This window comes from Ricinus communis, chromosome 2 (genome assembly GCF_019578655.1).
Source record: "Ricinus communis isolate WT05 ecotype wild-type chromosome 2, ASM1957865v1, whole genome shotgun sequence".
Lineage (NCBI taxonomy): Eukaryota > Viridiplantae > Streptophyta > Magnoliopsida > Malpighiales > Euphorbiaceae > Ricinus > Ricinus communis.
Window position 1 is genome coordinate 16,569,159 of NC_063257.1, and position 72,089 is coordinate 16,641,247.

The 72,089-nt window shown below is 35.5% G+C and overlaps 1 protein-coding gene, 1 non-coding gene and 1 pseudogene across 2 annotated transcripts; 2 read left to right on the forward strand and 1 right to left on the reverse strand.

Moving 5' to 3' along the window:
* The first annotated feature begins 4,906 nt into the window (after positions 1-4,906).
* LOC8281026 (cation/H(+) symporter 13) lies at positions 4,907-8,448 on the forward strand. The gene is made up of 3 exons (XM_002513651.4): positions 4,907-5,304; positions 5,698-6,702; positions 7,128-8,448. The coding sequence occupies exons 1-3, from the start codon at positions 5,059-5,061 to the stop codon at positions 8,334-8,336; spliced, it is 2,460 nt and encodes an 819-aa protein (XP_002513697.3). The 5' UTR covers positions 4,907-5,058; the 3' UTR covers positions 8,337-8,448.
* A 590-nt stretch (positions 8,449-9,038) lies between these two features.
* On the reverse strand, positions 9,039-33,894 carry LOC8281030 (annotated as a pseudogene).
* Positions 33,895-57,538: 23,644 nt separating this feature from the next.
* Positions 57,539-57,645, forward strand: LOC112533936. Its single transcript, XR_003078270.2, has one exon. It is a non-coding gene; the product is annotated as a small nucleolar RNA R71 (small nucleolar RNA).
* Positions 57,646-72,089: the final 14,444 nt, after the last annotated feature.

Consider the following 72,089-nt stretch of genomic DNA (forward strand, 5'->3'; position numbering starts at 1 on the left):
GGGATTACTACCATCTTAAAAGCCTTTACCCCCAAGGAGTATGGATTGCCTCCTATCAAACTTGGTGAAAATGTCTCTATTGATCTTTCTAGCTTAGTTAAGATGGAGGTCATTAAGAAAGTGGCTCCAAATGAGTTTAGGTTTCTTAATGCTAATAGTAAGCCTATTTGAGAAGAGAGGGATTCAAAGGATTTTAGGCACGGTTGTGAAGACTCTTCTAGGAAGCATCCTCGAAGCCATGGAATGGGTGACTCTTCTTCCTCTTCTTCCGACTCTTATGTGAAACAAATAATTTCTCATTTCGATGCCAAGCTTCATGCAAGATTTGGTGAATTTGATGCACAGTTTGAGCGCTTGAAAGGGAAAGACGACATTTTTCAAGCCAATGTCAAATTCATCAAAGATCAATTTCTTAGACCCTCTTAGTCTTTAATCTTATTTATTCTTGTTTTGCATGCAAATTCCAAACATTTTATATTTGTAGTGTTTAGTGCTTTTGGGAACATCTTTTTATATCCTCCGCTTTGGCCTTGTTTCTTTTTGTTGGTACCAAAGAAGGGAGGGAATAGCTTGTTTATTCATTTCTTTATTATCAATGAATTATCTCTTTTATGTTTAAATTGTATTGATTATCAATTGTGAATGAATGACTCTTATTGTGATTTATATTGTGGTTTTTATGAATTTCATAATTGATTAATTTTTATAAAATTATAGGTATAAAATCTCTTTGAAAGGGGGACAATTTCACTCTTATAATCCTTTTAAAATGATTGTTGTCACCATAAGGAAGAATGTTGAACCTTGGGGGTTATTAATCCTATTTTGATGGTCACAAATAACTAAGCTTAACTAATTCTTGTTTGAGTGTTTATGTGTAAGGAAATAAATTTATTTCTTCTAAAATAAGGTAGATTCACACTCGTGAACTTTTATTCTCGGCTGTAAAAAACATAAGTTTTCCAGCCGTGAGGAAAAGATCCCAGCCATGATGATTCTTAGCTCAAATAGTAAAAATAGCAATAGTGTTCACGACATTCTTTCCAACTGTGAAAAAGAGGATTCACGGCCGCGAAGAATATATCACACCCGTGAAGAATCCTTTCTTTCTAAAATTTGAAGAAACCAAAAAAAAATTTATGGCTAGCATTCCCAGCCATGAAGATGAAAATTCACGATCGTGAATAAATCTTTTCAGCCATGAAGGAGAGGATTTCTAGTCGTGAAGAAAGATTCATGCCCGTGAAAGATGCTAACTCTCCAAATCTTTAGAAATTATATTAGAGTTCATGGCCAAAGTTTCCAACCGTGAAAAGCAAAGTTCCTAGCTGTGAGAGCAGATCTTCCCAGCCGTGAAGAATTGTTCACGGCCATTACGGGTTCCAATTTTTCAAATATATTTTTCGCGGAGATGCTTCACAGCTATGAAGCATTCGTCCTACCCGTGAAGCTACATTTATGAAGATTGTTAAAATGGCTATATTTATATTTAATAAGGGTGTAACGTCTCTATTTCACTTAGAAGTATTTATACTTCATTTCTAATTGTTCTAGGTCAAGAAAGAGCATATATTTTGAGCCCCCTATTATATATTTACTCTTAACAACTTCAAATCTTCATCTTTTTCATCTTGTATTAGAGATTCAAGTTTGAGTTTAAATTTTTGGGTAGTTGAGTATTTAATTATTATATTCAAAGCTCAAAATGGGTAGATTAAATATTTGGGTAAGGGATTAATTTCTCTTGTAACTCAGATTGAAAATCTTAGAGTGGGTTAGAGTGTGAGCCTATGATGAAAACACTTAGATTGGAGTTTGAGCCTTTGAGAAAATATTTGGACTTGTTCTTAGCCTTGTAAAAGAACATAAATAGAGTTAGGATTGTAATTCTATTTGATAGTGAAAATCTCAAGACAATTCTTGAGTGGATGTAGACAAGTATTGGCCGAACCACTATAAATTCTTGGTGTTGTGAGTTGCAATTGATTTCCTATTTTAGTTTAATTTGTTCTTTATTTTTATTTCAACCAATCACATCCCCTCTTGGTTGTTACTAGAATTACAATTATTTTATATTTATATATACATAATATGTACATGTCATTGTCGCACCCCAAGAGTTCACATAAAATCACAAAATAGGATGTGAACGATAGCATAATCTTAGACTCCAAATTTACTAGCCAATAGTCTCTCTTAATCCAATATGACTAGCACCAAGAGAGCCAAGCTCGATCAGAGTGCTTAAAATCCAGTCAGGTTACTTATTCAAGTACAACTGGCGCCAGAGAACTAAGCTCGACTAGGAACTTTTTTTTTATCCAGCAACTCTAATCCTCATAAGCCTAGAGAGCTTTGTTCGACCAGGGCATCTCATACATATGATAATATACATATCTCTGATTTTCACTGGTGTGCATACGGTCCTGATATAACTTGTCAGGTGGCATGTTCTACTGAAGCTCTCATCTATCATTCACAAACAATCCAATTCACATTCATTACATGTATAACAATAACAATTATTATATCAAAGATAATAATAATATTTTTAATAATAATAATAATAGTAATTCGAATAATAATAATGATATATTAAATAGTAACACAACAACATCAATATTAATAATGACACGCATAATAATGATGATGATGGCGGTGGTGGTGGTGGTGGCGGCTTGTCAGCGGTTGCCGATGTCCGTTCAACAATCCAAAAACACCATCAGAATAGTCTCAATGCGTAGATCATGGTTTAGGTATTCATTTTTTCTAAAGAGTTGAAGATTGAGTAGAAACATCAAAACAATTTTAACCATTGGATTAGAGAAAAACCAATGACATTTAAAAGCTTGCTTCATGGAAAGTTCATCCATGCTATTTATTTGAAGATTTAACGGTTGGATTGACTCAAAATAATAAAAAATTGAACCTAATGCATAATTTCTCTCTCCAAATTCTGCATTGTTGGTCTTAAAATAAAACCGATTTCCTAATGATTCTAACACTTGAAGAATCACTTCAATCGGGACTAAAATGAGAAATTTATAACTATTTAAAACTTTATTCTAAATCTCTCTTTCTCTCTTTGTGTTTTTTTTCTATTCCCTCTTCATCTGGAGAAGAAGGAAGAAGGAAATAAACTCCTTAGTCAAAACAACGTAGTCTGGTCAAATTATAATTTTTTCCTTGATAAAAAACAATCTTTCAATTATGCCCTTATATATATAATCAAAAATTCATTTTATATAAAATATCAACTTTAGTCCTTAGAAATAATAATATTTATATAAATATAAATAACATGTTCCTAATAAATCTTTCTTTTCTTAAAAAAAAAATTCTTTTTGATAATAAGTAAATTTATATCCATATATGATACTAGTTTAAAATATTTAATTAAATCAAATAAAATATACTTTTTCAAATTATTATTACTTGACATTAGATATCTTAAAACAAATCTTTTTTTCTTTATTTTTTTATAGCACCACAAATGTAATTAATTCGAAATTATAAACTTTAAATAAATTACTTAGAGGAAATATATAATCAACCTACTTAAAATAAAATTAATACTCTTTCTTTATATTTTACAATATAATTAAATACTCTGATTTTAATCTCCATGATACTAACTACATTGCCTTAATAAAATTTAATAAACTTAAACTTCCATCAAGATATTAAGTTTTCCTACAAATTTCAAAATTATTTAAACTCGAGAATTTAGGTTATTACAGAAATTAGATTAAAAATATAGATTAAAAATCTTAGAATAATTCTTTATAAAAGAGTTAAGAAAAAGAGAAAGTAATTAAATAATGGAGAGCAAAACTATAGAATTTTTTTACAAAAATTAAATTAAATTTATAATTTAAAAATAAATTGAAAATCTTAGCATAATTCTTATGTTGATAGAGTGAAGAAAAGAATTCAAAGTTGCTTGAAAATAAAATTAAATATTTTTTATATTAATTAATATATCTTTCCTTTTAGAATAATTATTGTACCTGTTTAATACTCATACAATTATTATTTTTTAAAATAGTCTTTTTTATAAATTTTGAAACCCACTACAATTTTAAAAAATAACTTAAAATTTCTAGAAAAGTTCTTGTGAAAGGAAAGAGAGCAAGTTATCAAATTCTAGAAGGATAATTTAGTCTTTCGCTATTTCTTATAAACGTGCTAACATGAATATCAGTTTCCTTTTACTGGTAATTAATTACTGCAAAATATTTTTTCAAATTACTTTTCTCTCTCTACTTACATTTGTAACGGTCTTGATCAAAACCCTAATAACAAAATTGTTCAAATTTGCCAAATAGATGGTGCTAGACATATTCTCCATAGAGATTTACAAGTGCTAGACATATTCTGCTACGCAAATGGTGCTAGAGATATGGTACTAGTCATATGGTTCTGAAAACATTTATCCTAGAGCTCTCAATATATGGTCTTGCCCACTCTTTGGCCCGGTATGGTCTCTTTTATATGGTACTCTTTTTTCTTTTGGATTTTCTCTTTGGAGTTTGCTTGGAAAGGTTTTCTTACAAAGGAAATCTGGCCTAATTGTATTCTTGTATTGTGCCAAAAGTTTCTTTTTAATGAATTACTTTTGTTCTAAATTCTTTGAAAGAAATGCATATTCTTAAACTTTAATTTACCTGAAATTAGATAGTTAAAATATACGTACAAAATTAAATCTCAAACAGTTGATTATCACATTAATCCAAATTCAGCAAATTATATAATTTATCCTTTTTTAGGAAAAAGAAGCTTAATTGAATGGAGAGGAGCCAACTTTCCTATTCTTGTGGAAACTTTCTTTATTGTAAACATTTTTTTCTTGTTTGCATGGGCATTGGGCATTAACAATCTTCTTCCTCTCATGTCTCACGACTATCCCCAAATCTCTCTCTCTTTCTCTCTCTCCTTCTCTCTCTCCCATAGAGTTTTTGTCAAAAGGCATTTCGCTTGCTTCCCTTAATTTCCTTCTATTCCCCATTTTTCTATATCTTATCTATTAGCTGTCCCAGATCCCATAAGAGTTTAGATATGGAGAATTATAACAGGGTGATTGTGTCCACAGGGACAGTATCAGGGCCATTCTTTAAAGAAAGCATAGTTTGTCAATATCAGAACATGATCGAACCCTTGGGTGGTATAATGAATGGAGAAAATCCTCTGGAATACACGTTTCCTGTGCTTCTAGTTCAGATTTCTATAATTTTCCTTTCCAACAGATTCATTTATTTTTTGCTGAAACCTCTTCGACAAAGCTTGCTCAATGCCCAAATCTTGGTAAGCTCTTGTCAGCTTATGTCATTGGTAATGTTTTTCTTGAAAAAAATAACTTACATAAGGTGAGTTTGATAACTTATTTAACATTAATTACAGATGGATAATTCTTGCTTTTGGCAAGAGATCTTAGGAAGAAAAAACTAATACTTTTAAAGAAATTAAATCAGTGTTTGTTTTGCTAGAGATGTAAAATTAATAATGCGACTCACCTAATAATTTAAACTTTTAAATAACGTAGTTGTTTAATATGGTCGGGGAGTTGTTATGATTGGAATGTTTAGAGTTCTATAACTAAATATTTAAAAGTTGTACTCCTATATTATTAATTAAATATTGGAGTAAAGTGGGGATTCGCCTTTTTTTAACTCTCATTCTTGTTCTCCCCGCTGGCAGACTGGAATTCTTTTAGGTCCATCATTTTTGTGGTATTACTTCCCAGCTATGAAGAACTTATTTCCATCTGGAGGCAGAGTAATACTCAACGTAGCTGCAGACCTGGGTGCCATACTTCACCTGTTTACATTAGCATTGCAGATAGATACATCCATAATAAGACAGGCGAGGGCTACCGAAGCATTACTAGCTGTAACAGGTGTTCTGTTCCCTCTAACAATCGGGTGGATAGCATTCAATTCATTGATCCATGCAAGGATGTTGGATGATACAATAGTACAAGCCATTCCTCCTGTATTGGTTGTGAATTGTCTGAGTTCATTTCCTGTTATCACCGGTCTCCTTTCTGATCTAAAGATTCTCAACTCGGAGCTTGGGCGTTTTGCATCAAAGATTTCCATGATTAATGACATGAGTTGCTTTTTCATTAGCCAAGTTATAGCTGTACGGCAAGCTTATGTCCATGAGTCTGCCGATATGGCAATGAAGTACATTGTATGTTTTACTATCCTTCTGGTTTTAATCGTGTATATAATTCGACCCTTCCTTTTACGGATGACAAGCTACGCCAAACATGGGCAACCAATGGAGGATACTCATTTCTTTCTCATAATTATATCAGTACTCATCTGTTCTTTCGGCTCTGAGCTTCTTGGCCAACATTATTTCTTTGGTCCTTTTGTCTTGGGGGCTGTATTACCTGACGGGCCACCTCTAGGAACAGAAATAGAACACAAACTTCATATATTCTGTCGTGGATTGTTACTTCCTGTTTTTGTTGCAATTGGTGGATTGAACATGGATGTGCTTGCTATCAGAGATGGAAATACCCATTCAGCGGTCAAGGTCATTTTTGCTGTTACATATATAGCGAAGTTCACTGGTGTTGTACTTCCAGCTATTTGTTGTGGAGTGCAATTCTTAGATGCCTTGTGCCTTGCGCTGATTCTGTGTTCCAAAGGCATTATTGAGGTTGCTATATATGGCATTTGGCTCGACGCCAAGGTAATTCATGTCCTTTTTTGCACTAATTATGTCCTGAAATATTTGTCCATGTACTGATATATGCTGGGATAATTATACCAACAATTAGTTCAGCATCTAATCTCAATTTAATCACTAAATTTTAATATGTTTCTCTTCAAGCATTCAAATTTATTTTTCATTATAATTTAATGATGTTGCCAATAAAAATTTGACTCGTTATATTTCTTTCTCCTAATCACTCTTTTCTCATTGAATATTTTTGTGACATTTTCATCTATTATTGGCACTAAATTCTAACACAATCACTAAATTGAAATTAAGTGTAAAATTAAGTGATATAATTATCCCATGTCTGCTTATTAGTGCATTAATGATTTTGCAGAAAAGTTAATGATGCGTAGAAAATGGAATTTCACCTGTCTTTTTCTCATATTTATTTGCAGGTTTTGGACGCTCCCTCCTTCAACATTCTGTTAACCTCATTGCTAATCGTGAGTTGTTTTTCCAGACCCATCATTTTCTATCTTTATGATCCATCCAAGAGATATAAGACGAGCAACAGAAGAACCATTCGGGGCTCCAACTACCAGACTCAGCTGCGCATACTGATTTGCATCCACAATCCAGATGATGTCCCTACAATCTTAAGCCTCCTTAAAGCCTTCAACCCCACAAGAGATAGCCTTATTACAGTCTTTGTCCTACAACTGATGCAGCTGACAGGGCGGGCAGCAGCAATACTTGTTCCTCATAACGAAATAAACACTCTCAAGAGCACCAGAAACTGCTCGTTGCATATCTTCAACGCTTTCGAGCGCCTTGAGCAACACTGCAAGGGCAGTATCCTGGTGCAACATTTTACTGCAGTAGCGCCATACAAAAGTATGCATACTGATATATGCACAATAGCCCTTGACAAGAGAACAACCATAGTCATTATACCCTATCATAAACGATGGAGCTTTGATGGAACAATAGCATCGACCGATTCGTCCATCAGAGCTGTCAATCATACCGTCATGGAAATGGCCCCTTGCTCTGTTGGACTCCTCATTGACAGGGGACAAATCGGTGGCAACCGCTTTGTTTCAAGTGAGTATTCAATGTATCGAATTGCCATGTTCTTCTTTGGAGGGGATGATGATGGTGAGGCTCTGGCAATTAGTGAACGCATAGCCAGTCATCCTAATGTGAGCTTCACCGTAGTTCTTTTCAAACATGATTTGTACAATAATGAGGAAAAGGAGAGGACCATAGATTATTGGATTGAGAATCTGCCAAGTGAAGACTGCAAGGATAAGCTACAAGTTAAAGAGGTGATAGTGAAAAATGGAGAAGAAACAATAAAAGAAATATGTTCTTTAGGAGATGCCTTTGATTTAGCCATAGTTGGAAGGCATCAGGACCCTCATTCTCCATGCACAATGGGCCTAACAGAATGGAGCGAGGGTCCTGAGCTTGGGGCGATCGGGGACATGTTATCCTCTACAGATTTTGGATTTTCAGTTCTTGTGGTGGCGCAACAGCCGCTAATGGCAGCAGGGCCATGCGAGCTTAAGTCACTCAATAGTAGTAAATCTTTAAATTCCATAGCATCATCCTCTAACTTATCTAAAGATGATGAATGGAAACCTATAGTCAATTATATCTAATTAGTAGGTTATAATTCAAGAAATCGTATAAATGAGATGGCAAGGGTCTTTTTTAGTTTAATTAAGGTGTATAGCTTGAATCTTAAATATGCAGCTGCGTTAAAATTCTTCAAATAATAATTTACCACCTGCACATATTTTGAGTGACACAACACAAATTACTCCATATTATTAGATTAACATGGTTTAGAATTGCCATGTTGTAGTGCAAGAATTGCCATGTTCTCTTTTCTTTTCTTTTTTTCCCTTTTATTGCTTGGTTGATTTTTTTCTCTTTTTTTTATATTTTTTTTCACTTGCGTAAGAATTGAAAAGAGATTTTTACACAACTAAAAATATCAAATGAGTTGATTTATTTGTCACCGTTAACCATCCATAATTAAAAAACAATTAATATAAATATAATAATTAATAGATTATGCCACATGTCATTACACAATTGATTGTCTATGGATAACGTGGCGAGTCTACCTAAGAACTCCTCGTCAGTGAATCATTATCAAATATCAAACTCATGTTAAATAAGTAAATTAATATTCTTTAATTGCTTTAATTTTCCAGCATAATTCTTTTAAAGGAAAATTATTGGATATCTTATTTTTCTTTGTTTAATAATTTTTTTAAAATTTATAAAAGATATGAGGAACTGTATTATTTATGGAGCTTACATATTTTTCTAAGTGAAAGGTTGGAAGCCATAAATAAGCGAACGCATCCATACACTCCAACTAGGTTGGCACCTTCTTAGCATTCAGCATCCGAGCCTAAAATAAAATTAAAGAAAAAAATTAAAGTTATACAAAATAAACAAACCATCTCCCTAACAAAAGAAGGAGAAACGCTAAACAAAACTAAATTGTTCCCTATTAACAAAATCGTCACTAATAAAGTTGTTGAAGAAATTCAGAGTAGGATATCACCATTGCAAAGTGGGAGAAGTAGCTCCAAAGCGAGCCAAAGCATCCGCCACTCAAATCCTCTCTCGGTAAATATGAGTAACGCAAAAATTTATCTGAGCAACATAAGAGAGACATTGCAACCATGATTGAAGGATGGCCCATGGAACATCCTATAACTTATCCTTGAAAAGCTGCACAACATAGGATGAATCACACTCTAACCAAAGGTTCAACTAGCCCTTGTGCCATGCTAGTTTTACTGCATATCTGTCTGTCTGAAGTTAGATATATAAGCATAAGAACTTACACTTGGAAAATCAAAAGCTCTTTGAGGGTGCTCACCAGCATTTCGAAAAATGGCACCTGCCCCAGCTGCTCCCAGTGTACCTAGCGTTGAGCCATCAATGTTCACCTTCATCCAATCTCGTGGAGTAGGCTGCCATCTAACGCCAATAATCGCAAGAGCTTTTGTTGGTCTACCTTGAATGTTAAGGCTGTGAAGAACATGCCACTCAGTAAGAGAATTATGCATGGTTCCTACCTGAAAGAAATTACATTCAATAATAAAGCCCCATAGCAGGCGAAGAGCTTGAAAACACTTAGAGCTCGCCTTAAAAAATAAATAGATCTATGGAGTGTCAAATAATCTAGGCAGCACCCACAATAGTTGAAGCCTAAAAAGCACCAATCTAAGAACTAAACTAATAAGATATCACAACAAACTTCTCGTGCAAAAACACAAGGAACCAATATATAATTAGTTGTTTCTAATCATGACCCACACAAACAGCATCTTGAAGCCAGTTGGACTCCTTTCTTATATAACATATCATTTGTTGGTAAGAATCTCATAAGATTATGCAAACATAAAAATGACCTTGGCGAAAGGAATTTTCTTCCAAATAAATCTACTCCAAACATGCAGTTTATGACACGGGCGCAAAGAAGAGTACAACTTCAAAAAACTTAGCTTAGCATCAATTGAAGAGGTCCATACACAAGTGTCATTAGTTACTAGCTATTCTTTGACTTTAAAAATTTGGCTCATCACATCAACATGTAGGAAAGGAAAATTACTCCAAGTGTTATAAATGAAATAACTTGATATAGGCTCTAGAAGGCCGAGCTGCTACTTCGAACATTAACCATGTTGTTGAGCTACCGATGGACTTAGCCACTTATTAGTCTGAAACTTCAAGTTACACTGCTCCTAATCCACCATTTGTAAGAGTCATGAACTTGCTCATAAATTCCTTTGGTAGAGGATAAAATCGAAGACTTTAAAGGGGCAAGCTTAGGAACACTAGAAGCCGCCAAATAACAAGTCTTTACCATATTTAGAGGAAAACATGATTTGGTAATTAACATCCAAGAGAACCTGCCCAACATATCCATGTTTAGAGAGTAAAGATCCTTAAGCCCAATATCGTTGTTATCATGGAAATCTAGAATTTAGAATTAGATAAAGTCCGATGATGAGAAGGTTTAATAGGCAAAAGAATATTTTGGTCCCTAAAACCCTAGGAAGAATTGCTCAAAAAATAAAAGGCAAAGAATCAAAAAGCCCCTTGGTTCAAGGAATAAGCTTGCACGGTTTCAAGTAGACCTTGCGCGAGTGCACATTGACCTTGCACGGGTCCACCAAGACCATGGACACTAGTATTGAAGGCATGGGTTACTGCTCCAGGCCTCGCACGGGCCCAATTTGAGCTTGCACGAGTTCAACCTCCCCTTGCATGGGTCAAGATGAGGCACAGTCTAACCTTGTGCACGTTTAGTCTAGATAGAAGTCATATCTTAATGACATGTCACACACTTATTGGAGGAAAACGAGTAGGAAAATCCCCTCCAACCTCACTTTTTAAGGCTCAAAAGTCTTCCTATAAATACTTCCCCTTCCCCACCAAGTTGGGGGTTGGCAGTCTTGATATTTATTGAAAGAGACAAAATTAATATAGTTATTTTTTAAGAAAAGTCAAGAAAGAGAAAAAAAACATACAAGCAGTTTTCCTTTTCTTTTTCTCCTTTCTTTTAAGCAATCTTTCTAGGGTTTAGAGACCCATTTTTTTTCTATTTTCTTATGAAACCCACTTTCATTTTGATTTAAAAAATAAATAAAAAAAGGTAGCCATTTGAAGGCCAAAATCTCTTCTTCTTTTTTTATTTCTTCATTCCCTTCATGTTTATTGCATTTCCTTTCATTCTAATTTCTACCTTTTTATTTCCTTTTATTTTTTCTAACTCTTTATTTTCTGCCATTTTTATTGTGCATTCGTTTTTTTTTTTACTTTTTAGTTTGTTGACCTCACACGGGTTTAACCTGTACTAGCACGAGGTCTCAGCCATTCACCTAGTGATTTATGTCATTTTTTGACATTTTATTTTGCATTTCACGATGAGCGGTGTTGTTTCAAGGTTGTTGGGACTTGAGCCATTAAGCATGCGCAAGGTCACCCCTGCATGCGCAAGGCTAGGGAGCCCTAGCCTGAAATGATGTCGTTTTTGCTCGAAATGATGTTGTTTGGTGAATTCTAATTTTTTTAGAAACCTAAGCTCATACGCGGTCAACCTCTGCCTGCGAGAATTTAGAAATCACATGAACCCAAACGACGAGTTTTAGTAAAAGTGACACCATTTTACTTTTCACCTCCAATTAGAGCATTGTTTTCCCATGAATGGATCTATACCTACGCGGATTTAGTCCAAATTTTTAAATAGAAGCATAAGCACCCCAAAAAAATGCCATTTGCTTTCTGTATGTCCTGAGGGGATTGTCCTCGTACTAGGTTGTTAGAGTATGCTCTAAAGACAATGAGTAATTTATATATTATAGTGATGGTATACAATTATACTAAAGACATTATTTGACTCTAAATTGTATAAGTAGTCATGGTATTATCAAAGAATAATCCAAACCGTTAGAGACGAATATCATGGAATGTAAGCACAAATGTAAGAGAAATTATAAAGCAAGTTTATAATGACGAGGTTCTCACTAAATACATTCATAAATTTTGTTCATAATAGATGTTTGATCAAGAATTAGATATTGATTATTGGATATTGATAAAATGCTCGATGCTACCATAATGTGTTATCATTTACTTATGAAGTAAGCAATAAGATTGAGGAATGGAGATTCTGAGATAAGTATATATGTGCTTGTTATAAGAAAAAATTCATTGAACACGACCCTACTGAGTAGTCCATATGGAATTTACCCTAAGTATATATGGATAATACTTTTATGACAATCATGTAAGACATAATCCTTAGAATGAGATAACAATATATTATCTTATATGAGGATTATTATACTTTGACACTATCTTAGGTCCTTCTATGCATGAACTGCTCAATACCAGAAGAAATCCCCTACCAAACTACAATAATAAACCACCTCCAAACCAACTCTTCTTGATCACCCCTGACTTCAGTGAAGAGGAGGTCATGAACTCTTTTTAAGACATATCCCAATCCATAACAATACACCACCTCCAAACCAAGTTTCCTTGATCACCCTTAACTACAGCGAAGAGGAGGTCATGAACTCTTTCCAAGACATCTCAATCCGAGCCAGAGCTAGAAAGCCCACAAAGAACCTTCACCGAGCTAGGGGCACCATTATCTGTGGTGTTCCAACATCTAAAATGGAGTGACAAACTCATGCCCCAATCACCGAAAAGTGGTCATAACCCTCACAAAGGCCGATATTGTAAGTATCACCACGCTTTATGGCATGTGATGGATTAGTGTAACCATCTCAAGCACGAGACTCAGAACTGAATAGATTATGGGGAATGGCAGGTTGAGCACCTTCCTCAGTATGAATATGGAGACTTATTCGGGTAGCCCTCGGGCAAGTATGATTTCAAAGTCTAATATTTGAGACCTCCTTCGGTTGACATTTGAATTGAGGATATAGTGCCGAGTGGCTTGGGGTAGACGATGATCAAGCGACTTGTGAGCCTTGTCCTTTGGAGATCACAAGAGTCTATCGTATTAGCTTGGAACTCAAAAGACATGCATGAGTCATCTTGGACAGTGAAATCCTCTCCAACAAGCCCTGCCCTATTAACAACATCAAACCTGTTCCCATCTAATGACTTTGTACCAGGTGTTTCTGAAACATTATCTACCCCAGAATCTTCTCCAGTGGCCTCTCTGCTACTGTCTCCCTGATCCCCATCACTGTCATCATCATCTTCATCATCATCTTCACCATCTTCAATAAGAGTATCCTCCCCACAATCTACATGATCATATTGATCAAAAGACTCGATGTCAGAGTCATCATCTTCATCTAGTACACGAGCTTTAAAAGATCCCCTATTGATTCCATGCAATTCATCATCATCACTGTCAATGTCCAAAAAGTTAGATCATTACGAGCGACGCTCCGTAGCATAAATACATTGGAAGTAATAGCCGACAATTTCCATGGTAGATCGAGTAGAAAACTCGTGTGACAGTGCTTCTTAAAAATTCGGCCCAATGATGCGGATTGGAATTCACAATCGCATGAAACACACGTTCCTTTTCCTTGGTCCATTTATGTGTCACCTCCTCTCCCATCTCATAAAATCCCAAATGAACTAATTGTTCATGCCCAAGGAATTTTAAGAGACTTTCCCGAAGCTTCCATTATGTCATCGCACACATCTAACAGAGCCTTCATCCATGCAACTACAATCTTTTCCCGCCACCTCCAATCTCATCACTATTATCCGCAGATGTTTCACGTATGGGAATAATACAAGTGCCCAAAACTTCTCTTCATTGTCGATTATGAATGTCGAGGTCTGACTTAGAGAGCGAGGAGCTACCGGGATCTAATGTGTCTTCCCATTCTAACTGGTTCTTATTTACACGCTTGCCAAACAATGGAATGCTCGCTTGATGATTTGGTCCAAGAGGAACTTGTTTTCTAGGAGAAGAATCCAAATATGAAAAGTAAGCATCGTCAGAAGCTTCTAATCTCCGGGGAACATCAAATTCATGTTCCAGGAAATCAGAAGAGTAAGCTGTGAAGCGAGAACCAACATCATCATCCACGGAATTGCTCGTAACCAAAGACCAAGGAACAGCGATCCTAAAATCTTTCACCAACTTTAAAGCTTCAGAAACACAATTGTTTCTAGAACTCTCATGCTCTTGAGATTTTCCAAAGCTTCCTTCTTGATCATCTGCTTTATAGAACATAGATCGATTAGTCCATTATGAAAAATAAATAAGCATACAAACTACACAATTTTATTCAATTAGTGGTCCAGATGGGTTAGCAGAACACTATACTAACTGCCATAGAAACAAAAGAATATATTGAGACCACAACTTTTACCGGTAACATCAGTTTCCTTAGATGTAGTTCTATATAAATCTGCAAACTGAGTCATCCCACATGAATTTTCGACTATAGCAGGTATTCAAGAATCAATACATGAAATTTTTGGAAGGAAGGTAAGAAGAAGTTAGTTGTGGCCATCGACATCTGGTACTACTCTAAGGATGAGTGTCAAGTCCAAGACATTAGGGCGAAGGATACTTGGGCATACATCGACTCTGATAAGGAGGCTGAGCTAATGGGTAAGAATGAAGACACGGGGATTCAAGAGTTGAAACAAGTTATGAAAGCACCTGAAGGAGGGGATAATGGGTTGTTAGAGCAGTTGAAAAAACACAAGAAGATGATCGACATTTGGGAACTATTGATGCACTCATCAGATCAAAGAATGGCTCTAATCTAGGCTTTATTTGGTATAAGTATTACCATAGCAGCTACCTCCAAGGAGATTATCAAAACAGTAACTGACAAAACCACTAGAATGATCATTTTCTTAGACAAAGACTTACCACTTGAGGAAAGAGACCACAATAAGGCTCTCTATATAGCAGTAGAGGTGAAAGGAAAAAGAGTCCCATGTATGATGGTGGATGATGGGTCATCCATCAATGTGTGCCCCTCTCGCATACTCTATAAGCTGAGGATGACTGCGAAAGACCTGAAACCATCAGATATGGTTATAAAAGCCTATGACGAAACGAAAAGAGACATGGAAGGGACATTTTTAGCAATGGTGAAAATGGGTTCCATTGAATCTTGGATGGAGTTCACTATCCTAGATATCCTAGTGACCTTTGCTTTATTATTGGGTAGGCCATAGTTTCATGCCCTGGGAGGAATCTCTTCCACTGTGCATCAAAAGGTCAAGTTCTCTCATGAAGGCAAAATAGTGACTATTAATGCCGAAGATGGTAAAGTTGTTTCGGCTATCGAAGAAGCTATCAAGGAGCTGGAAGACTGATGTGCATAGTTTTACACATATTTGCTTGCATATTATTGTGTATTTTCTTAGCAATTATTATGTTTTTATTCCAAAATCACCCGTGTTTTCTGTTCTTTTAGATTTCAGGAGAATTTATAGGACCATCATTAGTGTTTGAGCAATTATAGATCAATACGTGTGAAAACGGATGGGAATTCATCAAAATTGGACAAGGACTCGCATGTCAAACATTGAGCACGGCCTAGGTCAAGGTCGTGCTGATCAACACAGCCTGAACTCTGGTCGTGACCAACCATTAGCCTTTGATCCTCATATGTGGCATTTTGGGCACGGTTTTCAAGGCCATCACGACCTCCAGCACGGCCCGTGGTGGCTCAGCACCGGCAGGGGGCACGGCTAGGAAGAAAATCTAACTTGCGAGATCCGAGAAGGTTCGTACGGCTGGACTCGGTCTTGACCCATGACCACGGCCGTCGGGACTAACTGCGAGATCTGAAGGTTCGTACGGCTGGACACCGGTAGTCTTGCCAGCCATGACCACGGCCATGCTGGGATAAGTATATAAGGAAAGCGATTTCTTGAGCTAGGGCAAGCAAGGAGGAGGAGAGCTTTGGCGGCTGGTTTGGTCTTTGCAGAGTACTGAGTTCGGGAGAGAGTTGTAGAGAGTGAGAACCCCGGAATCGCAAGGTTCCGAGTGTAAAACAGTAGTGGAGCAAATCAAGAGGCAATTGGGGAGATCAATCATAGTGCAGATTCAAATTTGGAGCTGTTCATCCAATTCGAGAGAAAATGGTGTACATGTTTCATTTTCATTATTCTTTTATTGTAATTGATTTCCTAGTTGTTTTAAACATGAACATGTGTAGCTAGATTGATAAAATCCATTGGGATTTCCTTACTATATTGGCTTAGTATTAAATTGTTGGATTGCTTGAATTTAGTTTTGTATCCTTCTTGCTTTCAGTATTAATAAGATAATGCATTATTCATGAGACGTTGTGAATTGTGGTCTTTAGATTGCTTTATGTGATTGAGAAGTCTATTTGGCAATTGGAATTTTGAATAGCAAGAACTGGTTAATAATCACTTAGAGATAAGGATAATTAAGTAGCCGGATTAAGAATTAACAATGCTTAATAAAGGCGGATTAAAGCTTAATGCTAATTTAAGAATCAATCGTTAGGAAGAGATTCCAACTTTAGGTTCTTGAGTTTAGGAATTCAGTTATCTCGAGAGAGAAACTGAATTCAATTAAGAATTCGTCCACGGGTAGCATAATTGGACTCATCAATCCTTTATCTTTTGTTTGATTGCCAACTAGTCTAGGTTTTCTTTGGGTTTGCTTTCTTGTCTTGATTGTTTCATTTATCCATTCATTTCTGCATCTCACTTAGAACTTAGCTTGTAGTTATTAGGAAATTTATGAATTATTCATCATTCATTTTAGGCTAATATAACAGAGAACAAAGTAGTAACTCTGGGCTTTCACTTTCCCGAGGGATACGACCTTGATACTTGCCATTAATGCTAGACTGCATCGATAGGTTCACTGCCTTAGATTGTAGCTACACAAATAGCCTATCAAAGCCCCTACTAGATTCCAAGTTGTTATTCTGTACAAGGACTACATGGATTCTAAAGTAGCTAGCATGTTCAAGAAGATGGACTTCAGCCTATAATGGGGCTAAGAAAGAACTAGCAAAGTATCATAAAATTGTCGGACTTCAAAGGTCAGAAAACTTGATGCGAGCTAGGTTACTGCAAGGATGAAGAAAAGGGCAAACCAAATATTACTCTAGGGAGCCCAAAACTGTCATAATAGCTAGGATTGAGTGCCAAGATTTGAAATATTTTGATAGGATGGTTGAGCTGAGCATCAAGGAGGTCCTTGAGAAGGTTACCATTAAGGTAGAGCAACTGAAATGGAATGGAAAACTCATGCCCCAATCACCAAAAAGCAGTTAACCCTCACAATGGCCAATATTGTGAGTATCACCAAGCTTTGGGGCATGTGATGGATTAATGTAACCGTCTCAAGCACGAGATTCAGAACTTAATAGATTGTGGGGAATGGCAGGTTGAGCAGCTTCCTCAGTATGAATGTGGAGACTTATTGGGGTAGCCCTCGGGTAAATATGATTTCAAAGTTCGATATTAAAGGCCTCCTTTAGTTGACATTTGAATTGAGGATATAGTGTCGAGTGGCTTGGGATCAAATGATGATCAAGCGACTTGTGAGCTTTGTCTTTTGGAGGTTTGGAAGGAAGGTAAGAAGAAGTCAGATGTGGCAATCGACATCTGGTACTGCTATAGGGATGAGTGTCAAGTCTAAGACACTAGGGCGAAGGATACCTGGGTAGACATCGACTCTGGTAAAGAGGCCGAGCTAATGGGTAAGAGTGAAGACACGTGGATTCAAGAGTTGAAACAAGTTGTAAAAGCACCTGAAGAAGAGGATAATGGGTTGTTAGAGCAGTTGAAGAAAGATAAGAAGATGACTGACATCTGGAAACTATTGATGCACCCATCAAATCAGAAAAGGGCTCTAATCTAGGCCTTATCTGGTATAAGTATTAGCATAGCAGCTATCTCTAAGGAGATTATCGAAACAGTAATTGACAAAACCACTAGAATGATCACTTTCTCGGATGAAGACTTACCACTTGAGGGAAGAGACCATAACAAGGCTCTCTATATAGCAATAGAGGTGAAAGGAAAAAGAACCCCATGTGTGATGGTGGATGATGGGTCATCCATCAATGTGTGCCCCTCTCGCATACTCCATAAGATGAGGATGACTGTGAAAGACCTGAAACCATCGGATATGATTATAAAAGCCTATGACAAAATGAAAAGAGACGTGGAAGGGACATTTTTAGTAATAGTAAAAATGGGTCTCATTGAATCTTGGATGGAGTTCACTGTCCTGGATATCCTAGTGACCTTCACTTTGTTATTGGGTAGGCTATAGTTTCATGCCCTGGGAGAAGTCCCTTTTATCGTACACAAAAAGGTCAAGTTCTCTCATGAAGGTGAAATAGTGACTATCAACACCGAAGGTGGTAAAGTTGTTTCGGCTATTAAAGAAGCTGTCAAGGAGTTAGAAGCCCCTACTAGATTCCAAGCTGTTGTTCTCTACAAGGACTACATGGATTCTAAAGTAGTCAGCATATTCAAAAAGATGAACTTCAGCCTAGAATGGGGCTAAGAAAGAACCAGCAAAGTATCACAAAGCTGCCGGACTTCAAAGGTTAGAAAACTCGACACGAGCTAGGTTACCGCGAGGATGAAGAAAAAGGCAAACCAAATGTTACTCTAGGGAGACCAAACCTATCATAATAGCTAGGACTGAGGTGCTGGGATTTGAAATATTTTAATAGGATGGTCGAGCTGAGCATCAAGGGGGTCCTTGAGAAGGTTGCCACCAAGGTAGAGTAGCTGAAGATCGAAGAGTTCATCTCTGAATAGCTAAGTCAGCAAGAGCTAGCTGCTCTAATAGAGGAATATATCGTTGATGTATTCTATGATGATATAATCACATCTGATCTTTATAAGGAGGATGTTTCTTTTATTTCTAAAATCAATAATATAAACTCTGATTTTGCTTACTTGTGCGATGTTTTTCCTAGTGTGCATTTTAATAATCATGACATGTGCATGTTTGACATAAATTCCATTCAAATTGACTCATTTAATTTAGGCAAAAATAAAAATCGAAAGAATATTTTGATAGCTCATAATATAACTCCTATGGAGATGAGAGAATTAGAAAAATAAGAGAAAAAAGAAAAGAAGTATTTTCTTGGTCTTATGATGACATGCTAGGGTTAGACAGGAAAATAATAGAGCACTAAATTCCAACCTATCTGCACATCAAGTCGATTAAACAGAAGATAAGAATATTAAGGCCGGAATGGGTAGAGAAAATTCGAGAGGCGGTCGCTCAACAGGTAAAGGCTAATTTCCTTAATGTAGTTGACTATCCTAAATGGTTCGTCCCAGTCCCGAAGAAAGATGGAAAAGTAAGGATGTTTGTGGATTATCATGACCTGAACAAGACATGCCCTGAGGACATTTTCCCCTTCCTCACATTGATGTGATAGTCAACAGTGTCACTTCTAGTGCAATGTACTCTTTTCCCGATGGGTACTCTAGGTATAACCAGATCATGATGGCGGTAGTAGACAAGCTAAAGACATCATTCATCACCGAGTGGGGCATATACTTCTATAAAGTTATGCCTTTTGAACTAAAGAATGTAAGAGAAACTTATCAGAGAGCAGTCACTACCTTGTTTCATGACATGATGCATAAGGAAGTGGAGGTGTATGTAGATGATATGATGGTAAAACTCTGAAACAAGGGAAGGGCATTTCCAGGCTCTTGATAATTTCTTAGAACAAGTGGAAAGGTATAACTTGAAGCTTAATCGGAAGAAGAGTGTACTCGGAGTAACTTCAAGGAAGCTGCTACGGCACATAGTGAGTCAGCGAGGAATAGAGTTTGATCCGAACAAGGTAAAGGCTATCCAAAAAATGTCAGCACCCAGATAAAGAAAAAAGTCAGAAGATTTCTTGGATGTTTATAATACACAGCAGGTTCATTTCCAAGCTGACAAGGGTTTGTGATCCCATATTCAAGCTTTTGAGGAAACACCAACCCATTGTGTGGGATGAGCATTGTCAGAAAGCCTTCGACAAGATCAAAGAGTATCTGATGAAGCCACCAGTATTGAAGCTGCTGAAAGATGGAAAATCACTAATTTTGTACTGGGCCTCGGGAGAGGAAGCCATGGGGGCAATGATAGTGCAATGTGGGCCTAATAACATTGGAGTATGCAGTCTATTATCTCAGTGAAAAGTTGCTACCTTATGAGTCAAAAGTATAACCTCGTGGAGAAGACGTGTTTGGCCATGATATGGGCTATGAGGAAATTCAGATAGTACTTCTAATCTTATAGGGTGCAAACAATTTCAAAAATAGACCCATTGAAGTATCTATTTGAAACTTTATCTCTTATAGTAAAATTGGCTAGATGGTTAGTGCTCGTAATAAAGTTCGACATCAAGTATGTCACCAAGAAGGTAGTCAAGGGTAGGGCTGTAGTAGAATTCTTAGCTCATAATGCGATTGAGGGAGATGACCCTTGGGATTTGGAGTTTCCTAATAACAATCTAGGGGCGATCGAGACTAAGAATGGAAGATGTATTTTAATGGAGTTGTAAATGCAAAAGGTGCAGGGTTAGGAGTAGTTATGATCATGCTAGAAAGAGAAGGTGCCAATTGCCAAGAGATTGGACTTTAAAGTGAAAAATCACATGGTGGACTATGAAGCATGTTTATTTGGATTAAAAGCGGTTATGGTTGCAGGAGCAAAGCAACTGATGGTCTACGAGGACTCCATGCTAGTAATTCAACAAGCCATCGAGGAATGGGATGTGAAAGAATAAAGGTTGAAGCCATATGTGAATTACCTCAGGGCTTTAGTTTACAACTTCTTTAGGTGTTTGTTCATACACTTGCCACAGGATGAGAACCAAATGAAAAATGCACTGGCCACCTTATGGTCCATGTGGAACAACACCTCGCAACTTCTAATGAAGCAGTTGGTGATCATGAAGTCAAGAGCATCTTGTTATCAGGGAAATAAGATAATGCAAGTTTAAATGGGACCATAAAAGAAGTCTTGGTTTTACGATTTGAAAAGGTTCGTAGAAAACATGGTATATCTTAAGGAAACGATTGTGAAGGAAAGATATACGATGTGGATTCAGTCCAGGAACTACATCAGCCATGAAGGAGTGTTATACAGAATGATGACTCCAAGCGTCCAGCTTCGATGTGTTACTAAAGCGGAAACACAGGTTATAATGGAGGAGATGCATAAAGGGGTATGCGGGTCTTATATGAACAACATAATGTTAATAATGGAAATCCTAGTGCTACTACAAGCCAATCAAGGCAAGATCCTCTTTATATGGGAAGTGGACCGATCACAAGAGCAAGAGCCAAGAAGCTTAATGATACAATGGTCTAGTTTATTCAAACTTTGGTGACAATCAATATGGTTGAAGAACAAGGCCCAAACAAGCCCAATGAACTGAATTGTTTCTTATTAATCCAAGCTAAGAAGAATGAGCCTCAAGAGGCTTGAATGTATATTAGTTCTTGATTGGGAAGAACCTACCCTTATGTCGTTGCTTTTATATAGTTCAGCCATCAAGCCATTTATTACTTTAAACTCTGTTTTTTTAGGCCTTTTTATGTTACTTGTTAAGTTTGGGCCTTAGTTAAGTTTATTAGGATTTATTTTGAGTGAGGCCAGCTCTTGCATATGGCGCCACACTCCTTAGGTTATCTTGAACCCTAAATATTCATTGTAAATACTTAAGGGTTATCATCTTGTAAGACTTTAACTTTGATATTAACTCGATGCTTAAGAGTGTTCTCTTTCTAAGTTCTTGCAAGTACTTATTGTTTGAACATTGCAACTTTTATTGATTGTTCATTGATAGCTAAAAGTTCCTTCAATAGATTGTTGTGAGTTCTCAATTGCATATCCTTTATCTTTTTCTTGATAGATCCTATACGAATTGATGTTGGTTTTATTCAACAGATTGTCTAGGGTCATATGAATTAACTAGAAAGGTTATGCGTCAAGGTTATTATTGGTTAACAATGGAGAAGGACTGTATAGCTATAGTAAGTAATGATTGCTATCTATGCAGCTACAATCTAAGACAGTGTACTTATCGATGCAATCTAGCACTAATGGTGAGTATCAAGGTCGTATTCCTCGGGAAAGTGAAAGCCCAGAGTTACTCCTTTGTTCTCTGTTATATTAGCCTAAAATGAATGATGAATAATGCCTAAATTAACTAATAGCTACTCTAATTGTTATCTAACTACGGCTACTAAGGAAGGATTAATTCAAGTTAAGGAATAACCCCTTGGGAATTCTTGTCTCTAGGGAATGGAAACTAAAGATGGAATTAATTGATTGAATTCAATTTCCATAGAAAAATCTCTACGCAATTAACGCCTTTCTCAAGGACACTAACATCTTAACTTAGATTAATTAGGTTGAAATCTCTTCCTAACTCTAATTATCCAAATTAGCATTATGTACCATTTAACACTATTGAGAGTTGTTAATTCTCAATCCGGTAGAACGAACACCCTATCTCTAGGCGAATTCAATTCTAGGTTGCAAAGGACAATCCAAACCTAAACGTCTTTCTCAAGAACATTCAAATTCCAATAATCATTCAATAAGGTATGAAGAACAAATCAATAAGCACTTCCATTGCAAACCAATATTAAAAATCAATACATTCAATTCAAAAGTGAAGTACAAAAATCCCTAGATAAAGAACCCCAATGGGTTAACAAGTTTAGCTAATCATATTCATTATCAAAACCCACAAGAATTCAATTACAAAAAAATGAGTAAAGGTAGAGAAACCCGAATACACCCTTGGATGAGAGTAAACAGCTCTAATTCCTCTTGCCCAATCTTGAATCGATTCTTGTTCCCCTTTGCTCGAATTGAAACCAATCAACGAACCTCGCCCATTCTTTAATCTTTGAAGGGAATCCAATTGAAACCTTGGTCCAAGTCTCCTTTTTCCTTGGTTCCAGCTTAGAAAACCCTTAGAGAGATAAAGAAATGAGTTTGGGACGTCCTCACCCTCCTTTTTTTTCCCTCTTTTCTTTCTTTTAATTAATTTGTCCAGCTGCCGCGAACATGGCCATGTTGATGCCTGTGTTGGGAACACAGCCTGGTGTTGATGCCTGTGTTGGGAATACGGCCTGGTGTTGATGCCCGTGTTGCTCTCTGTGGTCATGCTCCTTAACGCATCTTTTTTCCTGTTGTCAAATGCACCCAACACGGCCGTTTTGGTGCCCGTGTTGGGAACACGGCCAGTGTTAAAACCAACATGGCCGTGTTCAGCTTCCTCATGCGCAAACTTGACTTGTTTCGGCAACTTTGACGTCCAATTCTGCTTCAATTCTTCCCTTTATCACTCTTTGGCTCCTTTTGGACCTAATGCACACAAACAGACGCATAGGGTGAGTGTTGGGACCAATTCACATCCAAATGTACATAAAATCAGCCTTAAAATCCCCATTTAGATGTGTGTATTCTACGCACATCAGTAAGGAAAAGTTATGGAGTGCCAACTCTAATGTGCCTTGAGTCACATACCTTCGACCGAGCTTCATAATTTAACATCCCCATGGCCTTTTGCAGCTTGGGGAATCAACATAATTAGAGAGATAAAACCTCCTTCAAATAGTTATAGTTACATAGTCATGGCGACTGATTACTTTTCCAAGTGGATCGAGGCCAAGTCATTCACTATTGTGGGAGCAAGACAAATGGCTAGATTTATAGAGAAGAACTTGATCTGAAGGTATGAGGTCCCACATCACATTATGACAGACAACAGTGTGCAGTTCATGAGTGAAATAGTAGATATGTTAGTAGAATACAAGATCGAACATCACAGGTCTTCTCCATATAGACCTTAGGCAAATGGAAAGGTGGAAGCAGCCAACAAAAACTTAAAGAAAATACTCGAAGATGGTGTGGAATCACAAAGATTGGTCGTTTCGATTACCTTTTGGACTTTGGGGATATCAAACTGAGCCGACATCAACAGGACAGACTCCATACTCTTTAGTTTAAGGGACTGAAACGTTCTTGCCAATTGAGCTGAGATTCAAATCTTTAAGAGTTGTATTAGAGGCTGGGATACCAGAGTACTAGTGGATTAAGTAGAGATACCAACAATTGACTTTGATCGATGAAAAGAGGATGAAAGCCCTTTATCACATGCAGTTGTACCAGAAGCAAATAACTAGGACATTCAATAAGAAAGTAAAGCTAGTGAATATCAAAGTTGGTGACTTGCTGTTGAAACAAATAAGACCTACCGTGTTTGACCAAAAAGGGAATTTCAGGCCTAATTGGGAAGGCTCTTACTCGGTAAAGAAAATTATGCCTAAGGGTGCCGCTAAGATCTCAGACTTGGAAGGTAACAAATTTTCTGAGCCAATTAACCTGTTTCGTCTCAAGAAATACTATGTATAAAAGTAATAATAGAAAAAATAGCATATTAATCAGAACACCTGAAATAGAATGGTCAAGCAAAAATCAGGGCAATGAGAGAAAATAATAAGCTACAAAATCTGAAAAGACTGGCTGATAATATGAGTTGTATCATGAGAAAGTAAAATGTACCTATTTGAGCCTTTACTAAATGAATAAATTATATAGAATTTTTATTAAACATACATATGTTTGTTTATTTCTACTCTACGCACTAATTGAAGAAAAAAAGGACTAAGCTAAAGTCTTAAGCAAAATAAATGAGATATAAAAAGAAGCATATTTTCATCTTCTCCTTCTCTTTGCATATGCATTTTTAGAATCAGCAGCTAGCTCTCGAGTCCTCTTGAACCTTGTAAATCTAAGAGAAGTGGTAATCTGAAGCTTGACCCAAGCTTTGAATTTGTCATATGTGGTCAATCGCCCTCGAAGTCAAGGTTGCGCTCTATATCTCGAGGGGGCTAGGATCTCTCCATTATATCTAGGAAATTTTTGTCTCAGTGGGAAGCCTTTGAATACATGAGGGAATTCCAGAATTTGTTGTGTTTGCCCGTATTAACGGCAAAGTCTTGCAGGTGTGAAGAAGGTGGATGCCCACGGTCCAGATAAAGGCACGCAATCGTCGTACACCATGAGTGTGACAGCTTGATTCTCCACCAGGGGCAAGTCCGACGGATAAATATGTGGAATGCCCTTCATCCAAAAAACCCAGCCATCATGGTCTCGAGGGGTAGTAACTGATCGAACTTGCACGTGCTTCAACTTATACTTATGAATGTTCCATAAGATAGTCAGTATCTGAAGCTTCTCGCACAGCAAAATTTGCAAAAAGAAAGGAAAGAAAAGAAAAGAAAAGAAAGAGAAAATGATAGCTAAGTTGAAAACCCGAAATGGCGGCTTAGGCAAAAGAAAAGTCTGCTAAGTTGAACACCCAAAAGGGTGGTGACTTAGGCAAAGATTAAGGCAAAAATAATAAAAGAGAAAAGAGATTTGGCTGCATACTTGCAAGAGAACAAGGCTGCCAGCAAACCGTTGATAGGTCTTGTACATGTCTAACCCAATGATGGTTTCAGCTGAGATGACTAGAACTGGATCTGCTCCATGCTCCACCTGATCAATAATGGCAGCAATTTTGATATCTCCCCCTCCTTGAGGAGAAATTAGCAGGAATTGGGCATAAAGGCAAAAGCCTATCATCCTAATCCAAGTAGGTGTTCCTCTTTCTTTCTTCTAATAATAGGAAATCAAGAAAATGAGAGTAATGTATTCACTAACATAATAGGAAAGTACCTCAACAGGGGCCATTTTGAATAGCTCTACCAATTTTCCAAGAAAAGGGTCACCAAGCCTTGGCAAAGGAATCATATGAGTAGAATCCATGGGGCATTCAAGAATGGCAGAGAATTCTTCAATTATAGGACATAGCTCCTGCCCATGAATCGAAAAACATGGTCTCTTGGGTACAAAATTTGACGATAGAGTGAAGAAACCCATAATCAAGCTTAGTATGTTGCATAGCTTTAAAGCCGGAAAGGTGAAATTTCCTAAGTTTGATCCATTCATCACCAGTTAGAGTTTTAAGAAGAGTTTAGAGGGCTTTAGCGCTTTTCTAAGTCATTTTGTTCACCTTTGGGGTTGTGAATCATGTATGGGGAAGTGTGAGGGATGCATGTGTATTTAAAAGCCTCAAATCAGTATCTAAATTGGACTCTACAACTGTAAAGCCGAATCAATAACCATACAGTTGATCGGCTGTGCACACAACCGAATCAGCTATGTGATGTCATCGGGTGATTTCGCAAAATTTTAAGGGATTTTTGGTGTTTCCTCAGTCTCGAGACATGTGCATACCCAAAATATACAATATTGGGAAGAAAATGATGACAATGCATGGATTTAAATATCAAAGTATGAAATTTTATATCTTAGAAAAGTTGAGTTTTATATAAAGGCGGTGAAAAGCAAAAAAAATACATGAAATGGCAGAAAAATCCAAAGTCGGGGCTCTCTCCCGAGTCTCCCACCCCCCCGTCAGAGTCGGTGTCCATCCTTTGGGTCCACAAAGTAGATAGCTGAAGCGTTAGAGTATCAATCCTATAATGTTGGGCCTCAATCTAGCGCTGCCGATCATCTACTTGCCCTTGCATACCCTCGTGGTCCCTTTGAAGAGAACCTAAAAGGAAATTAGTTAGTATATTTCATACATGCATACATTTTGCACTTCATAAATTATTTTGATTCTTACCCGCCAATCCTCGTCAAGGACAAAGAACTGCCTCCTTGCAGCATTGACTAGCAGATGTACGTACTCAAATTGATCTCTATAGACCTGTGTGATAGTTTCTATATATTACTAACATTTCAGGAAATGAAAAGATGTGAAATATCAAAAGGAATACAATTTATATGTGTGCAAATGCTCAGAGTAAACTTTGGTAGAAGGCCACTCTCCATGGCGAGCCGATGCTCTATAATGCCGATGGAACTCCCGTCTGAGACCATCGGATCCGAGAGGAATGCAATACTTTTGGGCACCACTTCTAGCATCATTGTAGGAGGTGCCTCGGATGCAGCACCTACAGAGGAGCCCGAGACATGTGAAGGTCTCTAGTGGCAAGTAGACCGTCCCTCTGTCGGCTCAGAAGCTAGGGGCGCGCGGCGAATGAATTGTGGCATGATAACCAAATGAGTTATCAAGCGAAGTAAAGAAAATGAAAATTCAAGCAAAGTCAAGAACAAACCTGAGCCATGATGTCATCACTAAGAGGCACGGGTGGCCGAGTAATTTAGGAATGAAGGAGGTGTAGTCTGTCCTCCGGGACCGGATGGTGAGGTCCTCAAAGTCGTGAAATCCCTCTAGACTCTTGGTCAGCTCCTCATCGACGAGGTCGACAATCCAAAACATGGAAAGAAGGGGAGATAACAGAACTTGACACCTGATAGACCCTCTCTCCCAGCCATATATCCTCTCACCTAGGAACCAAGCTCGACAAGCGAGGCCAACTAGGAGAACCCTCCTATGATCAAGGTCTGCAGCAAAAAGCATGCAGTGGGCCTAATGACGATACTCGCCCAACGAGTCACTACAAATCTGCAAATTGCAAAGGTAAGTAGCTAGAACTTGTAAAACACATATATAACTAATAAATTTTCTTTCTACTTTGTCCCAAATCAAGGAGTTGATCCACATGCGATGCACATGGACTTGTACCCACTCTAAGGGGATGCTCCTGCTCGAGCCCTAGTGGCTCAAGCGTTGGAAGGCTCGAGAAGTACTGATAGGCTGTGAGCCTACCAGAAGGCCAATCTCCAAAGTCCAAACCTGTAAAACAAGAGTCAGTTGCTGCTACGTAAATATAAGAAAGCATAAAATGAAGAAATCCAAATGGATAGAACTTATGTGAACTGTATGCCAGAAGCTACAAATCCTTTTGCTTCCTCGCACTGTAATGTCCATCTGGTGGTACAGGTAGGCAAAAGTTGCAAATCCCTAATTAAAAGAGAAGACTTGGTCCAAATCCCACAAAAGGGCCAAAAAATGAAAGTTCAGTGGATTCCTCGAATCGCTAAACAGGATAGTTCTGAAGAGATATACCAAGAAGGTCCGAGCCATCTGATCCACCTCCCCAGCATTCCAGGGCACGAAACCCTTGTAGCGGCGAGGAACATTCTGATAAGCTATGCACTATATATTCTTGCATGCTGGCAAGAACCCGAGTAAGTTCGTAATATAATGCTGTCGAACATCAGAGCGATGATCGTGAATCGCGTCATCAAAAGGTAAAGGCATACCTATGAAGTCTATCCCTATAATGGCAACAAATGAAAATGGGGAAAGAGTCAACTCACCAAGCAGAGTGTGGAATGTGTGGGTGATGTCCATCCAGCTCTCTAGTAGGGTATAGACCGAAGTGTGATCCGTCCTCTTGGTGACTGACGGAAGTGTAACAACAAATCGGTAGAATCCAATATCGTCGATCTTGGCTTGAATAGAGCTTGATAGCTCGTCAAACCACTCACGAGCATCATAGAAGTTTTCAGTGAACCAAATCGATACATCACTTTAGAAAGCACGAATAAAGATATGTGAACACAATGCACACACATAAAGACCCCAAACAAGTAAGTATGTTGTTTTATTGCTATTTTATGTTGAAAAACCTAAAAACCCGATTTTCAACCGACTTATGTATTAGACCAAACCTCATAAGATAAATAATATTTGAAACACTATATACAAATAAGGATAGTGCGGATATTTTAGATGAAAAATAATGATTGATTAATAAAAAAAATTAACAAAAGAATATAATAATTAATTTTGTTAAATGAAAAGAATATTAAAATTAATTATTAAAAATAGAAAAATTTATTAGTCGACCCAATAAAAAAAGGTAAAAATGAAAGAGATGGGAGCAAAAATGTAAAGAGTGATATACATAATTATTAGGCTAGAACCCATGACCAACAGGTCAACCAAGGAGCAAGCCCTTGTGCAAGAGGAAAATAACGTATGGTACAAAAATCAAAGAAGTCTTAACAGCATGTATAGCCAGAAATTGGCAGGGACTAGACCAGGAATTCAATGTATTTAGCCATCTATCCTTTAAAGCCAAAAGAGACAATCTCTTCTCATGCAAAAGTCCTTGAATTTCACGCCCTATGTACAACCCAAAAATCAAGCGACTAAGCCTAACACTTTTCTCTTTCCTCTGCAAGAGCATAATATGTATCCTTACAAATCTATTATTCATTTGCTACAGCCCCACAGAGGTAATTAAACCTTTATAGTTGTATAACAGCCAAATAGAAAATATAGTAAAGTAAGAGTAGCTCGGGATAAAACTTTAAGATGTGTAAATTATCTTAAAAATAGGCTAATTACACAACACCTAAAAGTAAATACAGCTCAACCTATATTTAGATGCGAAATGTGTTTAACTTTCAGATTGTTTCTCGCAACTCAGTTTACAAAACAGACTGTGCTATAATACTTAATGTAACTCATAAGTACTTGCAATAATAGACTGAACAAAATCATCATCTAGAAAAAGAAGAGAAGAATAGATAATTTGTGGTGGGGGTAAATAAATTGGAAATCATGACATTAGAACCAATTAAATTGCAGAACTCATCTTCTTACACATACATACAGAAATACAAATTACAAATAGAAAAAGATCTAGAACATGAATAAGAAATATAATGCAGCAAACTAAAAAGAAATTTTGTATTGTCATATCTGAAAAAATAGGCAATAACAACAAGCTCTGTAATATAGTTAAGTCGACTAACCTTTGTACCAAACCAACATCGCTGACAGGAAGGTCAGCTTCAGCTTGGGGAGGTTTTGAAAAAGTTTTCTTGGGTAAAGACTTTATTCTGATTTTACGTTCATCAATTATTGTCTCACCATTCTCATCCCCAACGTCAGCAGGAAGCTTTGCTATTGCCACCTCCTCTTCATGTTTGTCTCGAGAAAAGTAAAGTGGTAACAATCTACAATAACATAGTAAATGAAATAATTACTAGACTCTAAATGATGCTAAAAAGAGCATAATCATTAGCTACAAAAGGAAATATACAATTCAAGCTGCCATGTTCAAGTATCATATCACTTTGCATGAACAAATATTTATGTATCTCTAAGACAACGAGAAGGAACACCAGTAGAAAAAACAGAAAGAAAGAAAAAAAAAAGAAAAAAAACCTTTTATATATTTCAGTATCCGTTCTTGTGGTTGTACAAAAGACAACAGCTTTGATTTTATCTTTTTGCTTCTCAAGAAAACGCCCAACTGTTCCTGAACAAAAGAAAAAAAAAAAGATCAACCTGACAGCACAAAATGATGAAATAATATTGAGGGTTCAAAATAGACTATTTTAATGAACACAAGCATTTAAATGGTATATGTAGATTCATGAATAAGTGCACATTATGTGCAGGTCAGGAGCTATCAGTTTCATCCACAAAACATTAGCCTTCCCTGTTAACAATTAAGTTTCAAGGAACTACGAAAAGAATTCTCTTGGCATTTAACAGTAATTCTGTAAAGGTAATTAAGCAAAGAACTAAAACACATGAAAAATAAAATGAAAAGAAAATCTTACTTATAGCCACATGTGCAGCTGGCTCACGCGGATAGTTTTTAGCCTCTGTATATATACAGCCCACAGCAATACTGCATGTATATTATGCCAAGCAGAAATTAGCTCCATATTTTAAAAAGAAAATATCATAGGACACAATAAACATGCTAAACACATGACAGTAATGATGTAGCATCTGCTACCAATCAACCTCTGAAGCCCATTTTCAATGAGAAGCTCAAGGCAAGAGCGGTAGCAATGACTCAAGGCATTCTATGCAGCAGTATGATACTTCACTGCATATTTAGGACCGACCGTATGGATGACTCTCCTGACATAAACATTGGGCAAAAGTTAGCTTCTACTGGGAGGATAAATGGAGCTCAGTAATACAATGAATACTTTAAAATAAATTACACTAACTAGCACAATAATATATAAGAATAATAGATTGAAAATGCAATCTACACAAAATTCAAGTTATATAGATTGATAAACATTAACTATCAAGTATGAACTGCCTAGCACAAAAACCTCATATAATTGATAGAAGATTGATGTAAAACACTTCAAATGCTTGGGTAATAATGGCTTTCTAACCCAATATAGCTCTTAATTATCTCAATTCAGTGAAGAAAAAGACAAATGATAAAAACTGCCTCATTCCAGCTCAAAACACAAGATAACACGAAAAAGAAATATATTCTAAAAATTTGGTGGCATAGAAATTAATATGCACCATTTCTTTCTCCTATATATCATGCAGATGGGTGGAGACAAAAGAATATGATGCATGAACAGGTTAACTCTTCGTTTACAACATACAGAATTGTATGAATATACACACCTAGCAGGAAGGTCATACACATTCGTAACTTTTGCCATCCCCGTCCGACAACCACCCTGTCAGAAAATGAATGTTCGTTAAATCAGTCCACTCTTTAACTTCTTATTTCCAACTACCTAATAATTATGTAGGCCTGCTTTACCAACCACAACAGCTTTGGCCTTTGAGCAGCTGCTATCACAATATGTCATAGCTTATCATTCTCTTATGCAATAAAATCATGTATACATGGTGCTAGATCAGTTAAAATGCTCATAAGTAAAGCCTCATGAATACACATATGAGCCTCGCATATCTGATAGAAAAATTCAAATGACTCAACAATAGATATCCAATAGCATACCAGTGCAGAACATTCTTCTGCAAGACCAGGACCAGCAGCCGCATGCAGACCAGGACTGCTGTGTACTTCATCCAAGTTCTGTAAACCAGCAAATTAAGACATAAAAGATAATACAAAACATTTTTCCCATTTACTACTGTCTTTATTTGAGAAAGCTTAATAATTAGTTTCTTGACAGAGTTCCTACTTCCCAGTTGAAAGTCAACCAAATTCCACAAATTTGAATTTCTCTGTTTTAAGAAAGAATTATGAGTTTCATAAAAATTCAGCGCCTACTTGAAATGTTCTTGCAACAATGAATATATTGGTGATTGGCGCACCAAGAAGATGAATAGACTCAAACTCCCTTGAGTAGAGAGTCGAAAAAATTTCAAACCACTTGCAAAAATAGAACTTCAAAACTTCACTCCAGTCAGCAGCAAGATAACTATCACATGCATGTCAACTTGTAATTCAACAACTATCCATTTCCAAATAGAGCACTTTGTAACCAAATAATGATAAAATATTTAAAACTCACCTCATTTGTAGAATTCACAACAGCATCCACCTCAAGATTCCATGGGTTTCCCCTCCATAAATATATCTTTGTGTTGATCTCATGATCCACAGGAAACCTTGATATCATCGCACTGCCACTACTTTCCACCTCAACAGGAGATGTTAAAGGATCAGGGAAATATGAATTGGAAAATGAAGGGTCATCATTGTCATAACTAAATGATAATCTACTTTCCGCATCACTCCATCGTGGAACTTGATCCAGACTTACAGTAGGCGAACCACCTTGAGTTGTGGTAGTTGTGGGCACACCCCAGTACATGTTTCTGTAACTGCCAATTAAAATAACTTACTAGCTCGAGGGACACATTTGCCCCTCAACTATTTTATAGGCCAAATAAGCTGCAAATCACACACAAAACTTCCATTTAGCCCCTCTCTTCACTTAGGTATGTAACAGCGTAAATCACTGTTTAATAAAGCTAAATTGGTCAAATGTGGATCTCTGTTCAATAATACCATGAGTTGACACTTTACTTCTCTCTCCTCAACACCGATTTCTCTTTTTCTTCTTACACTCTCATTTTCAGTCACCACCAAACTACCACCACTGTAACCTCCATTACCACCATCATCTCTTTTTCTTCCTTTTCCAATCACCACCATATAAAAAGCTCAATCGCCACCGAATTCAATAGTACCCACAACAATCAAATCAACAATCAAAGCCATGAATCCAATAAAAATTTCAATCAACAAACAAACAAACCCACATCAAAAAATACTTTTAACATAAAACTGATATTGTAGTAAAGAGGAGACCAAATACTTAACACAAATTGACAACAATAACAAATGCATTTGAATCCTTGACACAAAAACCACCACCATAATCTGTCAAAAGCAAATGTATATACCCATCTCTCCATAAATGGAAGCAAACCAGTATAGATTACAGAAAGCAAAATGATCCAAACAAAATAACCATGATAGTTAATACAAGAGCTTATGTTCTTTTAACGATTCAACATGATATATAGGAGTAGTGAGTGTTCAATTACAGAGTTAGGAGAGAATGAGTTATCAGGCAAAAGTGAGAGAAATCAATACCACAACCAATATTTCTCAACAGTTAAAGCAACTGTTATGAAGCTCAAGTTCCAGATATAGTTTATAGAGGTCGGCGAATACAATGACGACATCTGATCATGGTGGTGACGGTTGGTTTGAACGGAACTAAGTTAGCAGCGGTGAATCCAATTTCTTTTCCTTAGATCATCAAACTTCAGAACGCCCAAGGCAAAATCTGATCTTTAATTGAATCAATTTTGAGTTTCTTTCGTTCTAGGTTTCTTTGTCTGGTTTTTATTTTTAGTAGTTGGTTTTACAAAATTAGGCTTTTTCCGTCTCTCTTTTGAGCTTCTTGTTTAGCACTATGCAAATTTGAGAGGCGGGGATGGAGAGGCTACCATTGGTTATTTGATATCTGACTAAGAATAAAAATGAAAAAATAAAAGAAAATATTTTTAACAAAATAATAGACCCATTTTATTAAATTAAACTAGTTTTTGCACTTTTTAATATTTATATAGTTCTTTCAAAAAAAACATATTTATACGGTTAAAATAAAATAATAGTTACATTTATATTTAAAATTGCAGTATTTAAAAAAAATAACATAGTCGATAAAATATTTAAAAGTAAACTAATTGGATTTGTATATATAATATTGACAGTAAATTGCAGTATTTAGAATGTGTGTTGCATGTAAATATTAATAATTAGATTTGTATATATTATTTTTATATAATTTTTACATATATTAATTTAAATATAATAAAATAATTTACATAAATTTATGATTATAAAATTATTTTAATTAATAATGAATATTGAATAAAAAGATAAAATAATGAATAAGAAAATAAATCTACTTGAAATTGTTATTTAGTTAATATGTTGATCAATTATGTTAATAATTCTAAATATAAAATTAAAAAATATGATAAAAATACATAAATAAATATTTTTTAATGATATATTATCTTTAACATAAATAATACTTTGTCTATTTTAAGTTATTTTTCAAGTTATTTTTATAATTATTTTATTTTTTATTTTTATATTATCTATTTTTAAATTTTAAACAATTAATTAAAAAGTAAGATATATAATTCAAATAAAATTTTAATCTCAAATATTTAGCTAAAAATTTCTTGATTAATCAAATCTTATATTCTAAGGATGCTTCGAATTGCCTTCTTTGATACTGTATAGACTAATTTAATATTTAATTGTTCAAATAAGGCAAAACTCAATTACATGACAAAATTATGATACAAATATCGTCAAATATTAGTCTCTAAAAATATAATATATTTTTTATTTCATATTTTTATTAGTTAATTTAGTAAAGTCTTAATAGAGTTAGAGTTTGTTAAAAGTTTTTTTATATAATATTATATATTGTATATTTGTTTGGTGAATATGACTCACTTAAATTTTTTTTTTTAAGTGCATGAATTATTATATATTCATAATTGAAACTATCATAATTTTTTATATATGAGAAATACTACACTTGTAGTATAGTCTATATTTTCTATATGGATTTCTCTATTCTTTTTTTTTTTTTAATTTTTAAACGAATTTAATAATTTATTATGCATAATGTTAGATTTATATTTTAATATATTTTTCATATTCTTAGTAATATTTTTTTGTAGAATAGTTTTCTCTATTTTTCATTAAAAATTGTATTCTACCAAATAAACCCAATAACATAAACGTCATTTTTAGTTGTTTTTAGTTTTCTTTTATCAAGTTTAATGGTCTATTATGTATAACATAATTTTTTATTTAATTAAAAATATTTTATAATTACATTAAAAATTCTAATAGAGTCGAACTTTTAGGGTTATGCTTATACTTGATTAATTATTAGTAAATTCTATTGACAAATGACCAAATTAACCAGATTATACAATCGGTAAGGCCCTTTCAATAAATTTGCATGTTCTCTCCCTTTCGCACTTTTATATATACTCATTATATTTCAATAATAAAAAATGACACTTTTAATGTTGTATAATGACACGGTTTCTAATTGAATTAGTTCATCTAAATATTTAGAACAACTATTAAATTTACAATAAACTTTTTAATATTAAAAAATTTATAGAATTCTTAAATTACAAAGTTCATTATTGATCACAACATAAATAAGATTAGTTCTATTGATATTATTTTTCATACTTTAGACATAGATTTTATAAATTATTATTAAATTTTTCTGATTTATCCAAAGTCATTATCTTTATTCTTTTGATTTCTTTTTTCTAAGTAATTTTTGTTGTTCTTTATCTATCATTTCTTATATATTCATTTGATATTGTTGTTGATTTTTTAATTACTATTTTATATAATGTTTTAAATAATCAACTAAATATATAGGTTTTAGTTGTTGTCAATTCGGTTAACTAGAGAATCTTGTGAATAAAAAAATAATCTATTTGGTATTTTTATTTGTGAGAAAGAAAAAGTCTAAGTCTTTTTACTATTGTCTATCAATATTAATTAGAATTTAGTAATTTATGATGAGATCCACAAACCATTTGTCCTCTAATAATTTATAATTAATACTATAAATATTCAAAAAGCTAGAAACTTTAGTTTTTTTGTCTAGTAGATTAATGAAGTAAAGATATTATTATCTTTTTTCATATTTAATTTATGAATAGAAGTCGATAAATCATGTGAGTCTCATATTTGTATATATTATTTTTCTACTATTAGATTTATGGAATCAGTTATAGAGAATATTTAGATTTAATCAATGGGATATGTAATAAATTAATTCAAGATATGTACATAATTCTAACTTGTAAATTACGAATTGTTTTAAAAAGACTTGTAGATATGAATTTATAGAATGTTTCATAAATATGTTATTTAAAAGTCACTTTCTATTGATTGTATATATATAAAAATAAAAAAATTTCTTATAAGAAAATTTCTTTTATTTTGAAAATAATATAAAAATAAAGCTAAAAGTCATATTTTATTATGACTATACATTTACTCAGTACAGAATTAATGTTTTTGTATAAAATATTTAAACTTTTTACAATAAAAAATTTAAGTTAAATGCTATTTCTAATTAATTATAAATAGTATATTATATATATATATATATATATATATATATATATATATATTATATAAAGTTTATAAATATAAATTATCATTTAACATTTAAAAGATCTAATTACTACTTGTCCAAACTTCATCTTTTGATGATGATGAAGTTTAGTAATATAATGATTTGCTACTTCAAAAACATTAGCAACTTGTTATTCCTCTGTATCTAGAACTCTCCGTTGGTCTTTCTTTTTAAACAGATTTTTGTTCAGTTTTTTTAAATTCTTAATTGTTAGTTTTTTCTTTTTATCAGTAGATTTTATTTTTGTTTACAATATTTTATTGTCATATCTCTAACAAATCTTAATCGTTATTGACTTTTAAAATTTATCTAATGTTAAAATATTAATAGAGTTAGACTTTTAGAGTTAAACTTATATAATAATCTAATTAACTCACATAATTAACTAAACTATTAATAAGGCCAATAAAAATAAATCTGTTTGTCCTCTCTTTTCACAAATTTATTAACCAAATTCATATTAAATAGGATATTAATCCTAATAAAAATATATTCATTATTATTATCTTAATTGTTATTGACTTAATATTAAAATACTAATAGAGTTGGATTTCTAGAGTTAAACTTACTTAGTAATCTAATTATCTAATTAATTAATTAATAAGGTAATTATAATAAATTTGTTTGTCCTCCCTCTTCGCACTTATATATGTTATGATATCCACATATAATAAAACTTATCAAGTGAAAAATATATGCAAAATTATCATGCATAATTATAATGTTTTAATATTTTATTATTAATATTAATATCTCTAAAATTATAATAATTTCAACTATATCGCTTTATCAGTATCATTAATTTATAATTATTTTTTTACTTTTTATTATTTAATTATTAATCAAATTTTATGTTAAATAATCACATGTTAAACAATTAATAAACTTAATTTAATTTTACCGATATCACTATATTTTATTATTTGTATGTTTTTCCCTGTAGATTTTAATTTAAAGCTTTTAATGCATCGTATAATTATTGGTTTTTCTTAAAATAATAAGAATAATAATTTTAAATAATTAAACTCATTATCATTCATCTACTAGAAATAAATTATTTATTTAATATAAAAAATACACATTTTAAATATTGCATGTAAATCGTTATATTTATAAGATTTATAGATCATGTTATTAAATTTTAAATTTTAAAGTAAGAAAATTAATAAACAAAAATATATTATATTTTTAAATTTAGATGAAATGTACTATTTTCTAAATATAATATGTATAGCCATATAACACTATTTTAAATAAGGTTGAATGAGAATTAAATATAATATAGAATTAAGAATTAGTATTTCTGCAATGTAAATTTGTAAATGACTCATTATAATAATTCATTATTAATATCTAAAGATAATAAACATTTTCTTAATAATAACCAGTTGTTTATAGAAATAACAATCTTAAAATTATTAATAGTTAAAATGTTCTAGATCATGAATTTATTTTTCTTATTTTGAATCTTCATTTTCATATAATATTTTAATACTTGTGGTGTAACTAGTAAGATTACTGTGTGATACTGCAGAATTATTTTATTATTTTTAATTTTTATTTTATGACATAAATCTAAATTTAACTTATGAAAGCAATATAAAAGTTATATAAAAATGTTATACACCTCCACAATGTATATTGTATAATATTAATATATTACATAGCAAAAGCATTATAACTTTAAAAAAACATAATAGAATACTTGCATCATCAAATGGTAAGTAAAAGAATAAGTCAATTTTGTTGCTATAAATTTAAATATTAAACATAAGTTGCATATTTATTTTGAATTACCTTTTAAAAATAGAATTGCTTTCGACACAAGATTATGCTTTGTGAAAGCTTGAAAAGAAAATTAAATAAATAGTGAATAAATATTATTAATATTAACTTTTATATTGTTTACCTAAATATATTTCTTTAGCCAAGTGAATCCTTTGGAAAGAGATCTGATTGCAACTCTTTATTGGACGCGAACGTAGATGCAATTTCAGCTGCATTAGGGGAATTTGGAATATCGCTTGTCTAATTTCCCCCTTTGTTTGGAAATTGAAGGCATCTCTTAACTTCTTTCAGCATCTATTGCTAATGGTTTTCTAAGTAGTGTAGAGCTAGCAGGAGTGCTATTCAAGATTGTTGAAATTGGCAACAGTGATTCATCTTCATTTTTGAAATATGAGTCATTTTGAATGATAAATTATATGGATCTTTAGCTCGGTATTAATAACTACTTGAAAAATATTTTGTACACCAAATATTCTTCTCATTGATGGTGGGAGAAAAAATTTGTCTTCAATCTTGAGCTAAGTTATTCCCAAGTAAACTAATTAGATTAGTTGTTGAACTTCCAAAAATGAAAAATGTTGTTGTTCCTGTTTCATCTTCAACAATAGCATTTAGTTTATACCTATATATTCAATGTAAATATTATTCTTTATTTAGTAATCAACGAAATAATTTAAGAGCGATACTATTAATATACATACTAGTACATCAGAGGTTCTTTTAAAGCTCCTCAATTGTTGCACAAAATTTGTTCACTGTAATTTTAAACATTACACTTACATTGAGGACATGCATGATACCACCAAGTAGTTGATACATCAATGTTGTTTATCAAAGTTTTGCAAGTAAATTTTATGCTCTAAATCATATTTAAAACATCATGAATAAATAATTAAATAACAATAACTATTATAGCGGATGCCCATGAAGTCAATCCTTGTGATAGTAGCAAAAGAGAGGGGACAAGGTCAACTCACCAACTGAAGTGTGGAAGGTGTGAGTAGTATCCATCCATCTCTGAAGAAGAGTGTATATAGAGGTGTGGTCTGTCCTCCCAATGATTGACAGAAGTGTAGCTACAGACCGACAGAAGCTGGTGTCACTAATCCTATCCTGGACATAGTTATGGAGCTCATTAAACTACTCATGGGCCACGTAAAAATTTTCAACGAACCGGATCAATACAACATCACTCTAAAAAGCCAAACACATAGGTATTAAATATAATTTAAGCACAAAAGAATCTAAATAGGTAAGTATATGTTTGTTTGTTGATATTTTGTGTAAAAATGCCCTAAAAACCCTATTTCGCCCATGCACGGTAGATTCGGACTATGTAGAGTCGATCGACTCTATAGTAACGGGCATGCAATTTTTCGGTATATTTGATGAGTTTTCATATATTTGAACAAATAATGCATTATATAGTATGTAAATGATAGGAAATAAAGTTTAAAGCCGAAAGAATACCTCTCTGACAGCCAAAAATGACCGGTGAGTGTTCAATTTTGCCAAAACTGGGATCTCCTCTCGTTTCACAAGCCCTAAGTTGTTTTGGCGAGAAATCGGTAGTAAGAACTCCTAGTTGGGTGTGATCGGAGTACACCCGGAGAATTTAGAAAAAAGATCGCCATTTCAAGAATGGTTTCACGAGATTTGGCCAAGCATTGGTTAAGAATTGAAGAAAGAGCAAAAGTGGATTTGAGAGAAAACAAAAGGAGAAAATGAGATAAAGTGATTTATGAATGGATATAAGGCTATATATAAGCCTTAGAAAGGGCAAAAGTGTCATTTTGGTCCTTAACCCATCAAAAAGTATGTCTTAGCCCCTAAGCGGGCCAAATACCAATATAATTTTCGAAGCATATCGATGGCACCCTGAGGCAGGAATTCCTAACTAAAAGTACTAAAAAGTGAAAAAATTACCAAACTAACCCTAAGTGGTGAAATAGTCAGTGGGCATAGTACTTATATCAACGGGCGTGGTACCCATATCAACAGGCATAATTCCTAAAATCAACGGTGCGTATCGACGAGCGTGGTTCCCATATCAGCGGGCGTGATTCCTATATTACCCAACGTGGCTCCTGAATTCAAGCAGGCGAAGACCTTAAAACTCAAGCGGCCGTGGTCCCCACATCAAATCAAAAAGCATTTTCGAGCTTACAGGGCATGGCTTCTATAACTCATCAAGATATCTTTTTTGCCGTATCCTTGATATTGTGATTTGTCTCAATTTATTTACTCACATCTATGCTTATAAATTTTGACAAATCGATGGCAATTGTCAACACCCATTATTTGGATCTAGGTATCGAGAAAATTACGGGAAGCCCAATGATGAAAGTTGTTGTCTTTTTTGAGTCTTAGAGATTAAGAAAGGGAGAATCTGATAAAAGAATGTGGAGAATCGGGCTTAAAATTACTTTTTTAGAATCAATTTGGACCCGATTGAGAGACAAATAAAGTTTAAGGGGCAAAATGACAACTTTCATAAGTCCAAGGACTAAACTGTCACAATCTTCAAACTTTTCAACCCTTAGAGCCAATGGGCTATATTCATAGCTATCGGCTTAGCATAGAGCCGATTGGCTCTACACAGGCTGGTAGGCTAGTTTTTTGATTTTGATCATCCATAAATGACTTTTAGAGAGGGTATTTATACCTTTCAAACTCTAAACATTTGGTACATTAAGACCTTAGGCCATCCTCTTTTGCTTTACGTTACATAGTGCATTAATTGCATTGACACACTAAGAATCGCAATCACACTTTTTGTTTTGCGGTCGCGATTTGTGAAATTCCTGCAACAACTAGTACACGTGGCAAATATAGTTGTTGGTGGTCTCTAGTGATATGATTTTATATAACTTTCATGATTGCACCTTTTTCTTTATAGTCACAAAATTAAGATAAAATTCTATACTGAAATTGCCCATTTTTGCAGTTGCACCTTAAAAATTGCGGTTGTAATTTCATGCAGAAATAAATTTTTAAAGGCTTAATGTAATGCCCGAAATTTTTATTTTTAATAATAATAATAATATTAGTAATAACTAATAATGAGTTTTTATTTAATTTAATTTAGCTTTATTTTGAGTAATTGAATTGGGATGATTTAAAATAGAATTTCAATGCTAGATAAAAATAAAGGGAGTTATTTCTCTATATGATTTTCAAGAAATTAATTAAGTAAATTTATTAGGGGATAAATTATATTTTTATATATATATAGGCCACACTTAATTTTCTCCTAATATGAATATATGAATCAAATAACATATTTGGAAGTTATGAAAGAAACAGTAGATAATATTTTTATAAAAGAATTTATTGGGGAATGACAAATTTTAATTAGCAAATGGTGTTGGTTTAAATTAGAAAATAGTTAATAAATTGATAATTTAAGTTAATTAAGTATTAGAATTAATTTGATAATTACTTATGAAATAAGGGCTAAAAGTATAATTTCTTTAATATGGGGTTTAAATGAGAATTTTTATGGTTGGTATTTTTGTAATTAAATATATCGGTAAGGGCATTTTAGTAATTTCACCATTAAAAGCAAGGTTAGTTAAGTAACTCTCTATTTTTAATAATTGTATTTTGGCACAAATTAAGTAGTTAGAGGCTTAATTGAAATGCTAAAGAAAAGTTGGAGGGTTAAACATAAATTTTGCAGGAGAAATTGTTAGTAATTAAAAAGAATGAGGGACTAAATGGTTATTTAGCAAAAATTAAGGGAACATTTTCCGATAAGGAAAGAAAAGAAAGGAAGGAGAATCAGGGAAGAAAGAGAAGAGGAGGGAGAGGAAGGAGCTGCCATCCGTGGCAGGTGGAGAAGGAGGCCGCTCGAGGCGCGGTGGCAATGGCTGGTGGAAGAGCCGATGCCGGTGAGTCCAGCGGCAGCGATGATGGCAGTGAGTGAAGAAGAAAAAAAACAGAAAGGGGGTGAAGAGGCAGTAGTTGTTCGGTGTCGTTCATGGCGTGTCCGACGGCGCCAATAGCTACTTGTGGTGGTGATCAACTAGTCAGAGAATGGGCTTCCTTTTAAGGGTAGCGGCGACGCAAATGGTAGCTGAAGGAAGAAAATCCAACGAGGTAAATAGTGTGGGGGCAGCCAGGATTTTAGGCTTTTTCCAGCTGTCTCCAGCAAGTTTTGGCTAATCAGAGGGCATATCCGGACTCCCTTCAGCTCAAGCCTTCCAATGGCACTATTTTTGCAGCGAGCGGACTCCGTTTGAAAATCGACGGCCGTGATTGTCTATGAATTTCTCTGGATGATTGGGAGTCGGATTGGAGGATCGGGTGCTAAGATCATCATCTGCGCGTCGTCTCGAGTCTGTAGGCATGCTTGGATCGTCGATCGGACTCTGGCGGCTGGAGGCGAGTCGACCGATTGATAAAACGTCTCGGTAATTCTCTAGCTGTTGATTTTTAGAGATTGTTAATTAAAAATTATTTGACTAATTATTGTGTTATTGTATGGTGGATGTGATAGAGTCGAATTAGTTTAATATCAGAAAAATTATGTGTGGATTGATTGTCAAAATAATAGTATATCAGACCGACTGCCAATAATTATGATTCGTGGTGTGTTGCGGAGTTGAGAAAAATGATGTAGTTTTGGTGACCCGACTCCTGTTAATTAATTGATGAATATTAGAAGTGTTTCTGGCAGGTGTTGGACCCGTTATACAGGAGGTAAACGTCCGTATTTAGGGGAGGTTCTGCCGAATTTTTGATAGAATTTATCCGAGTCGAAGTTCTTAGACAGTCAATTCTAGGCCTAGGGTTATTTGTTAATTGTTTTACTTTTATTGATTAAATTGTTCCCGTGATTAGATATTCCATCATTTCAACTCACTCCACCTGAGGCTTAGGAGCAGAGCAAGGAGGTCGTGAAAACTGTGAGTTAAAGTCATATATCTACTGTACATGTGTCATGCTAAAATTTTACATAGCAGTTCTAATTAAATGATTTAAGATTTAAATGATTTATTTAATTACTATTCATATATATATATTTTCTACATCATTTACACTAAGTTTGCATATTGATTCGGGATGAGAAGGCAGTAGAACATGCCACCTGATGGGTTGCATCAGGATCGCGTGTGCACCGGTATGAATCTGAGACAGGTAGTAAAAGAAGAATTTAGGACTGCCCTAGTCGAGTTCAATTCTATCAAAGGTCCATGGTCGAGCATTGCTCTCTAGGTGACGACTTTATTGGAAATCAAGTGATCAGACTGGACTTAAGGACTCTAGTCGAGCTCCGATCTCTGGGCGCCAGTCTTGTTGGAGTGAGAGAGCCGAAAGGCTAAGACTGTTAGTGTTGGGAGTTAGGGTTCTACTGAGGTACTCGTCCCGTAGTATGTAAAATTTATTTTATAGAAGCATGGCATGACATGTGTTTTTGCATGACTTAGTATTTTATTTTAATTAAATGAATGTTTTATTGAAGTGGTTGTGTTCATTTTTTGATATATAATGTTAACTCACTCTCGAGACTGACACTCTTAATTTAACTGTTTTTCAGGTGTTTGTTAGTTTCCTGTAATTCTTTTCCTCTAGCAGCCCGACTTCCTTCATCTTCGGATTTAATGTAACTGATTTTATTGGTATGTTTGACTTTTTAAAATTCTAGATTCTCCGCAGTAGAAATTTCATACTTATCATTTTGTAATCGCATGTAAATTCAGATTTTGCCTAATTATGCTGGCAGACCGAATTAAATATGTAGTATCTGGCGGTTAAAGCTTAGTAATGGAATAGTGCTAATGGACAGAATTTGGATTATACCTTGATTGAGTTAGTGAATTGTCAGGCTTACTACGAGATTTGGTGTCCTTAAGCCTACCCATTCCTTAGTGCCGGTCACGGGTCCACAGATCGGATCGTGACACTTAATCTTCAAATGATGAGTACATAAGTTTCTATATGAAATTCACTTAGAAAGAACATTAGTACTACTCAATTTGATTGCCAAGTTAATGAAATAACTTAGCCTAACAATCTCCTTCTTTTTTATTTTGACAATTTAATTGCGCAAAAATAAATAAAGTGCATATGTAATACACAAAGTGCATATGATTCCCTTTAACTCATGGCAAGGTAAAAATAAAAAAAAAATTATTTTTCAATTGATCTCTCCCCTCAATGTTAGAATTGGTGAATTTTTGCACAAGTTCATATTCTCTTCCCCTTTGCCAAGATAAAAAGAATATACCACTTGTGAGAGAGAAGAGATATAGAAGCAAACTAATAATATTAAAAAGAATAATTTGATCACACCGCTTGTTGAATATAAGCAACAATTATAAAAGTGAAAAATTAAATACTAATTGCGCTTATATTCATTTTCTTCCCTTTGCTCCACTTTCATTTAGATGGTGAGAGAAGTAGAGTTGATAATTACTTGTCTTTAGAATTCACCATCCAAAAGCTAACTTTCTTTCCTTGAAGTGGATTAGAAGTTACCTTATAAGAAAATCAATAATAGTTCTTTTTTGGTACCTAAACAAACTTGGGTCCTTTAGGGTTAGTTTTGGAAGAATCCTCTAATTTAAGGTGAGCCTTCATAAGATAATAAAAGACATTTATATGCCCAAATTTCATGCAATAATGACACTAAATAATGGATTTGAAGTTCCTTTTGTTCAATGGTCTTCTTGTTTGGAAATTAGGTCTCACCATGTTTCCATCCCTATTATGCATACAAGCACATGTTTTATGTGCATGTGTGTGTTTGGGGATATGCTTCTTATATATGAACGCAAGATTAGTTCCTTTAGGCTTTGCCTTTGGAACTTGTGGTGCCTTCCCTTTTCCCTGAGGTAGAGGGAGCCTAGTGTTGTGTAGGCGACGGTTCGGGCGATCACCCAAGTGTTCTTAGCGACTACGGCACTACAAGATTTTTCAACCTAATCGAAACATGCTAACTAGTCACAGAGACTAGCCCGGAGATGGGAGTTGCCACCTGCACAATTTATCGGGACACTTTTACTAATGAGTGGCATTTCTCGATTCCATAAGAAAACTTTATGCCACAAATCCAGAGATGGATCCAAAAGCCAACTTCTTTATTTGTGTATCTTTATTTGTAAGTTTATTGTTTAACAGGCTATTCCCTATAAATGCAATAGTTATATTTCTATACATCAAGCAATATAACATGTTAGGTCCACCAAAGTCTAGCCCATTTTATTAAACCTAGCCCTATGTTTAATGTTATTAATCTAATGTACTAGTTAATTATGTATAAGGCATTCCTAATCTAGCTAATTACAAATTATGCTTTGGATTCTAGCCTTTAAGCCTAAATGAACTACTTTTCATGATAAGATCAAATTAAGTGATCTTAAATCTAATATGGCCCAATTAATTTAATTAAAATATGCAAAGTCCACTAAGTCTACATAGATTTTAAATTTAAGCCTAATATGCCAATTTATTAACCTAATAGGGTACAATATTCATGCCAGGTCCAATTTCAAGGCCTAATGTTTATATCTCTAGTTTTAGGCAATCACATAGCAAATATTTGGTATCCATCCAAAATAAAGCAAAAGACAAAGTGCAAGAAATTAAATCTAGCTATTACAACCCTCCTACAACTAAGAAAATTAAAGAGAACATCTAAAACTAAGTTCAACACATAAAATATCTTGAAAATACATAAAAAACGGAGAAATTAGGGTTGAATAGTGAACAACCAATCGACTCAGAGCGTAGAGCCAATCGGCTCAATGTAGAGCCAAATGGGCTTTGCACTGAGACGATCAGTTCTGGCAGAAGAAGAAAACTTCCATTTGGAAAAAAATCAACTACGGCGACGAAGAATCAAATTATCACCTTTTTCAGGCTGCTTCTTTGGTTTCTTCAGTTTCCCACATCCTAGAGCCAATTTTAGATGCATAAAATGTCAAATATGATTATAATTCAAGAAGAAAAAAGGTTAAATTAAATAAAAAAACTAAGAAAATCAAGCAAACCTTAACGACAAGACTAATAGTAGGAGAACAGATTTCAAATTTTAATCATGGAACCCTAAAAACTAATTAATTAAGAAAAGAAAGAAAAAAAATCTAAACATGCAACCCTAATCACCAAATCAAAAATTCAAAAGTAAATCTGTTTTCATATCCAAAACCCTACATGTTCTTATTATCAAGTTCAATTTACAGCTTGTTTCACATTATCATATTCAATGCTAGTAAATTATAAACATGTTAATTTAGGAAAACTCTAGTCTAATTGTATAAATCCTATGGATCATATAAAATAACTAAAGAAAAGCAATCCTAATCATGTTTCTAAAATATAAAATAAAAGAATCAATTTTCTAAAGATGGGGATGCTGATGGTATTGAATTTGGAGAACCCTCATGTTGCCACTGTTGAATGCTAATCTTTGAGTCTCTAGAGATGAAGAGGTGGTGAAATCAAATATTGGTTGAGAACCTAGGACTACTTGAGCTTGAGAAATCTTTTGTCATCCGAAAATAAGTTTCCAAATCTCTAGCTCTTACTCACTGACTTTCCATTTTATTGAAGTTCTAAAAAATTGATGTGTGTCACTTTAATGATTACTGAGTGTAGCTACCCTAAACCTAGGCATATCATTCTATTTATAGTAGCTACGGTTAGGAACCCTAAAGGAGCAAATAACTATATAATTATTTTAATTAAAAATCAATCAATTATCTTTCCTCTTATCAGATTAATATTCAATAAAATCTTTTAAAATCAAATAAGTATTATTAAATATATTTAAAAGTCTCAATAATTATCACAAATATCTTCTAAAAACTTCTTATTTACCAATTTTGGCATTTTAGATAAAAAAAAAAGAATTAAACGACATCAGATTTCGAAAAAGCACCAATTGACACTGTGTAGAGCCAGTCGGCTCTATGCTCAGCTGATCGATTGTGCTATGCTCAAAGCTGATTGGCCTAAGGGCTTAAAGTTTAATTTTTTTTGATAATTTAGTCCTTAAACTTATAAAAGATTATCGTTTCACCCCTGATGGGCTCTTTATGCAACCTACACCTAAGGCAGTGAACCTACCGATGCAGCCTAGCACTAGTGAGTATCAAGGTCGATCCCCGAGATCAGTGAACCTAGAGTTACTACCTTGCTATGTTATCTAGTCTGAAATAGGGTGTGAAAGTTCTAACATACCAGCTAATGGTTATGAGTGCAATTAAGTAAATGAAGGACAACAATGGACAATTAAAAGACAATTGTAAAGAGAGAAATAAATCCAAAAGGGAGCCTAAGTGATGGAATTCTAAAGATGAATTTTATGGATTGCCGATCTTGCTTACCCGTTGCCTAAATCCCTGAATTGAATCCCTGCCTCTCTCGAGCTTACCGGATTCCTAAACCCTGCACTAACCTAATGGAATCTCTTCCTATCAGATTACTACAAATTAGCATTAAGTATGATTTAAGACTATTAAGAGTTGTTAGTTCTTAATCCGACGAGTAAATCAACCTCATCTTTAAGTGTTAACTACCAGTCCTTACTATTCAAAATCTAGTTATAACAAGCATTTCTCAATGTCAAGAAACAACCTAATAAATAATTAATCTAACGTCTCAAATTAACTGCATCAAACTTTTATTACTGAATAGCAAGAAGATTGCAAGAATGACAATTATAAAAAACTAACAATTAAGCATAATCCATCAACAAAGGTGAACCCTAATGGATTCAAAAGATCTAGCTGCTCATGTTCATAGTCAAAGCAATTAAAGAACAAAATAAGGAAAAACAAATTAAAGGTATGTACACCCTTCTCTTTCAAGCTGAATGAGAAACCCTAAATTTGCAAATTCAAAATCTCAAACCCTAGTTGCCTCTTGAATGCTCCCAAAGTTTGTCTTGATCTTCAATTCGATGTTGGAATAAGTGGAATCCCCCCTTCAATTGATGAAAATTGATCTCTCCCGGTCTACAATTGAGGTATAGGAAATATTTGATTAAGTGTGTGTCTTGGAATTGAGTCCAAAAATCGTCCCCTTCAATTAGAATTCAAAATCGCCTATATAGTTGATTCAAGACGCACGGAGTCCAGCCGTACGAACTGTGGAGTCTCAGCCGAGCCACCACAGGCCGTGCCTGGCGGTGTTGATCCACCACAGCCGCGGCCGGAGGCCGTGGTGGCTACCAAGGCGGCCGAAATGGCACAATTGGGGATAGCCTCTTGATAATTCAGCACGGCCGGAGTCCAGGCCGTGCTCAACCCTCGGGGTGCTTGTTCTCGCCCAATTTGATGGATTTTGCTCCGTAATCACACGTATTTCCCTCGATTGCTGATGGTGTCCTTCGAAAATGACCTGAAACGAAAAGGGAAACAAAAGACAGGTGATTCTAGCATAAAATGGGATAATCATGCATAAAAATGTAAACAATCGGGCATGAAAACATGTGTAGTATGATGCTTATCAAATTACCCCATACTTAAACTTTTGCTTGTCCTCAAGCAATTTACAACTCACTCCTCAAAAGATATCAAATAACTCAATCAGCTGCATTGCAGGAGGTTAGCTCAAAACAAATTTCAAAACTCCGTAATGATTTTTTCCCAAAATCCCCAAATCACTAAATCCTTAAGAGAAAGAGCAAACTTAATAAAGTTGCTAAAGTTAAAATGATAAACCATCTAAATTAAGAGATTGAGAATCATGCCTCACAAGATATCACTCAAAACACATAAGTGTATATAGGTGAAAGAAGATCGCCAAGCTCTCAACGCAAAAATACAGAAAAAGTGCTTACCATAGGCTTGCTTATGGATTCAATCTCCACTACTACGAAATAATCAATAATCATGATCAAAGGGTCTTGAGCCAGGTTGTAATGGGGTTAAGGTAAGGTACGTATAAATATGGAAAGTAGGCTACAAGTTCTTTGGAAGTTAAGCAAGTAATGCAAGAAAGTAATGAAGGATCAAGTCGTACCAAAATGAACACTAAGTTGCTCTAAAAATAAGATGATGCTCGAAATGAACTAAATTAATACTTTCTACATTTTTTTTGTTGTTTTTTTTTTATATATAAAAATATATACTATGTATATATATTACAACAGCTTATGTAGGAGTTGTTGGTTATTGACACATACAATAATTGAAGGGAGCATTTATGAAAAATCTAGCAACTTAGTGAAATATATGAATGCAGATTGATCCAAAGTAAAATGCAGCATAACTTATATAATTTCCAGCAACAATGGTAGAAAGAGTGGTCAAATGAATAGAAGTGATAAGATGAGTGTCACTGTTATTATTGTCACGAAAGGAATGGCTAAGGCTCAAAATTGGTTCACTAAGGGAAAAACAGGGTTAGGCTTTTTGGCCAAATTGTGTAAATCCTAAGTGCCCAAATCATCTCACGATTATTGACAATTCATGTAATCTCAACAGATATCGTAAAGCAAGTTCTAGAAACAGAGATTCTATAAAATGCTCACTAATGAAAGAAAAGGGAGCATAATAGTGATGCACCAATTGGCTCAAAATCTCACCATTTGAGTGGGTTAAAATTGCATGAATTCTCAACCCAAAGTTTAAACAGTCAATCACAATAATAAGCGGTGAATATTAATGTTGTTCTATATCTAAGATAAAGTAATATGGAAGAATTAAGGAAAAATACCAGTTTTACCTGGCTGGATTGTAGTTAAGAGATTTATTCATTGCCTTCTTCCCAACAAGGTTCGATAAAAGCTATAAGGGAATCCATTCAAAGGAGAAAAAGTCATCAACTACTTAATTAAAACAAAACTCAAGATAGGCACAACATCGGTAAGCACCTACCCCACATTTTAGTATAACACTGTCCACAGTGTTAGTGTAACACCCCCATCACATGCTAACCAATAAACATTAGCCAGGAAGCATACAAGCGTCGTAGAATATATACTACAGGTAGATAGGTCAATATGTAGGTTGTTAAGAATCCAGACACAAGGTTATTAACATATAAACATATGATTATACTTAAACATCATTTAACAAGTATTACAAACATCTTCTTATGCCTTATAAGGCATACTTCCATATATATCACATAACTGCATACAAAAATGCATCGGAGGAGACTTCACAAAACCGGCCCAACTTGACAGAATCGCTAAAAGCTAGACTTCGCATACAACCAACGGATGCACTACTATTTACAAACCTAAAAAGAAAAATTTTGGAGAGGGGTGAGCCTCCATTTCGGTAAATAAATAATCAACATAATCTATATCACATACACTTAATACAATTTCCACCCAATCACATAACTTTTCATGATATTCATAGTTTAGGTATAAAGTCATACCATTCTACTCAATTCATTACAACCATCATAGAAGAAATACAATTCAACAATTATGGTTAGTTCTCACGGCTTGTGGATCCCCTTTAATGTACCGCTCCGCCTCATCCTCACATATCACACACGTAAGTCGCTCCGCCTCATCTCACATTATACACTTTTATAGCCTCTCTAGGCTTTAGCCTCCCAAGGCTTTATATATATATATTTTTTTTCACAGGAAATCCACCATTCACATGCACATATGCACTTAACATCACAATTCAATCATTTCACTTATATCATATTTCAGCAATAACAATTGTTCCACTCAACACCAATCATTTCCATCTCAGTCATTCAAACATAAACAATATTAAGCAAACGCAACTATTTCATGAACATTTGATTAAATATATGAACATAGCAAATATTAACTATTTACTTACTCAAAATATACTTATTCCTTTAGCATATAAGAACCTCCTTTCTCCACAACTTCCTTTCCAGGCCTTTGAGTACCTGTCAACACATTCATCAATTCACATTTCATGCATATTACAAATATTCATGTAAATGCGAGTTCTAATTCATTACAAGATCATCCCTTCTCTAATTCATAGGTCTAACTCTTCCTCTAAGACTCTCAATTACTGTTTTAATATCCTATAAACATTTCCCATCTAGTTAAATACCAATTTAACTCAAATTAACATCAATAAATTGCATAAAACTAATCTCCAACATTTCTGTTTTTTAGACAGAATTTAGTACCAAGGTATATTTATTGCTGGGCAAAATTGGCTTAATACAAAAATCTCATATTAAATAGAAATATCCATTTATGCGTCTAGTTTCATCTCCAAGAAGAATTACTCAATTCCGACTTCTATAGATTTAATTATTTTCAAATTACTGAGCAAGGGTCATACAGCTAGTTGTACCCGAGCAGCAATCTGTTTGCTCAATTTAAGCAACCAAAACGGCAAAAATAGCAAAATCACAAAACTACAAAGTTATATAGGACTCTTTAAAATTTCCATAGACACCAATTAAACTTAATTTGGACTTATATAACCCATGTTATGCCTAAAATACAGAACATCAAGGTTGCTGGAATTTTGACAGTTTTCTATCTTAACATACTTAAACTTAAATCAAGCTTAATCTTTATGCAATCATTCAATACTCTACTAATTCATGATAATCAGACCTTTAATTAATCAATGAGAGCATCAAATGAAGTTTTTCCAATTTGTAATCAAGAACCCTAATGACAAATTAATAACACTCAAGTAACAACTTACCAATTTCAGCTTTTGGGTTGCTAATATGCTTAAATCCTTTAGCTTTAGCTTGGCTCCTTCAATAGTTGGCAAAATCCTATCTTAATCTTAAGTTTTTCTAGGTATTCCACTCCTCTCTCTTATTCCAAATTTTGTGTTTTTGGCCATGTACGAATTTTAGAGAAATGAAGAGGTAAAATGAGCTTGCTCATGGTTCCAATTTCCAATATTCCTCTCTTAATGCCACCACCTACTAAACTATTTTTATCACCCTAAATTAATTCTTACTAACCATATATAGGTACTAACTTTTAATTGTGTCTTTTAAGTCCAATCTATTTACCCAACCTTCAACTATTGGTTCAATTAAGTCTTAAGACTTAATACACATAACCCAAGTACTTAATCAACTTATCTAAATTAATAATCTAATATCATGCTTCTTATTCTCTACTTATAATTAATATATATCTGTTCTCATAAAATAAAAATATCATTGATATACCATCATATGCCCAATGATTAAATGTAAATACACATAACATGGATGATGAGAAAATGCAGGCGTTACAATTAGAGAGATGAAGACTGAGGAAGCATATGATTCACACATTATGGTTATGGAAGATCATGCTGATTTTTTTTTTTAATTAAAAAGGCATAGTGTTCTACTTAACATAAATAGACAAGTGCAAGGAAATAACATAAAATTAAGCAAGTTACAAGCAAGAAAGTAAAAGGAGATAATAAATTGGAAGAAAATAAATAAAAATAAAATAAAGAAAAAGGAAAGAGGAAAATATCACAAATTTTTTTTTCGCTAGGAGTCTGCTGATGGTGTATCCTCACTGGTTGGATCTGCTGGAAGTTGGGGGGCAGGGAAATTTGCAGAGGAAGGTGGCGGTGGTGGATCAGGGTCCGTGAAGCATGTTGCAAAATCGAACTCCATATCATCAATGAGCCGCTGATTTTGTGCTCCAGCCTCTGCCATCTTTTGAATCTGCACTACTATGAAGTCTGTCTGGGTGGCCTGTCTTTCTAAACCACTCAGGAACTGTTGAAGTATACTGTTCAAACTGCCCAACTGTGCCTTCGTTTCTTCTTGAAACCGCACAAACTCGTGATATCGTCATTGTAGATCGCAGACTCGATCTGATTTGGCCACCCATAAGACCGATTTGAATGTTCTGGCCCCGCCAATGATGGACGAGGCTCCAGATGAGGGCATAAACACTCTAGCTGGGTTAGGACTCCTAACATCCGGGATCCCGGCCGACGGATGTTGGGCTCCTCTAGCCGCTGCCTCTCTAGCTTCCCTGACTATTGTGCTCACGAGCCTATATTCAATACCATGTGGATGTCTAGTGGCCATGATCATCTGCATGTTGATCATCTGTCTGATCCCTAGTGGTCTCATGTCTCCAATATTTGAAAGTTCCGAGAGACAGTCGTCCAATACATCCAGTCTCTTAGCTAACCTAGTCATATACGGACCGAAACAACAATGCATCTTCTTATAGGCGTCTACTATAAATGAACGGACTTGGCGAGCCAATAAATATCCCAAGTCTAGCTTCTTCTGATGTTGCATAGCCCAGAGAATAAAGACATCAGTCTGTGTGACTGCCCCAAAACTCGCCCCCTCACCAGAATGGTGTAAGCTAGTAGGGTATGAATGTAGCGGAGATGGTCCGGTAAGCTAGAGGCCTTAGACCTGCTTGGGTAGTATGTTTTCGGCCTCATTACCAATGAGTCCCACATGGCGTCATATGAAATTGGGTGGATGTAGAGACATCCCTGATACTCCTCCCCTGAGATTTCTTGTTCAGTCCATAATCCCAAATGCATGCCAAATTGTGGGACCGACATCGAGAACTCCCTTCCCCAAGCCCCGAAATAAATTGCATCAGTCGATACCGGGCCAGGATCCGTCGCAGGAAGAAGGTGTTGAGGAACTCGATCGTAAGCTCACGGTAGGTTGGCTCAATGATGTCAAAGAATCTCGCATACGGCAGAGTCTCGAATAGTGTGTGCATATCTTGAGCCAATCCCACTCTCTCTAGGGATGTGAAGTCTATGCGACGGCCCGCCATCACTTGCTTCCATCTCATGATTTGGAATCTACTTTCATTATCTGCATTAGGGAATGTCCACAATGGATGATGGCCAGGTGTGGATGGATTCACAGCAGGTGCTTTCCGAGGTCAGACTATTTGCTGTTGTGGTGGAGGTGGAAGTGTTGGTGCTGGTTCTAGCGCTGTGGAAGAAGACGTTCCTTCACCACGCGATCGCTTGCTGGTAGCGACGCGTTTCAGTTGCTTTCTATGAGATTTATCGCGGTCTGTCATATCACCTAATGCAACGAATTATTAGTTTTTTGTAAGAATTCAAGTTAATGATAGAAATAATCTACCGAATCAACAACATAATGATTATACTTCGACTAACCAAAAACTTGTATAAACTAATAAACCGATACATACCAATCTAATTTATCATGAACCAGCAATTGCAATTTAAGTCTAAACATTATTCATGCTTTGCATGTCAGAGGCACATTTTATTTCCACCAAAACCCCACACTTATCATTTTCATAACCGACTACACCACAAACACAACAACTAATGTAAATTAACCTAACCAAGGTCATATGGTTACAATATAAAGCCACCAAGATATCCTAGCATGTCCTAACAAGAGTATATGTATAAAATAGAAGTCAAATCATAATAAAAAAAATCTCACCATTTGAGTGGGTTAAAATTGCATGAATTCTCAAACCAAAGTTTAAACAGTCAATCACAATAATAAGCAACAATATTAACAGTGTTCTATATCTAAGATAAAGTAAAATGGAAGAATTTAAGGAAAAATACGAGTTTTACCTGGCTGGATTGTAATTAAGAGATTCGTTCATTGCCTTCTTCCAACAAGGTTCGATAAAAGCTATAAGGGAATCCATTCAAAGGAGAAAATCATTAACTACTCGATTAAAACAAAACTCAAGATAAGGACAGTAATAATGAATGGACTCAATCAATAAGGGATATTAAAACAAGATAAAAACAAAGAAAGATAAAATCCCAGACTGCACAAATCTACGGTACCTACCCCACACTTGTGAAAGACAACGTCCTCGGTGTGAACAAGGTAGGCACTCCAAAATAAAAGGAATAAAATACGTGAAATGAAGCTAATTATGGGAGTCCATAAAAGAAATTAGAAAACTAAGAGAAAAACAAGACGGCAAGAAGAGATAAAAACTAGAAAGTCTACTAGATAATCGCCCTTGATGTGTACTTTAACACTTCAAAATATGTCACCTCAAAATTACGTGACGAGCATCAAGTAGGCTAACTCCTGTAAAATTCAAGAATAAACACATTCCAAGCAACATCTAGTAAAAGGTTCAATAAGATAGCATCTCCTCAAAATCAAACTTACTAAAAACAGACTGAAATATCTAACTGCAAATGACTACATATAATAAAATAAAAAAAAATGTCCAAAAATTCGGAAAGCAAAATAGATTCGGAATGCCTCCAAGGCGCTTCTTTTGTTCCGAGTCGTCTACCGGACTCGGATCAGCATTCCTGCATCGCGGGCAAATTAAGAAGGTAGGCTCAATGTAAGTTGGGGTTCGAGGCATATAAGCGCAATGAAAAGGTCCGATGTGTGCAGTAGATGTCCAAGGAGGTTCTCTCTGGACCGATTTAGGATGTCCATTCATCCACTCCGAATTCCGGCTAAGTGATCTGTCAAAAAAAACTTGCAACTACCCTTATCGGGTCTATCACAGCACAAAGTCTCATATTGATACAAGTTATTTTTTTCAGATGAATAACACATACTAGTAGGGGAAGAAACATGTATAGCATCATCCATTTGTACATCTTGTGGTTGTGTATTACATGCAAGATCAATTCCATCAATACAACAAATGGCATGAACATGGTCGGTGGAAGAACTATCAAATGAGGGTAAACTAAAAGTGACACAATCGTCCCTTACATTAAGTTCTAACTTCCCCTCAAATACGTCTATTTTAGCTCTACCGTGGCAAGGAAAGGTCTCCCCAAAATTAATGGTATACCATGCTCATTGTCCATATCCAAAACCACAAAGTCCACAGGAAATATGAACTTATCTACCTTAACTAGCACATTTTCCACAATTCCCTAGGAAGCTTAATGTAATTCGGTCACTAATTGTATGCACATCCTAGTGGATTTTGCCTCCCCAAATCTAGCTTATTGAACAAACTAGTGGGCATGACGTTTATGCTAGCCCCCAAATCAGCCTAATGCATCATCAACATATAAATTACCTAAAGTGCAAGGAATAGTGAAACTCCCTGGATCGTGACGTTTCTCCGCAACTTGCTCAAACACCGCCAGCACTCCTCATTGTCGAACATAGGCGACCTCCTCCAACTTCCTTTTTCCGCTAAGTATGTCCTTTAAGAACTTAGCATACTTTGGCATCCGCTCCAATGCATCAATAAAAGGCAAGTTAATATGCGATTGTCTAAAAATATCTAAAAACTTACCGAATCGCTCTTTCGCCTTTGCTTGTTTATCTCTAGCAGGGATAAGGAATCTTAGGTTGATATTCCCTAACTGGAATTGATTTCACCTTTTTCCCTCGGGTTCCCTAACCTTACCGCTTGCCTTAACCTCGCACATCAATAGTGGCGTCATCAAAACAGCTTAGAAGGAGCTGAAACTAACTTACACCGAACGCAAAGTGATGGCATTCACGTGCTCCCTCAGGTTAGACTCAGTGGTGCTCGGGAGCTCCTTGCCGCCTCTCAAACAACATCTTAGAGATTTGGCCAATTTGGGTCTCCAAGTTCGAATCGAGGCCTCTTTGGTTCCTAAGTGCACTATCGGTTCTGGAACCTCATCTCCGTAGACGTCACAAACTTCATCATAAGCTCCTCTAAATTTGACTTCTTTTCCGGTAGAGGAGGAGCTTGTGTAGGTCCAAATTGAATGTTGCTGGCCGATGAAGTCTCGAAACCAGTGGACCACGAGCGTTATTGTTCCTCCAACCGAAGTTGGGATGATTGCGCCACCCGTGGTTGTATGTATTCTTTGTAAGGATCGTTCACGCCTTGGGGCATTCCCATATAATTAACTGTTCAACATCGCATTTACAGCGAATTAGATGGAAAAGTAGTAGAGGATGAAGCAAACATACCTCCCGCGACAGTCAGACCGTGAATGCGGGCCACCACAAAACTCGCAGCCCAACGCTCACGCGTGAACTCAAGATCCGGAGTTGGTCGATCTTCTTGGCTAGAAGCTCCACTTGAGTTGCCAAGGCTGCTGTAGAGTCCACTTGGTTGACCACTCATTGTCTTCCTGGTCGGCTCCTAGAGGATTGCTATTGATAGTTGTTCATGGCCATTTCCTCTATCAAGTTCCGAGCTTGCTCGCCCATCGCTTAGCGCCTACGTTGTGAGGTTCAACCCACGAAGGTCCGAACTGCATCCACACCGGCAATCCGTGATGTGGGCAAGATCTCAAAAGATCTTTAAATCTCTCCCATGCATCGTACATGCTTTCATCATCAAACTGCACAAAAGAAGATATGTCATTTCTAAGTTTAGCAGTTTTAGCGGGAGGAAAATACTTATATAAAAATTTTTCGGCCAACGCCTTCCAGGTAGTGATCGTCTGTTATGGAAGAGATTGCAACCATCTCTTTGCTCTGTCCCTCAAGGAAAATGGAAACAATCTCAGCTGAATGGCATCATCGGTTGTTCCATTTATTTTGAATGTGTCACAAATCTCCAAAAAGTTGGAGATATGTGCATTGGGATCCTCGCTGGGCAATCCTCCAAACTGCACGCTTTGTTGGATCATCTGGATAACATTGGCCTTTATCTCAAAATTGTTGGCCGCTACAGCAGGTCTGACTATACTAGTTTTCGTCCCATCCAGAGATGGTCGAGCAAACTCGTACATCGTTCTCTGATCCTCATCGGCATGGGGGTTATGGTTTTCCATCGTGTCTAGTCTATCCACAGGTACCTCAACCTCAATCTCCTCCTCTTCTAATTGCAACCTCTTCCTTAAGAGTCTAAGGGATCGTTCTGGATCAGATAGAGGCTCTATAAGATTCGAGTTTGAGCTCCTGGTCATAAACTACCTGAAACCGAAAGTCCACACAACCACCAATCAATAAAAATAATATAATAATAAATAATAATAAAATTAAAGAATAAATGAATAAAATAAATAATGACTAAATTAACACAAAACAATTCACTCTAGTTCATTCTGGTTCTAGAACGGCGCCAAAAACTTGATGGGCTCTTTATGCAACCTACACCTAAGGCGTTGAACCCACCGATGCAGCCCTAGCACTAGTGAGTATCAAGGTCGATCCCGAGATCGGGTGAACCTAGAGTTACTACCGCTATGTTATCTAGTCCGAAATAGGGTGTGAAAGTTCTAACATACCGGTAATGGTTATGAGTGCAATTCACGTAAATGAAGGACAACAATGGACAATTAAAAGACAATTGTAAAGAGAGAAATAAATCCAAAAGGGAGCCTAAGTGATGGAATTCTAAAGATGAATTTTATGGATTGCCGATCTTGCTTACCCGTGCCTAAATCCTGGACTGAATCCGGTTCCTCTCTCGAGCTACCGGATTTCTAAACCCTGCACTAACCTAATGGAATCTCTTCCTATCGGATTACTACAAATTAGCATTAAGTATGATTTAAGACTATTAAGAGTTGTTAGTTCTTAATCCGTGAGTAAATCAACCTCATCTCTAAGTGTTAACTACCGGTCCTTACTATTCAAAATCTAGTTATAACAAGCATTTCTCAATGTCAAGAAACAACCTAATAAATAATTAATCTAACGTCTCAAATTAACTGCATCAAACTTTTATTACTGAATAGCAAGAAGATTGCAAGAATGACAATTATAAAAAACTAACAATTAAGCATAATCCATCAATAAAGGTGAACCCTAATGGATTCAAAAGATCTAGTACGCTCATGTTCATAGTCAAAGCAATTAAAGAACAAAATAAGGAAAAACAAATTAAAGGTATGTACACCCTTCTCTTTCAAGCTGAATGAGAAACCCTAAATTTGCAAATTCAAAATCTCAAACCCTAGTTGCCTCTTGAATGCTCCCAAAGTTTGTCTTGATCTTCAATTCGATGTTGGAATAAGTGGAATCCCCCCTTCAATTGATGAAAATTGATCTCTCCCGGTCTACAATTGAGGTATAGGAAATATTTGATTAAGTGTGTGTCTTGGAATTGAGTCCAAAAATCATCCCCTCAATTAGAATTCAAAATCGCCTATATAGTTGATTCAAGACGCCGAGTCCAGTCAGGTCAACTGTGGAGTCTTTGAGCCACCACAGTGCCGTGCCCAGCAGCCGATCCACCACAGTCGGCCGGAGGCCGTGGTGGCTACGGAAGGCGTGCTGAAATAGCACAATTGGGGATAGCCTCTTGATAATTCAGCACGGTCGGAGTCCAGGCCGTGCTCAACCCTCGGGGTGCTTGTTCTCGCCCAATTTGATGGATTTTCCTCCGTAATCACACGTATTTCCCTCGATTGCTGATGGTGTCCTTCGAAAATGACCTGAAACGAAAAGGGAAACAAAAGACAGGTGATTCTAGCATAAAACGGGATAATCATGCAGAAAAATGTGAACAATCGGGCATGAAAACATGTGTAGTATGATGCTTATCAACCCCTCAGACTTAATTTTTTTTCTTTCAATTGGGTCCAAATTGATTCTAAAAAAAAGTAATTTTTAAGTCCAATTATTCTCAACCCTTACTCGGACTCTCCCCTACTTAATCTCTCGAGACTCGAGAAAGACAATAACTTTCATCATTGGATTTTTTATAATCCCCTTAATATTTAGATTCAAAAAATGCATATTGACAGCTGCCCCCGGTTTATTGAAATTTATAAGCATAAATTGAGACAAATTGTAGTATCAAGGATACGACAAGAAAGGATATCTGGCCGAGCTATAGAAGCCATGCCCTTTGAGCTCGAATTGAGAAAATCTGATTCAATATAGGGACTACGCCCGCTTGAGTTTTTTTAGAACTTTGCCTGCTTAAGTTTTAAGGACTTTGCCTGCAATTTGGGAACTAAGGTCATTGACTTGGGAACCACGCCCATCAATTTGGGAACCACGCCCATCGATTTAGGGACCACGCCCTTCCATTTAGGAACCATGCCCGTCAATTTGAAAACCACGCCTGTCGATTTAAGAACTATGCTCGTCAGTTTGGGAACCATGCTTGTCGATTTAGGAACCACGCTCGTCGATTTGGGAACCATGCCCGTCGATTTTATCTTTGTACAAATTTTCCTATAGCCATTTTCCATTTCAGGACATAATTTTACTACATTTGCCACTTCGGGTTCAATTAGGGACTCAAATGTAATTTTAAAAGGTTAGGGACCTAAATGATATTTTTGCCCCCCTTTAGACACACCCCATTCATTATTCACTTTACCCATTTCCTCCTTTATTTTCTCTGAAGTCCCTTTACGCTCTTTCTTCGATTTTTTCCTCATTTCTTAACCAAATTCAGTGAAATTATTTTTGAGATGGCAGTCTCATCTTCTAAATTCTCAGGATGTACTCTGATTGCACCAAATTGAGAGTTTTCACCTCTAATTTCTTTACCAAAATGACCTTGGGCTTGTTAAAGGAGAGGGGATTCATCTTTTGGCAAATTAAACACTCACCGGGCATTGTCGGCCGTTGAAGAGGTATTTTTCTGACTTGAATCTTTATTTTGTCACGTATATACGATATATACATGTTATTTACAAAACAATAGGTGTAATTTTTGAGAAATAGTGCGAAACATTTAGTGCCCTAACCCATAGAACCGATTCGACTGTGCACACAGTCGATCGGCTCTACACAGTCTGAATCGACCGTAGCATTTTAGCACAAAATAATAATAAATTAGTGACATACTTACTTGTTTGGAGTCTTTTATATATGCATTATATTTATATACTAGCGTTTGTGCTTTTCTAGAGTGACATTGTATCGATTCAGTTCGTTAGAAATTTCTATGGAGTCCATGAGTTGTTTAATGAGCTCCCAAGCTCTGTTTAGGCGAGGATCGGCAATACTGGCTTTTGTTAATTTTTGGCTCAGCTTCCATGGGTTACTATGAGGACGGATCACACCTCAACATATGTGCCTCTCGAGAGATGGATGGATACTACTCATACCTTCCATACACCGGTTGGTGAGTTAACACTATTTCCTCTCTCTTTTACTGCCATCACAAGAATAGACTTCACGAGTATCCTTATACCCTTCGACGACACAATTTTTGACCAGCATCCCGATGTCCAGGGGTGCTATTTACTTAGGTTCTTACCGGTGTGCAAGGACACTCACTATATTGCTTAATAGAGCATTCCTCTCCACTACAGGGGCATCATGCCTCAGAATGCTCGAGAGGTGGATTAGATGGCCCAGGCCTTCCTGGTGTATCTCTTTGGGACTATTCTGTTTAGCGACTCAGGAAACTCACTAGACTTCCACTATTTGGCCCATTTACAGGATCTAGACTAGGTCATTTCCTATAATTAGGATTTGCGGCTCTCAATTACTTGTAGCACCATATGGACATCACCATATGTGGGAGCAAGAGAATTTGTAACTTCTAGCATGCTGTACTTGTAAGTTCTGCTATGCTTTGTTTATTTCTGCTTCCTTTGCAATATGACTAATGACTTTTGTTTTTTAGGTATGGGCCTTAAAAATTGGATTCCCGGTAGGCTCACAGCCCATTTGCACATTTTGAGCCTTCCCTCGCTTGAGTCGCTGGGGCTAGAGTAAGAGCGTCCCGCTAGAGGGGGCTCAAGTCCATGTGCATTGCAAGTGGATCAACTCCCTCACTTGGGACAAGGTAATAAAAAATTCATTAGCTCCATTTGTAATTTATACATATTAATCACTTACCTTTTTCAATTTATAGATTCATAGCGATAGGCTTGGGGAGCACCGGCATTGGGATCCCTACATTCTCTCTGCGGCTGACCTCAAACATAAGAGGATTCTGTTGGTCGGACCTGCCAGTCAGGTATAATACTTGGGCGAAAGGATCTATAGATAAGAGTAGGGGTCTAACAAACGTCGAGTAGTGATGTGTGTAAAATACACATATCTAAATAGGGTTTTTAAGGCTGATTTTATGTATATTTGGATGTGAATTGGTCCCAACACTCACCTTATGCGTTTGTTTGTGTGCCTTAGGTCCAAAAGAAGTCAAAGAATGATAAAAGGGAGAATTGGAGCAGAATTAGACGTCAAAGTTGCCGAAACAAGTCAAGTTCGTGCATGAGGAAGCTGAACACGACCATGTTGGTTTTAACACTGGCCGTGTTCCCAACACGGGCACCAAAACGGGCTGTGTTGGGTGCATTTGACAATAGGAAAAAGAAGCGTTAAGGAGCACGACCACAGAGAGTAACACGGCCATCAGCACGGGGCCGTGTTCCCAACACGCCCATCAATACCAGGCCGTGTTCCTAACACGGGCATCAACACAACCATGTTCGCGGCAGCTGGAGAAATTAATTTAAAAGAAAGAAAAGAGGAAAATGCAATCCAAGTAGGGTTAGGACGTTCCAAAACTCATTTCTTTCTCTCTCTAAGGGTTTTTTTAAGCTGGAACTAAGAAAAAAGGAGATTTGGACCAAGGTTTCAATTGGATTCTCTTCAAAGATTGAAGATTGGCAAGGATCGTTGATTGGTTTCAATCTGAGCAAGAGGAACAAGAATCGATTCAAGATTGGGCAAGAGGAATTGGAGCTGTTTACTCTCATCCAAGGGTGTATTCGGGTTTCTCTACCTTTACTCATTTTTGTAATTGAATTCTTGTAGGTTTTGATAATGAACATGATTAGCTAAACTTGTTAACCCATTGGGGTTCTTTATCTAGGGATTTTTTGTACTTAACTTTTGAATTGAATGTATTGATTGTCAATATTGGTTTGCAATAGAAGTGCTTATTGATTTGTTCTTCATATCTTGTTGAATGATTTTTGAAATTTGAATGTTCTTGAGAAAGACGTTTAGGTTTGGATTGTCCTTTGCAACCTAGAATTGAATTCGCCTAGAGATAGGGTGTTCATTCTACCGGATTGAGAATTAACAGCTCTCAATAGTATTAAATGGTACATAATGCTAATTTGGATAATTAGAGTTAGGAAGAGATTTCAACCTAATTAATCTAAGTTAAGATGTTAGTGTCCTTGAGAAAGGTGTTAATTGCGTAGAGATTTTCCCACGAGAGTTAGATGTGATTTCGAGGAGCATCCCATTCCTTCCAGACACAATGGTCACGTATTAGAGCCTCTAAAGTGCAGTAGAGCATTGGCTCACCATGGAGCACTGCTTTCCACCGAAATTTACTTCGAGTACCTGTACACATATAATTTTCATTCTCCTTTTTATGTTTCACATATCTTCTTTCTTGAGATATTAGTAACACATAAAAGTAATCACATAGGTTCAGAGACCGGTTTGAGCATGTGCATTGATTGGTCAGCACTACAAGGAGGTAGTTCTTTGTCCTTAGTGAGGACTGGCGGATAAGAAAATAATTTATAAAATGCAAAATGTATGCATGTATAAACTAATCTCCTTTTAGGTTTCATCAAACGAGAGCTTGCAAGGGCAAGTGTACGACCAGCAAAGTCAAATTGATGCTTAGCAGCACAGGATTGACACCTTGATGCTCCAGTTGTATACTCTTCGGACTTAGGGAATGGATACCAACTTAGACAATGGGATAGGCGATTCAGGAGAAAACCCTGATTTTTTATTTTTCTATTATTATCTGTATTTCTTCATTTTTCCCTGTAAAACTTGAGTTCTATTTTATAAAATTTCATACTTTTGATTTTTGATCCATGCATTGTCACCACTTTCCACTTAATATCATATATTTTGAGTGTACATATGATCGAGGGCTGAAAATTTATCGAAAATCCCTCAGAAAACCTCATATTAGCCCGATGACATCACATAGATGATTCGACTATGCGCATAGCTAATCGGCTGTATGGCCAGCTGATTCAGCTCTACAATCGCAGAGTCTAAATAAAACACTGATTCGAGGCCTATAAATATGCGTGCACCCTCACACTTCCCTAAAAGCCCGCAAACGCTTCTCAAAATCCTAATCGATGATGATTGGATCAAACTTGGGAAATTTCATCTTCCTCCTTCAAAGCCATGTAACATACCAAGCTTGACTATAGGTTCCTTCACTCTACTGTCAACTTCTGGTGTCCAAGAGACCATGTTTTTAGATTCAATGGGAAAGAGGTGTATCCCATGATTGATGAGTTCTCCATCATTCTTAGAGGTCCCATGATTGATGAGTTCTCCCGTAAACCCTTCTCAAAATCCTAATCGGTGATGATTGGATCAAACTTGGGAAATTTCATCTTCCTCCTTCAAAGCCATGTAACATACCAAGCTTGACTATAGGTTCCTTCACTCTACTGTCAACTTCTGGTGTCCAAGAGACCATGTTTTTAGATTAAATGGGAAAGAGGTGTGTCCCATGATTGATGAGTTCTCCATCATTCTTAGAGGTCCCATGAGTTCTTCTCATTTGATTACTTTGTCAAAGCTTGATGATCCTTTTCCTAGAAAATTGGTGGAACTATTTGACATGCTCTCTGTTGAGGTACTTTCCCATTTTGTTGGTGAGTACATTACGCTTACTTCTCTAATCGCTTGTTGTGAGAAGAAAGAAAGAGGGACAACTGCTTGGATCCGGATGCTGGGCTTTTGCCTTTATGCCTAATTTTCGTTGATTTTTTCTCAGGGAAGGAGAGATATCAGGATTACTGGCATCATTGATCAAGTGGAGAATGGAGTAGATCTCATTCCCATTATTTTGACTGAAACCATCATCGGATTAGACATATACATGACTTATCAACAGTTTGGTGGCAGTCTCATCATCTTACAGGTATGCAACTAAATCTCTTTTCTTTTATTATTATTATTGCCTTAACTATTTCCTAAGTGGCCCTTTTGGGTTTTCAACTTAGCTTGCTTTTTCACTCCTTTTCTTTTACATTATTTTTACAGATTTGGTTGCACGAGAAGCTTCAGATACTAACCATCTCATGGAACATCGATAAATATGAGTTGAAGCATGTGCAAGTTTGATAAGTTATTACTCTGTGGGACCATGATGGCTGAATTTTTTGGATGAAAGGCATTTCAGACATGCTTATTTATTGGACCTGCCCCTAGTGGAGAATCAAGTATGTCATGCTCATGGTGTACGGCTATTGCATGCCCTTACATAGATTACGAGCATCCACCTTCTACATATCTTATCTAGGAAATCCTGTCTCAGTAGAAAGCCTTCAAACTCAGGAGGGAATTCTAAAATCAGTTGCTTCTGCCCATATTAGTGATAAATACATAGAGCGCAACCTTGACTTCAAAGGTGATCTGATTATAGATGATAACTTCAAAGCTTGGGTCAAGCTTTAGATTACCACCTCTTGGATTTGTGAGGTTCAAGAGGACTTGAAAGCTAGTTGTTGATTCTAAGGATGCAGATACAGATGCAAAGAAGAGGAGAGGATGAAAATATGTTTCTCTTTTAGATCTCATTTATTTTGCTTAAGACTTTAGCTTAGTCTTTTTCTTTTTAGTTAGTGCACAAGGTAATAAACAAACATATGTATGTTTGAAAAAATCTCTAAATAATTTATTCATTTATTAAAGGCCTAAATTCATACATTCTGATTTCTCATGATACAACTCCTGTCATCAGCCAATTTCTTTTCAGATTTTCCAACTGATTATTTTCTCCCATTGCCCTGATTTTTGCCTTACCAACCCTTTTCGGGTTTTTTGATCAATAACCTATTTTCTCTATTTTATTTATTTTTATACATAGTATTTCTTGAGACAATCCAAGTTGATTAGCTCATAGAACTCATTTCCTTCCAAGTCCGAGATCTTGTGTGCTTTAATACTAAATCACTAGCTTTGATCTTTCCTGGCTTTATTTTCTTATTGAATGCCTTGTTTAGAATTGTGATCAAACATATGTATGTCTTTTTACCACTCTACGCACTAACAGAAAGAAAAAAAAAACTAAAACTTCTAACCAAAATAAATGAGATCTAAAAAGAAGCATAATTCCTTTTTTTTTTTTCATTTTCGCATCTGCATCTGCATCCTTAGATAGAGTAACTAGTCCTCGAGTCCTCTTAAATCGGGTAAAGCCAAGAGAAGTCAATACTTGAAGCTCTTCCCGTAGCAAAATCTGCAAAAAGAAAGAAAAGAAAAAAAAAAGAAAAAAAAAAGGCTAAGTTGAAAACTCAAAAGGGTGGCTTAGGCAAAAACAAAGTCTGCTAAGTTGAAAACCCAAAAGGGCGATGTTAACATCCACTTTCCGGATCTAGATATTAAGAGAGAAATGTAAAACCCTATAATGAAAGTTACTGCCTTCTCGGGTCTCGGAAGGTGAAGAATAGATGAATCTGAGGCTAGGATCGAGGTTAATCCAGTTGGAATTACCTTTTTGAAATTAATTTGAACTTAATTATAAGAAAAATTAAATTTGAGGGTCAAAACAACAGTTTTTATAAATTCGGGCATCTAATTGTAAGTTTTTCATAAACTTTTCCTATGTAGAGCCAATCGGGTCTATGTAGAGCCGATTGGATTTTTGCACTCTGACGTCGTTTCTTTTGACGATTTTACGCAAATATAGATTCTAGAAGTTTTCATTGACGATAATCATCATTTTTATCGATAACTATTTAAATTTAAAAATAAAATTTGATATTTATCGATATATTCCTAAAATCTATCGCTTCCTTTAAGGTTTCCTTTGAAACCCTACCTTTATAAATAGAAAGAGTCGATTAGGGTTTTGAGGGTGAGTCAAGAGCTGAAAATTGGCAGTAAGTAAGATAGATACTTGAGAGACACTGAGAAAGAAACACAGAGAGAAAAGAAAGAAAAAAACTGTCATTCTTAGTTGATAATAGAAGATTCAAGCCACTTAAGAAAGAATGGTTTTACGGAACAAGCCACTGAAGAAAGAACCATTTTTGGAAATTATTTCTACATTTACAGAATGTTTCTCTAAGCCAAATCCAGCATTGGATTCTTACCCAGTCTTCGACTCAATTGCATCCTCATTAACTGAGACTTGTAGATCCAACATTCACGGTGACAACCTGAGGGTTCCTTCAATCATACATTCATCATCATCATAAATTCGGTCTTTTTATTCCTCCTTTTGTTTTCATTTTGATTATTTATTTTTAGAAACATGATTAGGATTTTGATTTATGATTAGTATGATTAGATTAGAGTTTTTGTAAATATTTATATTAATTAGGTTTTGAATATAATAATAAGAACTTAAGGTTTTGAAATCTGATATTTTGCCAAATAGGATTTTAGATTTAATTAGAAACATGTTATAGGATTAATATTTAGATTTATTTTTCCATTATGATTAGGTAATTAAACATGTTAAACATGATTGCTTGATTGATCTGCCATATGTTAGTTTGCTATACTTAGGATTTTCATCAGTTTAGGGTTTTGATCGTTCATATTGACTTATGTTACTTTTATTTTAATGTATTTATCCTATTTTCTTTTATGCTAATCGATTTTAATGTTTGTGCATCTGAAAATTGACTCCGGGAATGCGAAAAAGTACTGAAAAATCATTGAAAGCTAGCCCAAGAACCTAGAGCCGATCAGTTGTTCATGCCAAGCCAGTATTTGTTTTGCCTTTTTGGACAATTTTCTATGTATTTTGGCTTCTATATAGTTTTTAGGTCTTTTTCTTTGGCAATCGTAGTTGTAGGCCAGGTTGTAATAATTAAGTTTTACTTTCTATTTCATTTGGTTTATTTTGTTTATTACATGACTAATTAAAATGGGCTACATAGACTTAGGCTTAAAACTAGATCCAACATGAATCTAGTATTCTAATAGGCTAATCAATATAACTGAGGCTAAAACACTAAAATCTAAGTAGACTTAGCGGACTTTGGCATTGCTTAGTTAGGGCTTGGACTTAATTAGAATTAGGATCACATGGAATGTGCCTCATCATAATAAGTAGTCCATTACTAAAGGCTGGAGATCCAGAGCATAATATGTAATTAGGCTAGACTAAGTGGGTTATATACATAATTGACTAGTAAATTAGGCTAACTATTCTAATTGTCCATGTATAAATTGCGTATTTAGGGAATAATTTGTTAAATAATAAAATTAAAGACTAATATACATAAATAAGGAAGTTGGCTTCCTAATCTATCTCTAGAGTTTATGGCGTAAGCTTCCTTATAGAATATGAGAAATGCCACTCATTAGTAAAAGTGTCCTGATGATTACTTGGGTGGCGACTCCCACCTTCGCGCTAGTCTCAGTGACTAGGTAGCATGTTCTCAATTAGGTTGAAAAGCTTTACAGTGCCGTAGTCACTAAAGACACTTGGGTGCATGCCCAAAACCACCGCCCATAGTGGCGACTCCACTAGGGATAAGAGAAGCTGATTGCAATGTATGTTTGTCTTTGATTTTATTATTTAACAAATTATTCTTGCATCACTACACTTTCACACACTGTACGCTTTTGGTCTCTATAGCCCCAATGGCGTTGGCTAGCGGTTCTTTATTTCTACTCAAATTCTAGAATTGCGACACTAACTACCATCACTCATAAGTAATGAGTGCACTTCCTTCGTCGCATGGACCTTTGAGTGGGGAGACGAGCCAAGGAAGAACACTTTTTACTTGTGGAGCCTTTTATCCTTACCCAAGATTCAACTCATAATAATAACCGTAGTAATCTACCCTAGGAACCCTCTTGCTCAATATATGAGATGTTTTTCCTTGTAAGTATCTTAAACCCCAAGTATTGAAAGGCCTTGGCCCAGAAATATGGAATCAGGCTCTAGGCTCAAAATATGCAGGCTTTTATGCTTACACTAAGAAACATTGCCTTATTGTTTTAATATGCTTTGAGAGCTTATGGCATACGCGTCATGCCTACTATCCCTTGTTGATAGAAAGCCCAAACCTAAAATCCTAGGGAAGAAAGACCCACCAGGAACCGTGTCCTGGAGTAATAAGGTTGGAAGGATAAACTATATACTACTGTGTGTGCTAACTTCTTTTTCTTTGTCCTTTTGCATTATATGTGCTTCATGCATACTATGCATCACACTAACTCTTTGTTTTGAAGCCATTTTAGATTATCATCCTTAGTTTATATAAGACGAGAATAGATATCAAAAGGGCCCATTTTACTAGCAATCAAGACAATAGCCCAAGAAGTGGCACTTTAAAAGTTGAAACAAAGATAGCCCACAAGTAAGACATTGATGCTATCAAGGCTGCAACCATGGTTGACCTAAGAATTATGATCCAAGAGGAACTCCAACAAGCTTTGACTGAGATTTTTGAGAAATAAACTATCCAAGACGTTGCTATTTCCCTTGCAATTGTACTCATGATGTGGAAGCATATGGTAAGCACCTATGGAATCTAAATACTACATGTAAGAATAAGCTAAGAAAGAGTCAGCTCTTACTGTAAAAGCCGTTATGAAATCTGAGATTTTACAGAGTTTGACTAAAAGGCTTGACAAGATGCAAGATATGCTAAAAGATTAAGATTTAGATTTGACCTTTGATTTTGACGAATTGATGCTGGTGGGAGAAGACAAGTTGCCTCCCAAATTTCATATGCCTAAAATGCAGAAGTTCAATGGAACTAGAGACTCAAAGGTGCATTTAAAGCAATATTCTACTATCATGAGTACTACTCATTTGGCTAAGACCTAAATCATCAAGCTGTTTGTACTCTCATTAGAAGGGCTAGTTGTGAGCTGGTACCATGGGTTACAAAGGCCCATAAAGTCTGATTAGAAAAAGCTTTGCGATGCTTTTGTGCAGCAATATGACTACAACACTCACCTAGGAGTCTCTATAAGAGATTTGGAATCGACGAAAGTCCAATGGGTCCTTTTCTGACTTCCCGACTAGATGGAGGAATAAAGCAATTCTAATAAAGAACAAGCCTTCTGAAAAGGATCAAGTTCGAATGGTAGTTCAAAATGTACTCCCATCTTGAGTGGAAAAGCTGTAAATGATGAATCCCAAGACCTATGCAGGCTTGTACGATGATGGCTTACAAGTAGAAGAAATTGAAAATGCTAAAGCTAGTTGGAGCATCGAAAACTTTCAAGCTACAGAGATCAAAGACCTACCATTTGAAGATGATGAAGCTTCACAAGATTTAGCACTTGATTTGTTTTAACATAATAACATGATTATGCTTTTAGGATCAATGATATAACTCCGATTTTGCTTATTTTATAATGTTTATGCTGATGGTATTTTACATGACAATGATTTTTACATGAGTATATTTGACATTAATTCCATTTGAATTGATTTATTTAATTTGGGGACAAATGACAGTCTTAGGTATATTTCTATCACACATAACATAACTCTTGAAGAGAGAAAAGTGAGAGAACAATACAAAAAGAAAAAAAGGAAAGAGAAAGGAAAAGGAGATAGTATTTGACACAATATGATTGAATTCAAGGTAGCAAAATTATTCAAAACATTAGGGGCAAAGCAAGAAGGCCGAGTTTATCCTCCATTATATTAATTACAACCTTAAAGTAGGGACCCTTGAAGATTAGAGGAGATTAAAGATTGGTGCTTTAAACCTGAAACATGCAAGACCAATTACATCTGACTTTAAAAAGAAATTTAGGCCGAGCTAGAAACTTCTATATCAAATAAGAAAAATTAAGCCTAAGATGCTCGAAGGAGTTCAAATCTCGAGGGCAATAAGTTCACAAGTCAATCTCGATCATGTCTGATACTATCTTTAAAAAAACACAAAGGAAAAAATAGAAAAAATAAAAAGACAGATCCTATTGACTAGAGGACTTATATAGGCTAGTCAGGCAAAAGTTAAGAACATAAGGTGAGAGAAAAGTATTCGACTAGAAAATCTGAATGGACTAGTTGATAACAAGAGCAATATTATGTGAAGTGGAAAATCTACCAATTTGTGCCCTTATTAAATGAAAAATTTGATAAGAATTTTTGTCAAACTTGCACATTAGTTTTCATTGCTTGTGCACTACCAGGAGGAGAAAACAAAATAAGAAGCGGAGTCTGTGAGATCTGAATTAAAGCAAGATTATTTTCTTTAACTCTCTTATAGGAAAAATCCAAGAATCTATAGCACTCAAGTCTCTATCAGTTGAAATCACATTCAATTAACAAGTTACAACCTCTCAATCTTGTCTAAAAATCATACCTCCATAGGAAACCTTCAAACTCAGTTAACACTTGGGTGTACATGCGAAACCGCCGCCCATAGGCGGATTAGGAAAAAGTTAATACAAGAGCCTGCTAAGTTGAAAATCAAAAGGGCAGCTGATGGGCTCTTTATGCAACCTACACCTAAGGCAGTGAACCTACCGATGCAGTTTAGCACTAATGGCGAGTATCAAGGTCGTATTCCTCGGGAAAGTGAAAGCCCAGAGTTACTCCTTTGTTCTTTGTTATATTAACCTAAAATGGATAAGGAATAAATTCTAAACTAACTATTAACTACAAGCTAAGTTCTGAGGGAGATGCAGTAGTAATTGATAAATGAAATAATCAAGACAAGAAGACAAACCCAAAGGAAATCTAAACTAGTTGGCAACCGAACAAAAGATAAAGGATCGGTGAGTCTAATTATGCTACCTGTGGATTTATTCTTAACCGAATCTTGGTTTCTCTCAAGATAACCGAATTCCTAAACCTAATAACCTAGAGTTGGAATCTCTTCCTAACGATTGATTCTTAAATTAGCATTAAGCTTTAATCCGCCTCTATTAAGCTTTGTTAATTCTTAATCCGGCTAGTTAATTATCCTTATCTCTAAGCGATTATTAACCAGTTCTTGTTATTCAAAATTCCAATTGCCAAACG

What these genes read in the sequence shown, in the direction of transcription:
- LOC8281026 (XM_002513651.4), top strand. Translation starts at nt 5,059, where the DNA reads ATGGAGAATTATAACAGGGTGATTGTGTCCACAGGGACAGTATCAGGG. An exon ending in TGCTCAATGCCCAAATCTTG is followed by an intron (nt 5,305 to 5,697) that starts GTAAGCTCTTGT and finishes CCCCGCTGGCAG; the next exon opens with ACTGGAATTCTTTTAGGTCC. An exon ending in GCATTTGGCTCGACGCCAAG is followed by an intron (nt 6,703 to 7,127) that starts GTAATTCATGTC and finishes ATTTATTTGCAG; the next exon opens with GTTTTGGACGCTCCCTCCTT.